The sequence below is a fragment of the Myripristis murdjan genome, chromosome 7, assembly GCF_902150065.1.
Source record: "Myripristis murdjan chromosome 7, fMyrMur1.1, whole genome shotgun sequence".
Lineage (NCBI taxonomy): Eukaryota > Metazoa > Chordata > Actinopteri > Holocentriformes > Holocentridae > Myripristis > Myripristis murdjan.
In genome coordinates this window covers 28,029,227-28,101,315 of record NC_043986.1, presented here as the reverse complement: position 1 = coordinate 28,101,315, position 72,089 = coordinate 28,029,227, and the positions used below count along the sequence as shown (strand labels likewise).

The following is a 72,089-nucleotide window of genomic DNA, read 5'->3' as shown; positions in this document are numbered from 1 at the left end:
GAAATGTGAAACAGTAAAGGTCATCTAAAAAGGCCGGATTGTTAAATTTCTTTGAGTTTCTTCTGACCAATATGTGTGAATTGGTTTTAGCACTCCTTTATCACACTATGTTGTTAATGGCCAAACTCAGAAAAAATCTTGAAATTTGCACCGCTTTTAACAATCATTTTGCCGCATCCTAGCAGTTAATTGACAGTTTTAGTGTTGGATTCAATGGTTATATCGAAGAATGTGTCCTTTCTTAATATTAACAATGAGGTAAACTACTCCTTTAGTTTATCTCCTGTCTCCAATGGCATGGTAGCTGACTCCTTATGACATTATTGATGCCTCAAAACCGATGGGTGATGACAAACTGGAACCATTTGCTTTGAAATATGCTCATTTCTAAACATATAACTCACATCTTCAGCCTTAGCATTATGTCTGGCATCTGTCCTACAGTTTGGAGGACTACCTATGTTCTTCCCCACGTTCAGTACAGGATGTTGGTTTCGGTACAGAGGTGTGCAGCACAGGTGAGTTACCACACGAGTATAATAGGTGGCGGAATATAAGTTTACTTTTAATTTATCCATATCCACCTGCAGCTACACGTGCGAAGCAGTCGAGGGCAGCACTATGCCGGGGAAGCGTCTAGTCTCTCGAAGAAGAAGCATAATAAGCTACACCTGCAGCCTGAGCACTGATGTCATGGCTACGGCTAATGCTACCGAAACCGGCACTAGCGAGAAACTAGAGCTTGAAGAGCGTCCCTTGTCGTTAAAATCTCCTGTTTGGGAACACTTTGGCTTCCTGGTCAAATATTGCAACGGACAAAGACAAGTGGATAAAACAAAGGCAGTGTGCCAACATTGCTCAGCTGAGATCGGGTACGTTCATGGCAACACAACAAACATGCTATTTCATTTGAAACGGCCTCATCCGAGTGCGAATACCTCTAGTACAGGACAAAAAAACATCCTAGTGCAAACGCAGCTGACTACGGCATTCAAGCAGCCTCTCCCTAGCAGTTCAGGTCGGGCCAAATCTATAACAACTGCCATCAGAGTTTTTATAAATATATATTTTATATATATTATGTTTATTTGCGAATATTTTATTTATTGGAAAACTTATTTTATATATATTTTTGTTTATTTGAGAAAATTTTACCTATCAGAAAACTTAAATATATTTTGTTTATAATGAGAATATTTATTGGAAAACGTATTACCAGCACTTGGTAGCAGTATTCTATTTTTTTCCCTTATATTTTGTATAATGCTACAATAAAGTTCCCAACAAACATAAAATTGCTTGTTTAAAGCAATTTTAGGTTTTGCATTTTATTCCGACTGTACTGAAAATGTACCGAATCAAGGCCTCAAAACCGAGGTACGTACCGAGTCATGATTTTTGTGTATTGTTACACCCCCCATTTCACCCTGGTTTTAGGCCTAAACATAGCACTATTTCTGCTGCTTCTTTAGTTATTAACAATATAGTCTCTGCTCTGGATAACAAAAAAAATAAAAATAAAAAAAAACCCTGTGCTGCTTTCGTTATTGATTTATCGAAGGCCTTTGACAAGTTTCACCACTCTCTGCTTTTACAAATGACATTCTTCTTTGGGTTTTAACAGTGGTAGCTGCCAGTGGTTTCAGATTTATCTGTCTGATAGGTCACGTTGCATGAAAATAGGTAATATTACGTTTTCTGTTGTCCCCATTACAAAGAGAGTTGCCCAAGGTTCTGTCTTTGGGCCGACCTTATTCATTATTAATAGGGATGGGATTTTACAAGATGTTAGTGATTCCGATTCCATGACCGAATCTGCCTATCAATTCGATTCTTTAATGATTCTTTTATCGAATCTCACTGGGCAAGGGGAAGAAAAAAAGTACAAATGGGTTTATTTGTATTAACTTTCTTTGATATCATTGTGTTGTTAAAATGCCACCACTCCTGTCCATCCAAATGACTTTTACACAACTACATTTGAGTGTTCAAATTATTAAAATATTTCTTAAATAACTGTACAAAATTGTACAAAGCAAAGTCATTTTTTCTCAGTCTGGACACAGAAGGATCAGATGCAAGTAGCATTTGACTGGAGAAGTTCTGATACTACCTGGTACTGGGTTGTTTTGCTCAATAGTTTAACGCTAGCTTTAGCTGCGCTAGTTTTGGCCGCGCTAGCTTTAGCCGCACTCCTGCTGCTGCTTGGTTGAGATTCATTAACGTTAGCGTCACAAAAACGTGACATTCCTGCAAAGTAACTGCCTGTTGTGTGGACAAATGTTTCTGCATACTGCTAGTACTTCCTCCCTTTATCGAAATAGAAGTTTTGCAAGCGTTGCAAGTGGCTCTGTTGTTGTCTTTCCGCGTGAAATATTGACCCTTTGCATGTGACGTCACGTTCCACTCACACGAAAGAACAGTGGACGTCAATTTAAGACACGGAGGCGCGTTACAGTTGGTGACATTCCGTGATTGTAGATAGTTTTTAATTTACTTTTATGGTGGTAAGATGGTGATTTCTTGCTGTGCCGTGCAGTGTGCCAACAGGCAAGGCTGTAAGCCTAATCTAGCCTTTTACAGGATACCTTTTGATGCGGACAGAAGACAGCGATGAGTAGCTGCTATCAATCGTAATCAATCAATCAATCGTAATGGGGAGAGCAGCTCCCCATTTCATTTTTTGGAGCTACATAAAGAAGTGCAATAGCAACCTCAGTTATGTGCTCAAGTATAGCCATCACTCCACCTCAGCGGCCAACCACCGCCACCAGCACCATCACCAGTGCTGTTGCCGTCACCGTCAACAGCACCACGCCGGCGGCTGCGGACAGCAGGCAGCAGACCTGGCTCTTGCCAGCGTCGGCGCTCAGAGCCGAGGTTCTGTGGTGTCTGAACACCGCAGTGAAGCATCAGTCATACTCTTCAAATGACAGCATTTGAAGAGTATTTGAACCCTAACCACAAAAAACACTTATACCTTTAAGTAAATTGGATAATGTATTGTCTTGGGTGAGGGAGTGAGCGAGGGGCCATCGTCATGTATGGGTGAGTGCTGCTCACGTGTGTTTTGGTATTTTTTATTTGAAACAATTGACTTTAGAAACAGGACAGTATTGTTTGCCAAAATAGGACACTCCACAGGGTAGAAATCTTAAGGCACAGCACTTAAAGAGACCAGGTTGAAGCTCAAGATGAGGGTGACGTCTTCACTGTCCTGGCAGGAATCTAAAGGGGTAAGGGGGAAAAAAGTGGCATATAACTGGCCTACTTGACCACCAAGGATTTTAAAATCCTTCAAGTCATCCCCTCCCACCTTAGGAGCTCTACTGCTGTGCTGGTGCAGCTGTGCTGCACATTAGTTAATCTCCAACAGCCACTGATCAAAGAAATAAGCACCACCCCTTCTGTCAACTAATTGGTGACATTCCTCTTCACTGTCCTGGAACCAGGAATAAATAATAAATGAAATAAATAAATGTATAAATGAATTGACAACACCTTGGTACCTTTGTGTTGCTTTTAGTTGGTCTAACATAATGTCTAATGTCTAACAAAATGTAAATTGCAACACATTTAGTTTGTATCTGGATCATTGGCTTCCCTGCTGCTACAGGTAGTGACAGGAGACGCGATGGGAACGCTGATCCATTGTCTCCCAAAAAATTGGAACACGAACAAAAGAACTATTTACATACGATATACAGATTCAGTCCTCTCTACTGATCAACACTGGGAGGATGTGCTGTCGGTAGAAATCCTCAAGAACGAGGAGGTGTTGTCCCAACGCAGGGTCTTTGGGGATGGGGAGGCCAGCTGCCTCCTTGGTGGTCCAAAATAGCACAGGTCCCGATCAGTTAGGTGGAGCTGACCTTGGACCTGGTGCTAGTACTCATGGGTTTTCTTGATTGAAAAACCCTGCCCCTCGACACACAAACTAGAAGATGGTGACTTGACAGCCTCAGCGATGGTGTTGTTTCGCTGGCTGTACGGGAACTTCACCTCGGGCAGGGCAGATGAACCAATAAAGCGTCAGGTGACGCTCCCAGGAAGCCTGATTTGCGCACAGAGAGTCCACAATCAAGCACCTCCACCTGACAAGCCTGTTGGAAGGCTTTCACCCCCTCTTGCTCATTCAACCCCCAGTTCACAGCAAGCACTCCATCCAAATTCTGTCCTCCTCTTCATAAGAGATGGACAGGGAGAAGCAGACCGCCGTGAAAGAACAGCTCCAAAATTCCTTGCTGTCAGTCTTCCCTGTCTGTGTTGCTGCCATTGAGGATTTTTCCTCTGCCCCACAGTGGTTGTCTGGATGGCCAGACGTTGCTCCTCTGTGAGCTCCAATGCAGCCAGGACTCTCTCTAGCCCCTGACCTTTGAATTCCCTCACCAGCTCAGGCACAGTGAGAAGACCCTGATGCTGGAGCTCTGGCTCTGGTGAGAACCAGGCCACATCCTCCATGCTGATCTCTCTGGCTTGAGGGTTGTAGGTCTCCTCCACCTGGGGATACAGCTCTGACACCGGCAGTATCACTTTCGAAATGGAAGGTTTTTTCCAACGGCACTCCACATCCGTCACGCTGAGCTCCTGCATTGCAAAAATTGCAATGGCTGCTGCATGGCTGCATTTGAAATCCCCCACTGGGAACTCACAGGAAGTCCTCAAAATGCTGCCATTGTCAGTATAAAAGCAACTCAGCTTTAAGTGTCGGGAGTCACTGTTTGGACGTAACTAATTTCGTCACTCTGCACAATGAGGAAAAACGTGTTGCGGGTTGCCTATACAGTAGCTAGCTAGTTAGCTAGTGGAGTCATAATACTCACTGATGCCTTGTAATGCCGCTCCCTGCGACTTGCGTGAACAAGGCCAACCATCTCCCCATCGGCATAATGGATACTCTCCACATGCCCCGACTTGTAATGATTCTCCCCCCTTTCAATGCTTTTATCCTGCCCTTGGAAAAAGGCGGTGAAGTGGAGCAGAGAAATCGCCATGTCTGCTGCAGGCTTCCAGTGCAGGTTGTGACGTATATCATTCGCACTGAGAGCAGTGAAGAGTTGTAGTTCACAAAGCAGGCTCACACAAAACCTAACATTATGAAAAATTCTTCGTTCTAAATTGAAGTCTTCTTTGTGTGAAAAATTATCTTTAAATATCACAAACAACATACACCACTCACAAAAAGTTAGGGATATTTGGGTTTCGGGTGAGATTTACGGAAAATGTAAAAAGTTCACGCTACAGTGATATTATATCATGAAAGTAGGGCATTTAAGTAGAAGCATACACTGGTGATTTCCTCATCTCAAACAATTTCTTGAAACAAAAGCCAACAACAGTGGTGGGTATACCACAACAAAAAATGTCAATGTCTCAATAACTTGTCATGTGCCCTTGAGCATCAATTACAGCTTGACAACGACGTCTCATGCTGTTCACAAGTCGACTTATTGTCTGCTGAGGCATGGCATCCCACTCTTCTTGAAGGGCGGCCCTCTGGACATTGAGGTTCCGGGGTACAGAGTTACGAGCCTCTACACAGCGACTCAGCTGATCCCATAGGTTTTCTATGGGATTCAGGTCTGAGAAAGTGCAGGCCACTCCATCTGAGGTACCCCAGTCTCCAGCAGCCGTTCCCTAATGATGCAACCTCAATGAGCTGGAGCATTGTCGTCCATGAAGATGAAATTAGGCCTGTGTTGTTCATGCAGGGGCACAATGACTGGATTAATGATGTTATTCAGGTAGTTTGGGATTGTCACTGTACCATTCACAAAGTGTAGGGCAGTTCTGTACTGACTCGACACACCTGTCCACACTGTAACACCACCACCAAAGGCTCGTCTGGTGACAACAGTGGCTCAGGGCTCTCCTTGATGGCTCAGGGCTCAGGGCTCTCCTTGATGTCTCCAACATCGTTGGCGGCCATCATTTCTGCTCAACATGAATCGGCTTTCATCAGAGAACAGCACTGAGGCCCACTGGTCCCTCGTCCAGCGTAAATGCTCCCTGGCCCATGCAAGACGATGACACCTGTGCCTGGTGGTGTGGTCAGGTACCCTTGCAGGTCGTCTAGCACGCAGACCATGCTGATGTAAACGGTTTCGAATGGTCTGACGTGACACTTGGGTGCCTCTCACCTCCCTTAAACGTGCCTGGAGTTGAGTGGCATTCATCATCCGGTTCCGCAGGGCACTGTTCACAATGAAGCGGTCATCAGTGTGGGATGTGGCCAAAGGACGTCCACTTCTATGCCTTTCTGTGACTCTTCCAGTCTCTCTGTATCTCTGTTGCAACCTGCTGATGACACTCTGTGACACTCTAAGCTCAGTGGCCACTTCCGTCTGAGAACATCCTGTTTGAAGCCTCGCAATGGCGAGGTGCTGCTGATCAATTGTTAGGTGTCGTCTTGGTCTCATGATGTCAAAATGTGAACAGCATGATGAGGAGGACTGTTTAAATACCAATTCTAATTGAATCAGGAAATGTATTGGTTGATTCATGGATCAAACACCTGTTGTGAATTTTGCCATTAAGCTCCTTGTTAGAGAACAGCAACTTGTGCAAAAAGTGCTGAAACACTAAACAGTTGGACATGTGCATTCAAAAGTTAACAGAAGGTCACATTAAGTTCACCTGTAAAGGTTATAATGCATTATAGGTTCATGCGTGCTTCAGCACGATATGGAGCAACTGGCCCTAATGTGAGTAGGCCCGAAGTAGCAAGTGTTAGATTACGGGGATGTTTGTATGGACGGGCGGCCAGTTCCACTCTCAAAGCCTTAGATGCAGCACAGGACTCAGCATTAAGATTTATCACTGGAGATAGTCATGGGACACACCATTATCTTCTATGTATAATAATAATAATAATAATAACACTGCAAAAATGCAAAATCTTACCAAGATTATTTGTCTTATTTCAAGTCAAAAATGTCTTATTTCTAGTCAAAATATCTCATTACACTTAAAATAAGACATGATCACCTCAGAAGAAACTTGTTTTTAGACAATTTTCACTTGTTTCAAGTGAAATTTCACTTGAAACAAGTGAAAATTTGCTTGTTTCATTGGCAAAATTTGCCAGTGGAAAAAGTGAAAATTCACTTGAAACAAGTGAAAATTAGCTAGAAACAAGAAACAAATTTTGCCAATGAAACAAGCAAATTTTCACTTGTTTCAAGCAATTTTTCACTTGAAACAAGAGACAGTTGTCTAAAAACAAGTTACTTCTGAGGTGATCATGTCTTATTTTAAGTGTAATGAGATATTTTGACTAGGAATAAGACATTTTTGACTTGAAATAAGACAAATAATCTTGGTAAGATTTTGAGTTTTTGCAGTGAATAATAAAAAAAAAACTGGCTTGCCTGCTATGTCAGTAAGGATGGATCAGCCTCCGTTCTTATTTATCTATAAAGCTATTTCACAAAAGCTGCCCCCTGCATCTTAGCCCTGCTTCATTGCACTGCTGGTAGCCATCGTACCCGCTCACCATCTTGGCTCATCCTGCAGGTCCCGAAAATTTGCACAAAGCTAGGAAATTCGGAGGGTTCTCCCTCAATGTGTTTTCCGAGGTTTGAAATGAATAAGACGATGATGATGATGTTGATGATAAACTTAATTATAAACAAAGAGATGCTTTTTAATAACTGATACATGAATGCATTTTTGTCTCATCAAAAAAATCCTATGCACAGAACATCAAACTCATTTTCATGACTTGTATTGGCCATGTAGCCAACACCAGATCTGGGTGATATCATCACACTATCTGCTTATCAGAGAGCAAAGCCAACTGCTGCCAGCACACAAAACTGCATTTGGAAAAGCTATACTGGCCAGGTTCTTAATCTTGAGGAAATGTGCTGCAGAAATGAACAGTATGGCTCTCTATGACTTGCTTTGAACAGATAACAATGAAGTGACTGAGGTAAAATCTTTGATGCTTTGTTTTTTTTTTTCACTGGACAACGAGCAAAATGTACATAAAAAAGTGACGTTATATCTTAGTGTGTGCATTTGTATTGCATAGTATGCAGCCTCGTGCTCATAAATGGGAGGCACAGTTACAGTGAATGTGATTAACAGGAGCCAGGGCCGACCCAAGTTTGAGACGCAGTCCTGATGTCCACTATCATAAACATTTCATGAACTTGCTCCTCTCATGTCGTGCTCAGGGAGGAAGCTCAAATGCTGCAATCAAAAGCATAATGTTGTACTGCTGTGTTCAAGGTTTCATCATGTAAACATAGGGAGTCTGACAAAACCTTTACCATTTCACCACTTCCCAACTGATCAGCAACTGACAAAAACAATTTAGAGTGAAAGTCTGGGGTTACATTGGGCCATATTTCAAGGTAAAGCAACAGATTTCATCACCCATTAGACAACAACTAACGTTAGCATTCAACCACCTCCTAGCTAACGTGACTGTTGGATAGCTTTACATGATATGATAGGAAAGGCCTAAATTAATTATGAAGCATCAGCCAACATCTTGGACACGGCTCTTTTCAGTCCACTCACTAAAGCCTGGAGGTAAAACTCAGTGGATGCAAATAAAATAAGCAACAATCTGGAAATAAAAACTATAAAAGGCATGTTGATTTATATGAGGCTAGATGACAAATTCTGCAGACAACTTCATTGTGGATGAGAGCAGAGCAGAAAAATATTAGATAACGCCAGAATGTGTTGGGAAGAAAAATAAAATGATAACTTTTCGCTGTCATCCACAAGGGAATTTATGACCAGCAATTATGTCATGAATCACAAAACAAACAAAAAACACAGTGGTATTAGATCAATTATATGATCTGAATATGAGTCTGAAGTCTTTTCCAGACATAAACACATCCTTTATACACTCTCTCTCTATGTGTGTGTGTATACACACACACACACACACTCATCTATATAGATCTATATATATGTATATATAGATATAGATATATAGATCTATAGAGTGTGTGTGTGTGTGCATATATATACTCATCTCTCTCTCTCTCTCTCTCTCTCTCTCTCTCTCTCTCTCTATATATATATATATATATATATGTGTGAGATCTTTATCTTAATGGGACCTTCCTGGCTAAATAAAAAAATAAATCAATTAAATAACAATAAAAAAAATAATAATAAATGAGGCCCCAGATGTCTTGTCTGTGTGGTGTTTGTTTTGTGTGTGTGTGTGTGTGTGTGTGTGTGTGTGTGTGTGTGTGTGTGTGTGTGTGTGTGTGTGTGTGTGTGTGTGTGAGAGAGAGAGAGAGAGAGAGAGAGAGAGAGTGAGAGTGAGTGAGTGAGTGAGTGAGTGAGTGAGTGAGTGTGTGTGTGTGTGTGTGTGTATGTATGTGTGTGAGGAAAAAATCAGTGTGCCAGGAAAAAAATCACTCTGCCAGTTTGGCAGCAGTACCAATCAAAGTCATTTCAGAGTGTCACACTGTTCTCTGCTGTTTGGAGAAACATCTGGGCTGAGTTGCGGGGCTTGTTGACATCCTGACGCCTGTCCTTGAGCTGCAGAGCATGCTGGGAGTTCCTGTGCTGGTGCTGTCCAGTGTCTACATGGTGTCATTCACCGATGCTGGGCTCTGACATGCTCCTTCAGCTCAGTCACCTCCTCCTATAGAGCGGAGACGCAGCATCAGTCACGAGTTACATCAGTTGCTCCCAACCCTACTCAACAGAAAGCCAAGACTTGGGTTCAAAAGAAAAGGAATTGCACTCCATAAAAGCTTTAGCTCAATTGATGGGGCTTTGAAGAAGTGGTGCCTTAGCCGTAGCACAGTATGACCGAAACTGATGGAGGGAAGCTCCATGTTCAAAACCATCCAGACATGAATTACAATTTCCTTTAATTTTCTTACAGTGAACAGCGTTTTGGATTTTTTTTTTCACCCGCCATTCCATTTTCATGACAACCAGGTAAGCTGTGTTCAGAGGCGGTTTGTTGTAAATGACATATCAAAACAATTGAAACTAATGTGGTTCTGAATAACACTCCATTGTGAAGCATTTAAGGTGCCATAAAGCTAATGATTTTGATAGCTCTACTAATAACATGTTTAGGACTACGCATCTGGGCAAATGAAAGTGCAGGTTACATGGTGACAGTGACCACAGAGGGAGGAGGGTGATGTTAAACTAATGGTGCTGATGGGAAACCCTGAATGGCTTTAATTATGCTTGAGTGACTGTTAATATACCTGGGCGCTGTGGAAGAACTGATTCCTTGTTAGAGGCTGACACTGCTCTGTGTGTTGTTGTGGTGAGATATTATGATGCTACATTGATGATATCATGATATGACAATTTTTTTAAATGCAAATTTATACTGGTATTATCGTGATATAGCACAGCGACATGTTTGAGGCTACTAAGACTAGTTCATTCTGACTCATCATTTTTATTTGATGAGTTTCTTAACTTCCATGAGGAAGTTAAGAAACTCACTCTGTACGACAACTTTGGTGTCAACACTCACAAAAATAACAGTTTTTAGTCGAGGCCGGCTAAAGCCAGGAGCAGTCCAACCTTGACATGTGCTTTCCACCATCTTGGAAATGTATATGCAGATATGCAGTGCAAAGTGAATGTGAACTTGGCTGTATCTTGATGTAAGCAGTTGAGCTCCCTGCTGACTGTTTCTTCTGATCTTCTTTAATGTGCTGGGGGGCTCTGACTTCTCCAGGTCCAGGGGGTGGGGAGGCACGTTTTCTTTATCCCTCAGCAGCTGATGCTCATATACACTCAGTGGCCTCTTTATTAGGTCCACCTGCACAATCTAATCCAATCCAATCCAACTGTTGTGCCATTAAGTTGACTTTTCTGATGCCTGTAATGCTCAGGTTTTCTTTTTGCCACAGTAACAGAGGTGGTCATTCACTTCAATGTTTGGCATTGAGCTCATAGTTTGTGCTGCTGTTGTACTGGACTGCATTTTACTGAGGGGTGTTTCCACTATTCTGTCCCCCTTGTGAATACAGATAGGGAGGACAAAAAATTAGAAACACTTCCTAATGTAATGTAGTCCAGTACAAGACCTCTGAAAAACACAACCTCAATATTAAACATAGAATTAAATACACATTCTCCACAGTGTCAACAAAAAGTGAACATTATAAACTTTGTTAAAAGGTAGAATTAATGGCAGAGCTGTTGCACTGAACCGCATTAGACTGGACAGGTGGAGCTGATAACGAGGACACTGAGTGTGATTTGCAAAACTGCAGCTCCTTTCTTCCTTCCTTTTTTTTTTTTTTTTTTTTTTTTTTTTTTAAACATTATTGTTATCTTACTTTTTTAAAGAAAGCGACCGCAGCCAGTTCCCCCAGCAACATCCGTCTCTCGCGTCTCTCACGTCTCTGTAGCCTCACCCCCCCCTCCCCTCCCCTCTCCCCATACCAGAAGCGTTTACCGGTTCCAATCTTTGGCGGTCCCGTCAGACGGACGGAGAAACGGCGGCATCGGCTTATTTGTTTGTGGTCGATTATGCAACCTTTGGCTGGAGATGCTACATGGGCGACAGAGCGGCGTGGTAGACGGACATAACGGGACGTATCAGCGTGTATCGCAAGGTAAGCCTGTTTCTCTGTCACATTTGGCGGTGATGTTGGAGCATACACTCCTCGCTGCGGCTGCTGCCCAGCATATGGACAGCTCATCCGTGCGTCCACATGTGAAGACCAGAATACCTGAACAGAACCCGCTTCTTCTGTGATCCCCACCGCCTCTACCGCTCGGTAATGCCGGTGCGAGCACGGAGACCGTGGCTGCTGTGTTCATCATTACCAGCTCGATCGGAGCTGATGACTGAACAAAAGGCTTGTTTGTCCAGCATCAGCATCTGGCTGGATTAATCCCTCTCATGTACAGACGTGGAGGCACGGCAACGCTTTTTCTGCAACGTGTAGAAAGGCGTTTTGTCATTCCAGCGCTATTTCAAAGCCTGATTTTTTTTTAGGCTAGGCACCAGCACCCATGCTGTCAGCAGTGTCTAAATAGCATAACGTTACTTGTGACAATATTTCGATTTCACCGTTGTTTCCTCTGTTTATAGCCATGGATTTCACTGCCCTTCTATTGTTGTGTTATTAGTACTTCTTTGCCTAAGAGGGGGTATTTGCCCATACAAAGACCAGGATTTACCCATCATTAGGGTGTGCCACTGCCAAGGAGGTGCATCATTCCCAAAGATACAGCGCCCCTGCCACGCTGTGAGCGCTGGAGACGTGTCTGCCTGGGATTCAGAGTTTCAGTGCATGATCATGTACAGCAGGCCTGCTATGGCATCTCTGCTTTAACCCCACTGGGAGCCCTTAGGGTGTTGTAGGGGATGCCATGGGTCTGGGGAAGAGACCCCACCCCCCCCTCCTCTCCATATTCCTCAGACCATCAGATTCACAGTATGGTCACCTTGCATGCAGCTTCCCATTGCAGCCTTTGTTTCCCCATGTAATGTGACAAAGGCATGCTTAACATGCTGCTGTGTATGGGTAACACACTCAGGCACCCACACCTGCAGAGAGCAGCCAGATGCATCAGTTTTCTGTGGTTCAACAGTGTCACTACACCAGTTGGGGGGGTTTCCCATAATGTTAACAGTTGAAAATCATGCCGCCTTTAGAAGTGTCTTGTTTTGCATAAGTGGAGGAACTGAATTGAATTGAAAGTAAAACATTGAGGTCATAGGGACTTGCAATGTGCTAGTGGTAGTCAGTCATGCACTTAAAGTGATTATATGGTAGGCTGTGCTTTTCCCAATAATATATCTGTAGGATGTATTTCAAGCCTATAATTTTGACCTGTAGCTGTAATGACATTTACCTGACGTGTAAAACATGAGCATCACCTTAACTGGATTTTAACAGTTCATAACCAAACTCATCCTCTTAGCCATAAGGGAAATAGGCAGCTGTTTTAATCATGTAAGAAAGTCAAAAAATAATGAGTAAGATCTAGATATGATGTTTGTAAATTAGGAGTGATTGTGTCCATTATATTTCATTGTAATACAGCAGTGTGTGTGGCCAGTGTAGATGGTAGAGGTCACAGTGCCATTTGGTCTGTTCTGGCAACCCAGGACTTGTGTGATTCCCGCTGAATGTTGATCTCTTGTCCCTTTTGCATAATTTATAAGAGTTTACCATGAAGTGAAGGGTGATCCTGGCATTGCCATATGCACACACAGACACAGACATGTGTGCCATTGAAAGCAAGCGTGTGTGGTGTTGGTGTTCATTGTTCATCCACACAGGATGAAGTACAAAACTTAACATATCTTCACAAGTTGGTTTTATACCACATAAGCCAGTGAGCATCCAGCACACCCCAGCAAATGACACTTCATCACACTTTCAGTTTGTCCCCTCATTAACCGCGGGGGTAGGTGTTTGCAGAGCACATGCAAATACACAGTAAGTGTCAGGAGTGGAGCTGATGCAAACCTCCCCTTACGAATTTGGAAATAACTAATTTGAGCTCTAACCAAGTTTCACACATCTTGTTTAACTGTAAAGGTTTAAATTTTCTGCATGATGTGGAATACAGTGAATAAAATAGAATAACTTGATTTTCAATAACTTGTAAATCAGTTAACTTGATAGAGGCCTTGTAGTTATTTTTTAGCAGAATATACAATGTCTAGGCCCAATAAATGATACATACATATTACAAACATTTTATTTTTCCTATACATTATAAGGCAGTGTCTCACAGGCTGTATTGGGCCTTTCTGGTCAAACGTTGAGGGATGATTTTTTTTTTTTTTTTTTGTCTATCTGTAAATGAATGTTGTGTGGACATTTTTGTTAGTGCAGTAATCTAGGCAGTAAGTATTAGAGCCTAGCTACGCCTCCGTGGTTTATGCTGGGTCACATCTTCCATTCAAATGGGGGACACAGGAAAAAAAAAAGAAAAAAGTAGATGCTTTGACCTCCACAGTGGCTGCCGTCACATGCGTTTTGAGAAAAACATCTATTGAAAGCCATTTTTGTATTTGTGATTACAAAGATTCCCAAGGTCAAACATGTTTTTTTTTTTTTTGTTGTTGTTTATTTTGGCTGTTATATTTTTGCTTCAGGGTAAATCCATAAGAAGATCATTATTTCAAGTTCAAATTTGTCCCCTACACAAGTCAATTGGGAGGGACTGTCTATTAAATGTCATTTCTCAGGCAACAGGGGTGTAATTTTAGCAAAATAAGCCCCCTTGAGAAATTATATTATTGGCCTAATGAGTGCACTGTAAATAAAAGCATTTAAAAAAAAAAAAAAAACCTCAAATGTCATATCTCAGACAACACTGAGCTGATTTTGACAGAATTTGCAGCGATGATGCATTTTGACACTGTATATGCATTATGCCGAATGGCCTGATGAAAATGCCATAGCAAAAGATCAAATGGACAAACTTTGCAGGGTCATAACTTCTACACCACCACCGGCCTGACACTGATCAAACTGTGAGGGCTCATAAATGATTTGTGGGGGATGCCAAGCTTGTTTTAATAACCCGCTCTGTCTCATTTTGTTTTTTTGAAGTGGCATTACACAGCAAAGCTCTAACAGTACAGTTTTCGGGGTATCGCTAACCCAGTTTGTTGGCTTTCTCCTCCACAAAGAGTGGAAAACCAGGAGGAAGGTGGCCAGCTGTTGTAGCAAAAGGGAAGACGCAAATAAGACCCACCTATCATTTTCCCATTGCTCTCTCAAGTTGTCCATCTGAAACTGAGCAGGAAAGCACAACTTGTCAATTGTAACAGTGACTTGTACAAGCGTCTTGATTAGCTTGACTGAATGTTTCCTAGAAGAGCTCCATATTTCGCCACCTGCTCGCTTTTCACCTTCACTCCGTGTTTCCCTGTGGAAACGTTCTGCAGTGCAGGCGTCCAAGGGATTAGGGGAACTAGCTATGGCTGCCTTCCACCGGTTTGTTGTGATTGTTGATCATAGTGGCAGGGGCTCCAACGAAAGACGGTCTAAACGATCTTGGCATGGAAATGCTGTCGGAAAAGCCAGCTCGGAGGAGTACAGGATGTGTCACACTGGCAGCCTGCTTTTTATTAGAGGACAGGGGCGCGGTCCCAGTCCCTCCACCTGTTCCTCATTTTTGGACTGGTAGACGGATATTACCTGGGTGAGATCCAGTTGGCACACAGCAGCGGTGATAAAGGCTGCCACGCTGCACCGTGCTAATGACTGCTCACGGTCTGGCTGCTGTTTATAGGTGTGAGTGTGTGGAAAGCGGCTCCTAAGATTGTGTGAAGGCATGAAAGAGAGTGAACATGCGTGGCGACGTGTAACCCGTAGATAACTGAAGGCATGACTGATGGACCACAAACCGAGCGCATCTAGTCAGGTTGAAATAGAAACTTTCAGTCTGGATGGAGGCTGCTCTACATTTTGCGCCTCCTAACCAGCAGCTGCAGACAGACCACTGATAAGAACTCGATGGCAGACTGAAACAGTATCATTCATCTTCAGCTTCACACTCGGCTTTCATTTGAGTTCATAGTGCTCTTGCATGCGGTCATGCAGACTCCTATCAGAAATGGCTTTGTCTCCCTTTGCACTGCTGTTTGCTCAAGTGCATTCACTACATTTTAGCCCAGCTTGCATCAAAGTGTGTTTTCATGCGTAAAGCCAGAATGCATCGCTGTGTGTGGGTAGTCAGAGCCGTGACTCAGCATTTCCTCTGTCAAAGAGTGAGAGACCAAGTCTGTCTATCACTTTTCACTCATCCATGCTTGAACATCCTCTTCATTGCTCTAAATTTTACACCTTACATCCAGGTGCTCCAAACTGTCCCCTGATGTTGTCATTAGGCCTGTCACGATATGCGATAAGTCGGTTAATTGCACGGTAAATTTAAATTGTCACTGTCGTGCGTCGTCTGTCAGCAAAGTGAGTTCGTTCATTTGCGTAATGAACAGAGGGAACGCGCTTGTCATCGAGTGTCTTTGTCTCTTTGGGGGGGCGGGGCCATGGGCCACACACACACACAGTGTGATCCTTGTGCGGTAGAGACGAGGCGGAGAAAAGAGCGAACGAGAACGACATGGAACTTCTTCTCAAAACAAACGCAGCAGCCCCCGTGTGGGAATGTTTTGGATTCAAAGCAAATGACAGAGGGGAGCCCAGTAAAGGCCGGAATAAAGTTGCTGCTGACAACACGGTGTGTACGCGTTGTGGCTGCCATGCGTATTTTGCGGTCGTTTGATGCGTAGGCCGCTCACTTTGACGTGAGGTAACGTGACGCGTGCGCGAGATGCAGTATGGACATAACCACTGGAGGCGCTCGTGCAAACGTGGAAACGGAGGGTGACAGCAAACCTCTCTGCTGATGTTATTGGCTTGGTGTGTGTGTTGGAGTGCTGAATGTACGGAGCGATTGCACTGGCCGACATATGGAAATATGCTTTTTCGTGATTTCCAGGTCCGATTGCTGGTGTCTGCCCCTAGTGGAGACTTCCAGTATCATGCATTTTGGACACGTTGTGCTGCAGCAAGTGTGTGCACTCATGAAGCACACTGTGTACGCGTGCGTTTGATCATGCAGCAAGTATATTCCGTCTATTTTTTATATTGTTTTTGGTTTTTATTCAAGTGCAATTTTTGATAAGAGACTGAGAGTCCATTTCATCGTTTTTGGTTGTGTTTTTTTTTTTTTTTTTTTTTTAATTACAGTGTACTTTTTGTAATCAGAGACTGTTGGTCAATTTTTTTGTATTCATAAGTATTCTTTATTTGTATTCTTTATTTATTTATTTTGGTATTTTTTGCATGTTATTTATTTTGGATATTTAAATTTTCTTGATTACTTTTTTAAATATTCTTGTTGAAATGTTCTCTTTAAAAGGGTGTACTTGCATCATTATGCCTTTATTATCATAAAATAAGTTTAAAGAATGGTCTGAAAATGTCAAAATTACAACAATAATAAAAATGGTCTTAAAAGCACAATATTATCGCTTATCGCAATAATTTCTGACGCAATTAATCGCACAGCAAAATTTGTTATCGCGATAGGCTTAGTTGTCATCAATGATTTTGATTACAGTACCTGTGAACAAATGTGTGGGCTAATTTATTATATTATATTAAATGATATCAAATCAAATCTCCTGTGTAATAGAAAACACTTTGTGGGCTTATTATCAAAACACTCTCTGCATCAGATTTTTTTACTGACAGGAATAGTGGTTTGAGATAGGCTTCTTTTACCATTATCACAGTTGTGATTGTGTCTCTGATGAAAAGCATATTGCAGAACTAATGCAGTTTAATGCGAAGAGATGATCTGACCCACTTCACGCAAACAGATGGGGCCATATCAGGCCAGATTAAGAGGCGTACTCAACAGTGGTGCTCACAAAGTGTTATTCAGTCCCAAGTGTTAACTGACTTGTACAGCTCTTAAACCCCGAGGTGTCTGTTATGAGTTTCCATGACATACTAGGCTCCCCCAAAAATATTAATAGCAGTTGTTTTCATTTTATGTAGGCCCATTGTTCTGTGTTTGAGTAGTATATTTATCAAGTTGATTATCACCGCCTACCGCAGCAGAGCCAGTGGTGTTCTAAACCATTTAACCATCCTCATTATGTGATTCCAAAATGATTTGACAAGCCTGTCATCACAGTCTGCTTGAGAATGTTTCCACAAATGGTGCATGACAGAATAGTCAGCTCTGAACATTGGCTGAAATGATTAGTTTAGCATGAAATGTCTTGTTTCAGATTTGTTTTGCCTGTAATCACAGACGATAGAGTATAGTGAATCCTCTCATATGTTACCTGTGACTGAACACAGATGAATATTACGTGACTTGTTTATGTGACAGATATTAGAGGAACATTTGTCTCAGTTTGTCTGAAACAGACAGCCGTCTGTCACCTTCCTGTAAAATGATTGCATTCAGTCGCAAAGCAGATCTGGTTCCTGGAAACTTAGGACACAGTGATCATCTCCTCTGCACATCCTCCCTTTGAGTTGCAGCCGTCGCTTAACTACGGAAACCATGCTGTTATGAGGTCAAGGTTTCCACTGCTGCATTTACAGGTCATACTGATTTATCTTTAGCCTCTTTGGGTTTTTAGTGGTTTTTATGTTCCTCCCACATGCTTTAGCGATCCACGTTCTAGCATTCATCATTCATATGAGGCGTCTTTCGATTTACATTTTTTTTCACCTGCACCCTTCTCTCCACCTCTCCTTGAAAATCAAAGGGTCATTGAAGCAAAGTTCAACCTCAAGCAAAGCCTTCCTGCTTTGTGTTAACTTTGTTGCCGACTGTCCATTTCTCGTCTTTCAATGATGCCGCCTCTCGAACGCCTCACTCACAGACGCCTCTACGTCCTCGGTTGGCCTGCTCCTCTAGATCGTTTCTTCCAGTTGGTTTCCCCTGCAAACCAACAGGAGGCAGCGAGTGACGGTATGTCTGCAAGATGTAGGGCAGGGGGCTGATGCAAGTAACCGTGCCTGTCATTGGAGGGGAAGTTAGATGTATACAAAATGATGCTTTGAGCAGTTGCTGTCTGTGTGTGTATTGTCTTTGTGCAACCATGTGATGCACATTATGTGACAGTATTCGAGGGTAGTTAGCCGTTAGAAGACCATGCCAGAGATTCTGCATGTGCATAATGTCTACAGAATGTACATACCTCATCTGCTAATCTTTTCCCAAAGCGAGCAGTTGTATTTTAGGACTAAAATATAGTTTTCCTACCTTTTATCTTGCCAACTACTTTTTGATATTAAGATTGGTTGCTTCCATGCCTCAATCTCCATCATCCTGGCACAATCTGGATGTGGTTGTAGTTATGGCTCTTTGAAAAATCTCATACTGGATCATGTTGCAAAACTTAATGCAGTTCTCCTTGTCGTTATATTGTGTATTATGTAATAAGTATTGCTGTCCAACTGCAAGAGTTTATGTATGTGTTTATGCATTAGGTGGCATTGTCCTCATGAATATTTGCTTAGATACACTTAATTTGCAAAACCAACAACCATTATAAAAAAAGATTAATTATATAAACCTGTGTGAGTGTGTGAAGGAGACAAGAGGAAGAAGGAAGAGATGGGGTGCCGTATACATGACGGGTAAATGAGCAGTCCTGTCTGTTACCCATGGGGCTATTTAATGTTTGCTCACTGAGCTTAAGCCAAGCAGAAAACCATTATTGGGTCAGTGGCTGCTTTGTCCCAGCTCATAAATTCCCTGCATGGCGGTGGGGCCATGGAGGGTCAGAGCACCCTGCCCACTGGATGGGCTACTACTGTAGTGGGAGGCGAGACTGGAGCTGGCCTGTTATTGGCAGAGTACATTAGGCGTAGGCTGCCCTGATAGGAGCTCGCCAGTCTGTCAGCAGCGTGTTGCTGCAGTTCCCACGTGTATTGATGTATTGGAAAACCTTGCGGGCGTCCCTGGGGTTTAACAGCAGTATTTAATGTCAACCTATTTCAGTTGGCACAGAATGCAGCGTGAGATGGGCTGGAGGAGGGACGACTCTCTGGTGTTGAACCATTTCCTCGAGGAACTTCAGGTCAAGAGCACACTGTATGGTATTGATGGCATTGTTTTCATAGAACTGGAATATGCTAATTTTCACCAACTTATAGTGAAGTTGTTGAAGGTGAAGTTTTGATATGGCTGACTAACAAAAATATGTGTGTTCGACTTACAGAAGTGTGTTATAGGAATTAATAAATATAGATCAGTGAATTAAATAGGAGGTAATTACAGGCAGATAATTTAAGGCAGTGGTTTTCAGAGTTGAGAGTGGTGACTCTGGGGATCCTTGAGCAACTGTTTAAGTATGATATCTAAATTGATCTGTGACTGAATGTAATATCTAAACAATTAAATACTGAAGAGAAAAAAAAGCAAATATTAAGAAGGTATCTTTTAATATCAATGTCCCAAGGGCAGAAGTGCTTTCGTTTTGGGTCTGCAGTTAAATGGAGCACGAAAAGGTTCAACAAACCCTGCTTTAAGGCTTTACTTGCAGCATTAGTGCCATAGCAGTGGCTTGCCTTAACTCAAATTAAATCTCAAAATGAGAGTTTAACTTGGAAGTGGAATGCTCAAAGCAACTTAATTCAAAAGGTCTTTGAGAGGTGCTTTTATAGCACAAAGGCCTCCTACTAGCACCTGTTGAGCAGTAAACATGGGGCAGAATGTACTGTTTTATTAATTTATTTTATTAAAAAAATTTATTAAAAAAAAAAAAAAAATCTAGGTATTTTCTGAGCAGAGATCTTAGAGGCACAACTAATATACTGCATATGACATAAGCTGATCTGATAGAGATGGACCTCTATTGTATGCTGTACAAGAGGAGAAAAACTGAATCCAATATATTAAGAAAGGAAATCACTTTTTTTCAAGTAACATGAGTTGTATGGCCTGTAATGTAAGACTTTTACTTCATGTTATTGTGTACCTTAAGATAATGTGTATGAAAATGATTTTTTTTTTTTTTTTTTTTTTGCAGTATAGATTACATTTGCTATAGGTTCAATTGCACTCTATCGTGTAAATAGATAACTGGTTGAATGGTTTTAGGTTTGTCTGACAAGCTGTGTGTATATTAACTTCGAAGTCTTAAGTCATCTCTGCCCTGTCATGTCCTGTCAGAAGGCCTGTCATTACAAATGCATGTAGCGTGGCTGAGCTTTGTTCAGTCTCACAGAATTTTATTTGAAATTGTAGTGGAGATCCCAAAGTTTCCAAAGATACCAAACATGTCCTGCTGAATTACTGAGCAGCATGTAGACGGTGATGCAGAAGACATGTAGGTGTTTTTCTATTTGATGTATTTTTCTATTTGATGTAATGCTGCAGACATAAAAACAATGGCATTTTGAGTTTGAATGTTTTCACCCTGTATAAGTGTGATGTAACTTCAATGAAGCAACCAGCAGACAGAATATGTAAGTGACATTGTCACGTGATATGGAAAAATGTTATTTCTAGATTTGAAGCTACTTAAGGGGAAATTTAAGGCAAAATCAGACCTCAAGGGGTCAGTCAGCAATTAAATGACACTGTGTCATATCCAAAGTGTATATAATGATGCTATGATGCTAAGAGTTGTACTGCGCTGCAGCATAAAACAAAAATATTGTGTGACCTGATCAAGACATTTTCTGTGTTTTATGGATGCGTTTGGTCAGCCCGGAGGCATCAATCTCAGAAACACAAGTCACAATCCACTCTCCGCTTTGTCCCTACAGGCATCAGTCAAGAGAAAATGTTGCACCAGGAAGCAAAGCCCTAAAACAGATGAGCGAGCTCATGAGCAGCATCGTAAGTATGGCCTGTATCAAGCCTGGGGACAGCCGGGGGGGAGACAGAGAAAGTACTAGAGCAACTGAAAAGAGCAGATGTGCAGTGGAGTATGTGAGAGATTTGGGAGTGAAGTGCAGGGAGACGGAGGAAATGCGGTGGAGATGCTGCATGCTTGACAGCACTGTGAGCTAAAGCAGACACGCTCTGCAGCCACAGAGAGAGAAGCACTGCTGTGTATTACAGCACACACTGCAGATAGACTTAATGTGGAGCTGTGGAGTCCATCGTCTCCATCGCTCCCTTTGTTAAATGTGAACCAATTAACATCTGCCAATACTGTGCAGTTTTCAGTAGAGAATACCACACTAGTAATGTAGCCTTGAAGCAGTCAGAGCAGGATTGGTGCACAAACAGCAGTGCGTAAAGAGGCAGCCTGAGTTCATTGTTGTCAGCCATCTCTCTCATTTGAGGTCAAACGCTTGGCTGAGTGAGAGAAGCAGCATCCAGTAGCAGTCTGACGCCCACCCAGCCAGGGCCAGTCTGTCCGGCTGGATGACTGCTTTTCCTTCTGTCATTGTTTTTTCTCTTGCTTCATCGGAGTTTTGAACATTTCTTGTCAGTTTTGTGTGCATCATGCTCTACTATGGAAGATACAGACCTACACTATATTACCAAAAGTATTCGCTCACCCATTCAAATGATCAGAATCAGGTGTCCTAATCACTTGGCCTGGCCACAGGTGTATAAAATCAAGCACTCAGGCATGCAGACTGTGAAACAAGACATTTGTGAAAGAATGGGCCGCTCTCAGGAGCTCAGTGAATTCCAGCGTGGAACTGTCATAGGATGCCACCTGTGCAACAAATCCAGTCGTGAAATTTCCTCGCTCCTAAATATTCCACAGTCAACTGTCAGCTCTATTATAACAAAATGGAAGCGTTTGGAACAACAGCAACTCAGCCACGAAGTGGTAGGCCACGTAAAGTGACGGAGAGGGGTCAGCGGATGCTGAAGCGCATAGTGCAAAGAGGTCGCCGACTTTCTGCACAGTCAATTGCTACAGAGCTACAAACTTCATGTGACCTTCAGATTAGCCCAAGTACAGTACACAGAGAGCTTCATGGAATGGGTTTCCATGGCCGAGCAGCTGCAGCCAAGCCACACATCACCAAGTGCAATGCAAAGCGTCGGATGCAATGGTGTAAAGCACGCCGCCACTGGCCTCTAGAGCAGTGGAGACGCGTTCTCTGGAGTGATGAATCACGCTTTTCCATCTGGCAATCTGATGGACGAGTCTGGGTTTGGAGGTTGCCAGGAGAACGGTACATTTCCGACTGCATTGTGCCGACTGTGAAATTTGGTGGAGGAGGAATTATGGTGTGGGGTTGTTTTTCAGGAGCTGGGCTTGGCCCCTTAGTTCCAGTGAAAGGAACTTTGAATGCTTCAGGATACCAAAACATTTTGGACAATTCCATGCTCCCAACCTTGTGGGAACAGTTTGGAGCGGGCCCCTTCCTCTTCCAACATGACTGTGCACCAGTGCACAAAGCAAGGTCCATAAAGACATGGATGACAGAGTCTGGTGTCTATGAACTTGACTGGCCTGCACAGAGTCCTGACCTGAACCCGATAGAACACCTTTGGGATGAATTAGAGCGGAGACTGAGAGCCAGGCCTTCTCGACCAACATCAGTGTGTGACCTCACCAATGTGCTTTTGGAAGAATGGTCAAAAATTCCTATAAACACTCTCCTCAACCTTGTGGACAGTCTTCCCAGAAGAGTTGAAGCTGTAATAGCTGCAAAAGGTGGACCAACATCATATTGAACTCTATGGGTTAGGAATGGGATGGCACTTCAGTTCATAGTATGAGTAAAGGCAGGTGAGCGAATACTTTTGGTAATATAGTGTATATCTGATTTCATAGACAAACTGTATTTGAATATATGATGTGTAGCCTATTTAAAAGCCCTGCTCAATTAAACCTACGGTAAGTAATCACTTTAACTAGATTATGAGTCAACTAAGAGTGTTCTCGACATTTTCATATACACCCATTCACTGTCTCTCCATTGCACGACAGCTTTTTGGCTTCTGCCAGCTCTGGTGCTGCTTGGTAGGATGCAAAAAGAGAACATTTTTTTGGAATCATGCAGAATCTTTTGATTGAGTTTGTGTCCACAGTCAGCACTAGTATAGCTGAGGTTGTGCTTGACGGTGTGCTATACCTTTAGAGATGGGCACAAATACATCAAGAAGTGTCCTGTTTCACATTGTGAATACTTCCTCATCAAACTATTGAAATAAAATACAAGAAACTGGAATGAGAGAATGCATTCCATTAAAATACCAGTAATTTGTGTTTTGGGTGCCCTATCCTTCTGTACGGGGACAGGACAGGGAGGGAGAGTTTAAAATCACACTTGTTGTTGCTCTCGATACCATCTGGTGGTTAAATAGAATTGCAGTGCCCCTGTTAAACTTTGATGGAATGAAATGCCTTCCTTTAATCTAGTCTTTGATTATGTCACGTGACCATTTTCCTATTGGACAGATCCTGGGTGGCCCCACACTTTTTAAAGTGTCATAAGATCTGTCGGCTCCTAAGTCTTGATTTAGAGACAGATAAACAAAGAAAATGGGACATCTCAAGATAGACAAGGATGAGTCACCAAGTTGCTTTTATGAGCTCAGATAGAATAAAACTCTTGTCCCCGATGTGTACAGAATGAGACTAAAAGCTCTCAGGCTGCCATCAGGGCTACGGTTATTTCCTGCCCTGTAAATATCCTTCAGATGCCTGTTACCTCAGTCTCACCGCATGCATGGGGTCAACAAGGCTAAACAGACAATTGAATTTAGGTGAGTGCGCTTTGGTTATGTGAGGTTCAAATAACAGGCTCCAGGAATTACAACACATCAGTGTTCAAACAAGAGTTGCTTGTTCTCACAGTAAGCCCGTTGCATCACCGTTCCACTTTGGGTCCCAGCGTTTGTCTTGTACCATCACTTTACAACAGAAAAACATTGCTAAACGTGGCCTCAGGGTTGCTGTGCTTCCTTTCCAGTAAAGCCAGAGATTGCGCTTCGGTGTGGTGACATGCGTGTTGACACCGTGAACACATTAGACACCTGTATGTCTCCGAGCAAGGTTCACATTTTGAGACTTCATTTGAGTTTCTTAGATGTGCAACAGCCACGTGAGAGCTTCTCTCTTGATACTTCAAAAGCCTTTGTTTACCAAAGAAGAGGAAAGGCTCCCTGGTCCAAAGCAAATAGGCTTCTGCTGTGAAGAATAAGGAACCGGTAGGTAGGGGCAGAACCCATTTGCTTATTAATATCACAATATAATAATATCCTTGCTCTGATCTCGCTGTGAAAACAGAAATGAAAAGGCGCGGTGGAGAATTTAATAGGGAAAAAACACTCCGGTGAGAACTTTGGCCAGCTCTGCCTTCTTTTGAGTCATAAACAGCCGGGGACAGAAAAACAAACAGTAGGCCGGGACATTATCACCCCACTATGGCGTATTGTTAACAGGGTGCCCTGGTTCAACCCTCAGCACTCTCCCACCATGATAACACTGTCTCTCTCTCTCTCTCTCTCTCTCTCTGACCCTCACCTCTCATATCCTGCAAGCTTAAACTCTCATCCCCTCACCTCACATATTCCTCTAACTTTCCATTCTAAAAATCCCATCTCCACCCAGCCCACCCTGCAGTGCCTCACACCGGCGAGGACAGACTGAGGGGAACGGGGTCCAGCTTCACTTGGACATCCGTCAACCTGTCAATTCAGTTTAATTAGGTTTTAATTGGATTTGCTCTGGCTTCCCGCCCAAACCTTATTATCCCCACTTATCATGAATGATAAGCTGAACGGGCAGCAGCAGGCAACATTGTGGATGAGTGGATCACGATTCATTGTGTGTTGGCCAGCAAAGCCCTGCTCGGGACGGCTTTGCCCCACCAGGCCTTCTTAGTATTCCGGACTCAGCACAGTGATGTTCATGCAGTGTAATGAGTGGGTGGAGCTTACCCACGACCAGCTCTATAAGCTACTTTTTAGTTTTGGTGCTGCTCATTGCGATAATTGGTCGAATGAAAAATGTATGCAGTGCTGTGATCTTGGTGCGATCTGGGATTTGCTGTGGTGCATGCTTGAGTTTGCTTTTTGCTTTGATCACCTGTATGTATGGGATTTTAGGCAGAATGCATTTTAATGTGTTTATGTGCAGACCCTTGAAGGCACAACTCACCGCAAAAATGCAAAAAAAAAAAAAAGACACCCTCCTTTACTCCATCCTCCATCCTCCTCCTCATTTACTCCTCATCCTCATCTACTTATCATGCAGTTGATCCATTGATATAGTTTGTTTGATTTGGTGAGGTTTCCAGTCTGCCACTATGTCCCCTGTCTCTTTGTACCCCTACCTAAAGCATACACTGTATCTTTCCACCCCCTGCGAGCATTAATTAGAGGCAGAGAACTCTTCTGCGGGAAATAGTTCACAACAAAGATCTTTGTCCCTGAGGGTTGTGGATCTTGCTCTGTGTGTCATTGTTTTTGGACAGAGATGTTGCTGTTGAATGTGTACACGTGTACATTTTGACGGTTTGAGCTCCACAATTGAATACCCATGCAGCCCTGTTTTATTGGAAAGTTGACAGCAGACTGCTAAGAGCTGTCAGAAACTCTCTGAATGGATAGACTGCACTGTGGCATGTGGGAAAAAAAAAATCTCTTTGTATTTTGGGTGAACTGCTCCTTTAATGATCATTTCACTGCGTGTTGTATGTGAGTTTGTGTTGTATTCGTGATCGGTGGGGTTATTGATAATGGTGAAGTGTAGTCTGTTTCCCACACTACACTGAGGAACCACTGCACCTTTTCTAAGGTTACAGGTTTGGACTGACAGCTCAGGCCCTCAGTGGACGGCTTTTAAGACCACATTGTATGATGCAGCATTCAAAGAGGCTCTAAGAGCTCGGAGACTGTCACGAACACCTGAGACTCACTTTGGGATTAACATGGTGATCACGAGATAGAGAGCAGGCAGAGAAAAGCCCTGGAACAGTGTGGGTTTCTCTTGTTTTCCATCTGCAACGATCAAAGGCCGTGAACTCAGGCTTGTTTCAACCTGCTGGAGGAGACCCGCTTCTGAAAAACATCACATCTTGTACACATGTGGGCCGTCCCTTCCCCTTCGGGCTGCCTGCAGGACCCCGGTGACGGGGCGTGTGAATGTGCCGATGTGCTGCCTCAGCAGGAGACTATAAGAAGCTTTGAGAGATGGGCTTAGGGCCTGGCATGGATACCTCACTCTGCCTGCCGGTCTTTATCTCAGCCTCTCTCTCTCTCTCTCTCACTTCCTCTATCGCCGCGTTCTCTCTTAGCTTATCTCCCGTCTCTAACCCTGGACGGTTTCTGTAGCATGTCAGACAACGTGTTGACCGTGAGGGAGCATGGAGGTAGGACACAAATGCACTCTTGATTTAAAATTTGAAACGTCTTCATTATAATCTAAAAAGATTAACACCTGCACTCCCTTTTACTGCCACAGTCTTCATGCTATTGTTCATTTATTTACTTGTCATTTAAACTTTTGTCTCCTCCACTGTGCTGCAGTAGAGGACAGAAAAGTGACATTTGTACTTTACAGAGAAATGTCTAGCACAGCGGGCTGCGGCTCATCTGTTTTGTAAAGTGTGTGAAAGTGGGGCTCTGTCTAATTCTTGTCTCCTTCATGACTTTGGCAGTGGTGGTTTTTACATATTGTCTCCACAAACAGTGAGAAGGGCTTGGATGTAGGCTGTGACTGCAAATATGTGCAAGTGTAAAAAAAAAAAAAAAAAAAATTGCAAAGCCATCATAGAGTTCAACAGTGAAATTCTGCTACAGCAGGCAGAAAACCAGCTCCACTGCAACATGCTAAGCCTCACGTCGCCTCAGCCTGGGCTGTTTTTTATCAGCTAGGTGATATGAGAGAGGTGAAGTTATACTTTTTATGAGGAAAGTGGGCCAAGGAAGGCTTTCTTTGAACCATTGTCAACTACTAATTAGGTCATGTCTGTCTAACATTATTTGCTGAGTGTTAATAACTTACTAGTACTAGGTCAGTAATTATGTGAGTAGCTGTTCATTTTGCTCTTGCCCAACTTTAAGAGAGTTCACACTGTGCACGTGCACGTGAGGACAGTGAGGCACACCTTTACACTTTAAATCAGCACTCCACAGGTTATATACATCATCCCAAAACAATCTCTCTCTCTCTGTCTCTCTCTCTCTCACACACTCACACACATATTGACACACATCATATCATCAGCAACTTAGCAGACATGTCTCCTAGAGAGGATGTCTTGTTTATCTGATAATAAAAGGCAAATCACGCGGCTTGTACAGTTTGTCTGTGTGTGGGCAGATGGTGGTAACATACTGCACCATTGTTTTAAGGGATGTCATGTCCAAACTTCTCAGCTGTCACCGAAACACAATATGCCTGGTCATCACAGTGCAAAATCAGTCTAGTTTTATATCAGTACACATCTTCTGTATCTGTATCAAATGACAAATGGAAGATATTTAGCTGCATCATTTAGAATTATGGGCACCACTGAGGTTGTAAACACTATAAAACGATTATAAAAGTTATAACACAGTTGTCATATATTGATGCATTATAAAGTGTTAATTATTAACTAATCATAAACCATTCATAAACCCTTTGTAAGGGCAGTCTTATTGTAAAGTGGTACCAAATTATGAGCATTAGATCACACTAGTAGTGATCAAGCTGCACTCATGAGTCAAACTACGAAACATATGCAAGATAGGCATTCGTGGAAGTGCTGTTGTGCATCATTGCATTGAAGAAGTACCTCCTCTGGAGCGGGTATGTTCTCACATTTTAAAGTGCTGTAATTAATCAAATGAAAAATCTGTTGTACAGTGGCCGAATCTACACTGTTTTTGTGGTGGTGTTAATGAAAGCCATGATTTGTTTCAGTGCTTGTTGGAGCAGAGAGTGCATTTTATGGTTTATTATCAGTGTGTGTGATATGAGGTAGGTAGACGTTTGTGCGTGGGTGTTTGGACTCCTGAGGATTGTTTCCCTTTAAAATGTGTTGGCAATTAGAGCAGCATGATGCTATCATGAGAATAACCGCAGCATGCAGTGAGAAGCTTGTAAAAAACGTGTTTACATCTTCTATCTCTCGCTATAGATTTGTGAAGGGCACATGTTTAATACCCCTAACCGTGTGTGTTTGTCTGAAGGTAAATGGCAGCATACCAGGTTCTGTGTGGCACTATGACACTCTGACTCTTGGCAAGGAAGAATCAGGGGCTACAATGTTGGGATGTGGTGACAGAAATCACACTGTTGGTTTTGTAGACAACAAGATAGAGAAAATCTTTTCTTTGAGTGTTCAGCTCTTTTCCCCATTATGCGGCATTGACAACAGTTTTCCTGTTACATGTTCCTGATTCATTGAACTATAGAAGGTATTGATGCATTTCCCATTTTTTCATGAAAAAACTGACCATTGTCTCATTCCTTTGCCATTTTCTTGTTTTGAAGTTATTTGTTGACTTTCTATTCATGTCTTCTGTCTTTCTTCTCTCCATAGGATGCTGTTACTCAGCAGCAACATGAGTTCGAAGCGGTCATTCCAACCTGAAGAGCCTTAGCAGACATCATTCAGCACTGTGTACACATGGAGTGAACAGGACAGTCAGTCAGGGTGGGAGACCAGGACAAAGTAACAACATCCCTATCCAGGCCAAAATTCAATTGAACGTCAACCTCATTTGGCCTTGTTTGATTCCTTCCCTCTTCATACTTTTTGACTCTAAAATATCACTTCTTCATTTGATATAATTTAATATAAATTCCTCAGTCCAAACTCCTCCCATCTTGTGCCACAAGACCCTCCTTTCCCTTTCACAGCGCCCCTCAGAGGGGCGATGCCAGTCTTGCTTAATGCCGACGCCTCCTTCAGCTCCAAGCAGGAGCTCCTGGACCTCCAGGACTGTCCTCCCAGCCAGGGTCCCTCTCTGGACACGCCTAGCCCTGTGGACTCTCAGCCAAGCAGTCCTGTAGGCTCAGGCCCCAGGAGCCCTGGCAATCCAAGGGGTGATGGCCCCATTGGGCCCCGCATTTTTACCACGGCCTCCTCACTGTATGGGGTGCACAAGTCCCCCCATGGAGAGCCTCCCTTGGGGTTATCGTTGATAACCTCAGACTCCGATCAGCTATGTGGCTGGGGGGCTCTGACACCCAAAGCCATCCAGGCTTTCAACACCCCTCGCTGGGTGCTGTTCTTCCTCTGCGTGGCCTCTTTTCTTCAGGGCATGATCATCAACGGCTTCATAAACACGGTGGTCACCTCCATCGAGAGGCGCTTCGACCTGCGCAGCTACCAGGCCGGCCTCATTGCCAGCTCCTACGACATCGCAGCCTGCGTGTGCCTGGCCTTCGTCAGCTACTTCGGCGGGACGGGGCACAAGCCTCGCTGGCTGGGCTGGGGGGTGCTGATCATGGCGTTGGGATCTCTGGTGTTTGCCTTGCCTCACTTCACTACACCCCCCTATCAGGTCAGTCTGCCTGAGCACACAGGAATGTGCTCTGCCAACCGTACCAGCCCGTGCCATAACAAGGAGGGCGGAGGACTGTCCAGCTATCGGTTTGTGTTCATGCTGGGTCAGTTTCTACATGGTGTGGGTGCTACGCCTCTCTACACACTCGGGGTCACATACCTGGATGAAAACGTCAAGTCCAATTATGCGCCTGTTTATATAGGTGAGTCACACATGAAACATCTCAGTGCAGTACACGATGCAGAAAGCAGTTTTCCTTCAAACAGAATAGGGCAGGAGGATATGGACAAAATCAAATGTCATAACATATTATCATGTATCATATTATAACACTATTGTAGGAATGTCACGTGGTGCTTTCATAACATATTTACACACAAGATTTTGAACAATCATAAATAATGTAGATAAGCAATATATGAAGTTAGTCTAATGAGTTGCTTCCCTTTACTCTAATGCAGGCCTTTAAACCAGGAAAAGACAATACAAAATCTATTTGATATCTAGTCTCACATCATAATATCAATATAATACTGATATATTATCAAACCCTAAGACAGAATCCGTATTACTTCATTTCCTACCTTCTTCCCTTTAGCATTGATGCACCAACAAGAGCTTTAGGTCCCAGTAAGGCTGCTGGGCAGTGTGGAGTACAGTGGCCACTGCCTTATTTTTAGTTATTTATTATTTTGTTAACCCTTCAAAACTAATGGTTTTATATGTGCTGGAGGTGACTACAAAAGTTATGAGAATATTCATGCAAATTGCTTGATGCAAATTCATGCAAATTCCCAGCTGCACCTTTATAATTACTGCCTTTGCATGTCTTTGTAAACGCTCCAAATTGTTGTGCTGTGTGTGGATGTAATCACTCCTGTGGTTGCGAAAATGTTTGTGTAAATTTCTTCATGACAAGTTGAATGTCAAAATGTCTGTCCCAGTCTGAACAAGTGGGTGGAAACATCGACCACAGACTGGCATTGTCACGATAACGTTGTTTTTTTTTTTTTTTTTTTGTCTCACTAGTTTTACTCTGTGAGATGGCCACATTGTGAATACACCTCTACAATTGACAAAGGGCCATCTCAGAGTCTCAGAGACAAAACGCTTTTTGTGTGAAGTTGTCTCTGATAGGTTGAGTGATTATACAGTGGCCGACTCTAGTGATTTAAAATAATCTCAGCTTAATTATAGTGTTCTGTTATGCAGTGTATTGGTTACGGTTAGCTCAAGAGTGTGATGCTGCTGTGCCTATTGATTTTCCCTCCAAGATCAAATAAAGGACCTGCAATTCTAGTTAATGATGCAAATGGCTCTAAATTACAGGAACTACCCAAAAGACAATCACAGCACTGTTGCAAAGAGGGTCAACATGAATGAGAGGCGATGTCCTCAGTAAGTCGTAGTCATCCTAATATTAGCTATGTATAAATCCAGTAAAGCATACATATTGTGCTTTGTTATTATGACAAGCAGATGTGTTCCTTTCATAACTCAGGCATTCAAACACCACCGACCTTCACCGCCAGATTGCACCGACGAGATGTTAGAAATTGTTTTTTGAAAAGATGTACAGAATGATACATAGCAGCATTAAATTAGGGCCCGACCAATATGGATTTTTTGGGGCCGATTCCGATATCAGGGAATAAAAAAAATCCGATAAACGTTATATCGGCCGATTAAATTTTTACATTTTTCAATTAAAAAAAAAAAAAAAGACAAAATACCTGCTTTGGATGGCTTAAATATAGTTCCAAACACTTGTTACAAAGATATTAATTGAAGGGAGAACATTTTACTGTTTTCAAATACTTTTATTATGAGAGATTGTGTGGAACAAGCGGCATATGAACAATTTGAACATAAAACAAATCAAAAATATGATGTGCAAAAAGGCAGTATCATCATGTCATCATGTTTAGCTTAAAGGTGCTGCCATAGGTTGGTCAAAATACTCTGAACACCTCAATATACTGCTCTGCACACCAACAGCAATACCCACTATCATCTCAGTAAACATAAAGAAATCTCTCTGACAGTGTCAACATTTACAAAGTAATACATTTATTAAAGTAGAATTCATAGTAGGGCTATTATTGGTGTGCATCACATTGCACAGTGTCTACTGAAGTGGTCAGTGAGTGTATTTAATGAATTATTATCTGTAGGTAATAGGTAGGTGGATAAACAGCGTCATAAAAGTCTCTGGTAAAACATGATTTGAAATGCGCCTCTCTGATGTTCTCTAAACGTGCGTTCACATTTTCTTTCCTCCATGAAGTTATAACTTCATCCAGAAACGCTTTTTCCTCCTCAACGCCATAAGTTAAAAAACACAGTTGGTGCGCTGCTGTAAATGAATGCAGCCCATAATGGTTTTTGCACGGCGACAACGCCTTATCCTAATTTGCTCCGGTCTTATCTAGTCTGCTAGCATGCAAAGTGCTTAGCAAGGTAATATTTAAGCTAGGTCATCCTAACTTTAGCTTGCTAACATTGAAGCTAGGTCATCCTAACTTTAGCTTGCTAACATATCAGTCAAGTGTGACAACCACAACGAGGCACGCCATGGGGAATTGGAAACTTACTGAGTTATTGTTTAATTCACAAACTAGTTATAAACTTACCATTTTGGCAAACCGCTCGGCTCAGTAAACGCGCTGTCGGCTCTTCAGGCTTCTCACGACTTCTCTCTGCTGTGAGGTGACTGTGGAGCAGGACGTGAAAGGAGTTGGAGCGCCCTCTACTGGATATGTAACGCAAGGACATTACTTCTAAGAAAACACCGTATTCCCTGCATTTTTACTAGTGGAAAAATAAGTGTTAACATCGGCGTCAATCGGCAACTATTGGCCGATTACCGATTATTTCCTAATGGCTGTAATCGGCCGATTAAATAGGCCACTATTTTGCTTAAATCAGACATATTTAAGATTTTATGCTCTAACAAATTGTGCTTTTAGTGGTAAAGGAAATAATAATTCAAGCCATCGAAGTTTCGGGTTGTGCATACATAGATTTATAGGCCTACAAGCTATGCCATCTCTACTACTGCCATCTGTGTGACTCCTAAGTTTGACCCTTCCAGGCTCCCTTTCAGAATCAGATTCAGAATATATATGTTCCTGGATCCCCGAGGGGAAATTGGGTCAGTTGCAGCTGCTCATAGAAGAATTAAATTTTAAGAAATAGAAAGAAATACAACATGTGAAGTCTGTGCGTCATGTGCATGAAGTCTCAATATGCCACGCCCATCTGCTCCATTCAGCACCTCTGAACACTCGCAGCACAACATGTCCTGAACCGATATCCCTCATTCACCTCACAGTGCAACCCAATGAACGTATTCAACCCCAAGCCCGTTCGGTCCTTTTTTCTCACTGAAACATTGACTTTGTGGAAGCGGGGTCCCGTGAAGAACAATGGAAGCCTTTTAACCCTCAGGACAGGAAGAAGTGAGTCGGAAACAGGAAGTAGACGGTGACTGTACTGACACACCCACGGTGTCTTTGCTCTCTCTCTCCCCAGGGATCTTCTACACGGCAGCCATTGTGGGTCCAGCGGCAGGCTACCTGCTGGGGGGACACTTCCTCAATATTTACACTGAGATCCACCTCACGTGAGTCTTCTCTGGATGGCGTAATAGAGTAGAATACAATACAATACAAGTCAATACAATATAACAGTAAAATAAAAGAATTAAAATGGAGTTAATCACACCAATATCCAGAGATGCTGCATGCTAGAATTTATGGGCCAATATCTATTCATGTGCAGCATCTCATACCTTGTGTGTGTGTGTGTGTGTGTGTGTGTGTGTGTGTGTGTGTGTGTGTGTGTGTGTGTGTGTGTGTTCACAGGACAGAGCTCACTCCAGAGAACCCGCTGTGGGTCGGGGCGTGGTGGATCGGCTTCCTAGCAGGCGGGGCAGCAGCTCTGCTCATCGCTCTCCCCATCCTCGGCTACCCACGACAACTACCAGGTACGGCTGTGTTAAAGTTAAAGGTGCACTGCAAAATTTACGGGGTTGATTCAGGTAAACACCGTTGAGACTCAGCTGGCAAAAAAATGTGCGATAAGCATGTTATTTATCTCTGAGTCAGGCTGACGATGGGAATGATGAAGACTTGACCTTCAAAATTTTGTGCTTCTGTCAAGTTTTTTTCAGCTGAGTCTAAATTGTACTCACTGCAATGCAATGTTACACAGTGCACCTTCGAACAAAACTCACCCGTCATAGAAGCAGATGTACGTGTTGCTGCTCTCTGTCAGCGATTGGTTGATCACAGCAATCTCCTACCTCTTATCTACACGTGCCACTGAAATCAGTAAATCGACACAAGGAGAAGGACATGATCGTGTAACACACATCATTTCCCTAACACACCAGTGAATGAGCACCAAACTATATGCACCACTACTTTTCCCTTTTTAACCCTTTGGTGCATAGCGGTCACTACAGTGGACAGCTGTTTAAAAGCCATTTTCTCCTAAATACAATGGTTTCTATGGTGGAATTGCATATCAGCTGTTAGAATGCTCTGCTGCTCCTCCCCATTGAGGTTTATGCAGAGACTGTCAATTCTTGTTGCTGAAAACATATTAATACTAGTATCATAACATGGTAATACCAGTCCTGCATCCTTAAAGAAGTATGGAGACTCACAAAAGTGTTCATGCCCTAAGAAGAGTAAAAACACATAAGAAAAAAATCTTGACTCAGGCTTTCATGATTCATGCATCAAAGGGTTAAATAACTGAGATTCACCTCTGTTCAGTGTCCAACTCCAACTTCAAGGTTGCCTCTGACGGGCTGAGCACCAACTCCATTCTCAAGCTTGCTGGGTGTGCGGATATGAACAATATCAGTCCTGCTGTTCAGTGTTTTAATATGCACAGAACATGACGGAACAGCTACAGTTAAAACACCTAAAGGAAGGGAACAATTAGGCCTCATAGCCACTTAAATATACTCTCTGGGCAGATTAAGTTGATCGATCCTTGGCAAGTGTATCAATAAAAGAGGAATTGTGTCTCACAAGAGGAAATATTGCGATAGCCTGCATTATTGTTCCACCCCTAGTAATGAGTGCTTACAACCAGTGCTGTTATTAAGTTTTAAAATCCAGCAATTCACTTTATGTCTGCAGGCTCTCAGAAGTACGTGTCCATGCGTGTGTCGGAGGCCCACCAGCTCAAAGATGGCAGCCACACCACAGCCTCGGACCCCCAGTTTGGCAAATCGGTCAAGGACATGCCCAGGTACGAAATCACTCAAATTCACACTCATATAAAAAGACGGAGATATAGCCAGTGGCATAGGGGTATGTGCAGCAGGTAGATAAACACACACACACACACACACACACACGTATTTGTTGTGATGCCTTGATGCCTACCATCATCCATTTCACAGCTGAGCGACGGGCTTGTCTCACAGCAACATCGCTGTGTTTACCACTGTGTGTTTGCTGTGAGCCCAGTAAACACAACTGGGAGTTATCTCCATGGCAGTGGGGGATTACAGAGAGGCAGTAATCACACCACATTATGTAACATGACTGTGTGACTGTGGATCTACTCCGGTGGTGATCTGCGCTGAATTAGGAACATCTCTCAGGGGTTGAGATTAGGCTGACCTGGTTCAATTAAAAAGGAAGCTAAAGATTTTAAATGAAGAGTGCACACACTCTCCTCCCATCCCTGGGCTTTTATTTCCTGTGTCAGCTTGCTCCTTTCCCTCTTCCTTGCTCACATTTAAATTCAATTCCATTCAGTTTTATTGGTATAAAATACAAGGAAATAAAAAGGTTCTAATAAGTGACTAAAGAAGTGGACAAATGACCTGAAGGGTATAGAATATGCTTCTTTTTTATTGAATTTACCCATTATTGATTAAATACATATTCAATACTGCACATAGTTTTTCACTTTTCATTCAGCGGAAAGGTTTTCAACATTGCTGCACAATATTTTTAAAATTTTTAGGAGGATAGGCTTCTCTTATTTCTTCATAGTTAAAACATAAAAGGAACTGCTTCTCTGTCTCTACTTCCCTTTGTGTGCAGAACAATATCAAAAACACCATCTCCCTCTCTCTGCCCCCACCCCCCCACCCCAGGTCTGTGCTGCTCCTCTTAAAGAACCCCACCTTCCTGTTTCTCTGCCTGGCCGGGGCCACAGAGGCCACCCTCATCGCCGGCATGTCCACTTTCGGCCCCAAGTTCTTGGAGTCACAGTTCAGCCTCAGCGCCTCAGAGGCTGCCACGTGGTTCGGTGAGTCATCAGGGAAAATGTCAAAATCGCACAGAGCCTGGTGCAAGTCCAGTTTGTTGGAAGCTCTTTTGGTGGCAGCTGATACCACAGAGTACAACAGGTGGGGACATCACCTGCCACCAAAGACCAGGCAGCTTACTTTCCACCACTAGAGGTCAGGCTTGACTACCTTTGATTCATGGAACCTGTAGTACTGAGGGATCGAAGCAGTTTCACTGTCAAAACCAAATTTCTGATGCAGTCTGTATTATTATTCACCCTAAAAATCAGATGAGGCCATATATTGAATATTGTTATACCTTAAAATGTACTTGACTGTCACTGAAATGAAAGCTTTTCACAGGAACACTGCCCCATCAGTAAAACTACAGGTCTCATACATTTGTATCATTTTTTTTTTAGCTTTACTAGTGTCGAGTCCAGCCTGGAATTGGGGTTTGGTTGGTATGGATACCGCCTCTCTGATATTAATAGAATGGACAGCATCATTGTTCAAAAACACACGTCACTAGTTTCATATTATGCTGGCATTTCCCCATTTGAAGATAATCACACCTGGGTATTACTAATATTTTTTGCCACTTCCCTCACGACCGTGTCAACTTCCTCTGCTACTTGAAACATAACACGACAACAGAGGTCAGCTCTCTAGAATATTACTCAGTAAAGTCAACTATATTTGGTGTGGATGAATCATTGACTTTGATTGGCTGGAGCAGTGTTGATTCATTTCCATGTGACTGACATTGTTGTTCATTGTCTTGAATCATTGGACCATGTCGACACGTTCTCAGTAATTGATTGACATTATTTTGTGAGCAGTGAAGAGATGGGGCTTATTTTTATTTATTACATAGTTATGTTGAAGACTTGATTGTGAATGGGCAATTAAAGCATTCTTTGGTCTGTTTTTCCTGCACAACAAAACGTTGTCAAGGCTGTTTGTTGTGTATTATGCCTTACATAATACAAGCATAACTTTCTACCTGTGTGATGCTGCTACCTCCGTTTGGCTCCGTAAGAACAGAGAAGTCATGCATTTAGACGTTTAGAGGAAGATACTTCTCATTTATTCATTCATTCATTCAGAAATTATCTTAAGCCTCGGGGTGTCTTTGGACTATGCAGAGCCCTCATGCTGTGTTTGCTGCTCACTCAGGGTACATGGTGGTGCCGGCAGGCGGCGGCGGCACCTTCCTGGGCGGCTACATCGTGAAGCGGCTGAACCTGCGCTGTCGCGGCATCATCCGCTTCTGCATGCTGTGTGCCGTGGTCAGCCTGCTCGCCATCTTCATCTTCCTCATCCACTGCCCCAACGTGCCCATGGCGGGGGTCACGGCGCCATACCTGGCCAGTCTCATGCAGGACCAGCAGGTGGACCAGTACGCCAGCCACAGAGACCAGTACCAGCCTCGCAGCCTCAGGAACAGGAACAGGTGTGGCTCCTGAGTCTTGGACAGTGTATTTTCTTTCAACACTATAACTGCTGTTCTGTATCCTGTTGTATATGATGCTAAATGCTGTTTGTTCCTTCACAATCAAGAGATATGTTTTGTGTTCATTAGGATAGAAATTCTGTACTTTTAAAGGGATAGTTCATCAATTATCCAGGGGGGAAGTTCACCTCAATGGCATTTGGAGCATCCAGCCAGTATCCAGTAACAATGAGAGGAAGATAGCACCACTACTGTCCTACAGAGCAGCTAGGAGGGAAGGGAAATAATATCACATTTTGCAAAATGCGTGAACTATCCCTTTAATTCAGCTATAGGTGGGGAGAAACAAGCACTCATTATCGGTGTATATATGTAACCAATTAGTTGAGCACATGTGGATGTGTGCGAGCACATCCATCATCACACATTCCTGTTTATTCCCTGTAATATTTCCCAGATTGTGATTATTGCAGCACATAGTTTAACATCATATAATATTCATACGAAGCAGCCGTCAGAGATCACCCAGCTCAGTGTATAGAGGGAACTATAATGAGACCGCTCCTTCTTAAAACACCTTCAAACCCAACTCCACTCAGCAGTGTCCTTAGGAGATATTATTTCACACACGAAGCTGCTCACCAAGGAGGAAAATGAATAAAATCATCAGCCCAGTTTCTTAGCATCCTGGAAGATTACCCACATCATGACCTGGATAATGATAACGCATGAGCATTATGAAAGATGAGTGTGACAGAAATAATGAGCACGCGTTTCATGGTGAAAAATAACCTTTCTAGCTCTTTAATTGCGGATTCATCCTCTTCAAAACTGTCTCTCTCTCTTTTCTCACACATGCCCCCACCGCCTCCACTGATACTTTTTTTTTTTTTTACATCTGTGTGACTTTCTGTCTCTTGTTTTGTTTCTCCCTCCCTCCTTCCTCCTCTCCTTCATACTCCCTTTCCTCTCTCCCTCCTTCCCACTCCTCTGCGTCTCCTCCCGCCCCTCGCAGTTCGCTGGACGAGGACCTGACCGTGGGCTGTAACGCGGCCTGCAGCTGTGTGAGGGAGCTGTACAACCCGGTGTGCGGGGCCGACGGGGTGATGTACTACTCTCCCTGCCACGCCGGCTGCAGCTCCATCAACCACACCGAGCGCTCCACAGGCAGACAGGTACCGCCGCTCTCCCTGCCTGAGACCGGACTCGGAGCGGCAAAACAAGTCGCCGAGCGCAAACCTCGAGAGTCTCTGCAAACCAAAATCCACCTGTGCAACAAATGGCACCCACTTTTAGAAAATAACAAATAGCACAAAAATGAAACATATGACTCTGCTTTGAAAAACACAGTCTTTGGTTGACCAATTGATGACACTTTATGAACTTTGTAGCTCTGTAGTTTCGAGATATTGAATGATGAATTCCAGTTTTTTTTGGGTATAATTTTATGATGAACACAGATCATCATTTGCACGTGTCCATCAAATAAATGTGCAGTCTTGTCTGTTTGGTCTATATACTGGAATGCACAGTCTATTGATTTCTAGTTGTATTCAGTGTGTTTGTGATTAGCTGTCCATGTGCACAGGCCTCACATGCTCACTTCTCTCTCTCTCTGTGTGTGTGTGTGTGTTTTTGTTTTTTTTTCCAGGTGTACTCTGGATGCAGCTGCGTGGTGGGAAATGTGTCCTGGGGTGAGGAAGGCTTGGCGCTGGCAGGGAAGTGTGGCAGCTCCTGCCACCACATGCCAGCCTTCCTCTCCTTCCTCTTCATCATCATCTCGTTCACCTTCCTCTGTAGCATCCCAGCGCTCACTGCCACGCTCAGGTGGGTGGCCGCTGTAAAAACTGTAAAAATATCCACGAGCCAGTAGCTGGTAGATTCTGGTCATAGTCGGTACTTTGGCGAATGTTCCTCAAAAAAGGTGCATTATTCACCACTTGTTATGCATTTCATGAGTTGCAGTGCCTTGGGCAGTAATTCGTTATATCGTTGTGTTTGCATTACACTCAAAGATTGCAATTACACCCTTTCCAACTCCTTGCCTGTGAATGATCAAATAAATACATGAAAGGCTTCTGCTTTTGTTCAATAAAATTTAAAGGAATAAAGGGAATATTTTAAAGGGAATTTAAACTCCCATTCAGAGAAAATAAAATTTTTAGACAGTGTATTGTTATTATAACTAGGTGAGTTGCTTTGATCAGTAACTGCAATATTTTTACATGACTTGAAATCATAATCCCGCTGCTAATTACTGAGAGAATTTCACACTACTGAGTAACGTGCTCTCATCATCTGGGTATTTTTTTTTCCCATTATATCCATTCCCTACACACAGTGGCAAAGTGATGACAGTGAGAAGTCAACATCAGGATCCTTGTGCTGTGGCTGGTGAATGACAGTTTAAACGTCTTGCTCTAAAAAGCGGTGGCACGTTATTTCCCAGAATTAAAATCATCATCAGTGTATTTGCAGTGTACAGGCTTGTGTGTCAGAAGGCTGTCCTGTGGGACTGTTGCCACTCTCCCTGACGCTGATCTCCTGTGACAGCAGCTCAATCATGATCATAAGAAATAGCAGGGTGGCTGTGACAGCGGGAAACACTTTGATGCTGAGTAATAGATGTAAAAATGAAGTTGCTGGAGCTGACAGAAAATTCTGTTAGACTGTCCAGGTACTGTTGTGGTGAGGTTTGGGACCCAGCATGTGTGTGAGTGTGTGTCTGAACTGTGTCACTGCTGCCCTCTGCAGGTGCGTCCCAGACAGCCAGAGATCATTTGGACTTGGCATCCAGTGGATTGTGGTGCGAACGCTTGGTACGGCCAATATATTTTTTCTCTAAGTTTACTTTTTCAATTTGAAGCTTGTAAACCTGTTTTGCAAATACGATATTTTTCACATAATTGACTCTCGATCCTCTCCGATCCGTGTTGATGTTCCTCTACAGGTGGTATCCCGGGGCCCATAGCGTTCGGCTCGGTGATTGACATCTCCTGCTTGCTGTGGCAGGATCAGTGCGGTGAGCAGGGCTCCTGCTACCTCTACCAGAACTCAGCCATGAGCCAGTACACACTAATCGCTGGCATCATATACAAGGTAACTCAAACACACACTGACACCACAGGCAACAACTGCAAACAACCAATCAGTATCACATGCAGTGCTCAAAACTCTATTTACTTAAAACTAGTGGAGTGAAATAAATCCCACAGTTGTTTGAAATAAAGCAGGGTATATAAATAAATGAATAGATAATGCAGGCCACTCGACTCATGCAATTAAAATGAAATCTAGTGATATCTATCTCTACATTCAGCAATATTAAATGCAGTTGTTGCAGTAAAATGTCTGTTTGCAGTGTGAGAGTCATCCACCGTACACTGTGCAGCCAGCCTGGTGTTATCTCCTGGATTTCATAATTTCTGTAGTAGCATGAGCTCCTCACCACTTTCAGCTCTTTCAGTGCATCTCTGTCAGCACACATCCTGCAGATAAGCATATCCACATTTCAGATCACTTGCGCAAGTGCCTCTGTCGCTGCAGTCAGCACTGCAACAACAGGAAAAACACAGTCGAAGCATTTGTTTTAAGTTGAAGCTGAAAGTCTGCAGCTTCACTACATTCTCAAATTGGACGTCAGAGACAAAAATAATCCAAGAAATCCGACAGGAGCCTTGTGAGAGTGAAATGCATCCCTCATTTCCAATCCCTGAAAATGCATTTTTTTCACATTTTAACTAAAACTATGACTATTTTTTTTTTACTAAAACTTTACCTATCCATGTAATTTTATGGTACTTTCACATATAATTTAGCAGTTTATCTAATATTAATATCATCTTTACCTGGTCTTTTTCAATTTGGTAATTTGGATTGTTTTTTTTTTTTTTTTTTATAATATTCTGGTAATTTGGAAGTAAGATTCCTGTATATTTAATTTTTCATCATTTTCTTATTTGTTTATTTGTTTATTTCAAAGGATCCCCATTAGCTGACGCCAAACCGACAGCTAGTCTTCCTGGGGTCCAGACAATAAAATACAAAGTCAAACATTAGAATATCAGTTCACAAAATACATCTTTTTAAATAAAAAATGCAAATAAAGAATAAAAAAAACACTTCTTATGACTTCTGGTTATGTCTTGCTTTTTTTTTTTTTTTGGTAATTTTGTGGCCTTTGTATGATGTTTTCTTTTTTCTTTTTCATTTATTACTATTGTTACTGTTTGTAGTATTAGTATTTATTTATTTATTTATGGTGTAATTTTGTGCTAATTTGTATTGGTGATTCTCCAAAGGGTTAAAGCACCTCCACCTCAAATGATGGACATGCATAATTTAACGCTGTGGACTCGCCACAAAAGCAGGACCAGTTGGTTATGATAGATGTTTTTTTTTTTCTACAAATGGGTTTTCCTTCATATCTGCTGGACTGACCATCACAGGAATGAAAAATAAATCTGTTTACGCCGGTGTTTTGGTGGGCAGAGAATACATTTTCCCATGATTGTCACGTGTATGGGGAAATGACAGCGTTCTCAGTTCTCTTAAAATTGCCATGCCATAGAGCTTTTTTTTTTTTCACCACGGCTGTTTTGACATGCAATCACAGGTAAACACAGGTGTTGCTAATGACATTAATAAAGGCTCTGTTCCATCCAAAATGAGTCAGAGAGCGTTTCCAGAGAGCCAGCTGGATCAGCAGCAGCACCCTGCCTCTGCTCGACCTGAATGGAACAGAAGCATAATTAATTAAAATCATTAGTAACACCGGGGTTTACCTGCTGTTCATGTCAAAATAGCTGCTGTGAAAAAGGTAGAAAAAGCTAATGCATTTCTTTGTACAATACCAGTAAATTACATGATAGCCTGAGCATTTTACTCTGGAGGTATTGTGTTCTTTGTCATGGCATGTTTTTTTGCAATGCTGTAATTGGCATTTCAGCATGTACATTATGAAGGAAAACCCATTTGCTGGCATTGGCGGAATAAATAATGTCTGCTCCCTCCATTTGGTTCCATTTTTCCAGTGGCTCTGATTTGGAAGAGGTTCAGCGCTGGTGCTTTTACACAAATTTAACCACTTTGGCCTGTTTCTGCCCTGTTGCATTTGGACCGTCGAGTTTGCTCCAGCTCCTCTCTCTCTCTCTTGCCCTGTGTTAGGTTTTGGGGACAGTCTTCTTCATGTTAGCCAGCATCATGTACCAGCCCCCCCCGGAGTCGCCCCAGAGCAGCTGCGAGAGCACCGACCACGGGGCAGCAGACCTGGGCGACCTGCCCGTCAAAGACCTGCCTCAGGACGGCGTCATTGTCAACCCGCACGCCAGGTTATGACCTCAGAGACTGACCGCTGACTGTGTGTGTGTGTGTGTGTGTGTGTGTGTGTGTGTGTGGAGGCGTGCCTCCCCTTTGACACGGTGTGAATATGACTTTGTGAGTGTGGAGGTCGGGACGGCGGTGGTGGGAATACACGTACACACAAGCATTGCAGCCATACAGACATACACATGCAGTTGCACATGTGGCCAAATGAAACACAGGCACGCAATGGACCAATCCTAAGTCCCGCCCCCTCAAATGCAAACCAGCCAATCATAGCTTAGTAAATGTTTCCCTCAGACATACATCTGTCTCCATAGATGTGAATGAAGTTTCGCCAGATGTTGAGGTGTTTTCAGACATTCATGCTTTGCTTTTCGAAGGTCGTCATGTAAAAAGTAGAAGTCAACTATGTACATCCACGACTGGCATGGTGAGATTCAGCAGAAGATACTGAGAATATACATACATGTATAACAACACGTGTCTGTTTGTTTAGTAATCTGTCACTCAATTTCTCATCGTCCGACCTATCAGCACTAACTACGGGAGGCAGGACTTAGGATTGGTCAACTGAGCAGCCAATAAACACACACCTCTGTATACCACATGACGACGTCTTCTTCCACACTGCCCTCCTGGAGAAAACCCCTGCCGAGTGCGTGTGTCGTGCGTGCATGAGTGCGCGTTTTGTGATCGTCAGGGCGGCACGGCGCAAATTTCTATGTAGCTTGTAGGCGTTTCTACGAACATCCGGGAAGCACTCGAAAAACAAATCAGCTCTCAAAAAGACTTTTTGGAATGTAAGTTTGAGACGGAACGAGAAGAGTCTGATTGTAACCTGGTGTCATGCCCTCTCACCGCCAGGAGCCGAGGCGCCAGAGGGCTGTGTGTTGTACATTATATGCCACATGTATGAAGCATTTCTGATGTGGAAGAAAAGGCATTGACGCTCCTTCTGTTCTCTCCCTATCACTGGTCGACGATTGCACTCGTATTATTTTTCTCTCCACTGGGGACGCCAGGTTCTCATATACAATGAAACCAGATCATTTTCATAGCATATGTCATATTTTAAGCATAAGCCAAGAGTATGTAAAGGCACTTATATGAGTATAATGTGAAGTTAAGCTAATGACGACAGTACAGCAGCACAAATATATTTTAACAAAGGAAGAGCACATGTGTATTTTTTGATCAGCCACTTGGACAGCAGATTAATGACCAAGCCTTGGCCCGTATTTGATAAAAGGGAAACAATATGAGTCTCATTGCATTCTACATGAAATAGATCAGTACATAGATTATAGTAAGAGCTTTGTCACATCGCTGCACTTTAAACGCCATAGCACTGAAGAGCCCAATTATAAAAAAAAGAAATAAAAATAAAAGAAATATCACGCCTAGAGGGATATTCTGGGAGGCAGCACGTAAGTCGGACCTGCCAAGGATGACGCACAATTGGCATGACATGCAGTAGAGGTGAGCAGCACTGTTATTTGGACCTAAAAAAAAGTACAGTACTGTAAGTCGATGAGTGCCAAAGCAGCTTTTCCCGGCAACTCTTGTATTTTTATTTTTTTCTCGTTGACCTTATTTATACGAATAATTTATTTATAACCAGATTAACAGCACTCGTATGTGATTTTCTACATTCACTCCATATGTTTTGAAGTACTTTGTGAGGACGGAGGAGGATTCAGTGGATACGCCTGAACGCCATAACATGCTGCCTGGACGCTCCCACTGTGGTCCTTGCTCCAAAATAGAATAAAATAAAATAAAATCTCCCCGGTGTCCTTATTGTTTATGTGATCGTGAAACGCCATTTGACAGCCCACTGTGTGTTACCCTGTGTTGGTGTCATGAGCTTCTGGTCCTCGAGGACTTCTCCCTTGTCTTTTGGCCTCAAATATTTGTTCATCAGTTTTCCTCTCGCTGGTCTTGGAGGGTTCGGGGGATTTGATCTCGATGCGAGGGTGTAAATGCAAAGCACCTCCTCATACTGTGAGATCAGTCCCCGAGCGATGGAAGACTACTCCTGCAAATTAATTTTTATTCGTTTTTTATTTTTTGTTACTTCTTTTTTTTTTTTAAAGAAGAGATGTGGACCTGAAATCAATGATTTTTATGAGACGTTTCTGCAAATGTAATGTGTTTTCTAAAAACAAAAGTTGAACAAATTGATTGGTGTCTCGAATCTTTTTTATAGTGTGTGTGTGTGTGTGTGTGTGTGTGTGTGTGTGTTAGGTTTTGACTGATGTGTTTTTTAAGACCAATAATGATTCCTGTTTTTTTTATGTAGCTACCAATAGGATATTCAACACAAAAAACAAAACTATTACTAGAGTAAATGTTTGTCATGAAGTGTTGACATAAAACAAACAGAGAATATTGCAAGTGCAAAATAAGAAAAGGTAAGAGAGACACTGTCAGATATTCAAATTTGTCACAACAAAACAGCAATTTGAGAGCCTCGCTCTTCATTTGATGTATTTCCTGTTGAAACAGGTTGCTGGGCTGTGGCTTTACATGCAGAGATGTTTTTCAAAAAGTGAAAACCAGGAGATCAGTCAGGTGGAGGGAAGTGTTTGTTACGGGATCGGCTTGATTGTACAAAAATGTGACTTTAATGATTTTATTGGTTGAAATTTTTGCTTCCACCTACCTGTTCCTTGTGACATCACTCTCAAAGATGTTTTCAAGGAAGAAGTAAAAATATGATTTTGGTATATAAATACAAAGAAATAAATACGTAAAAAAGTTTGTAAATTCTTGAATTTATTGTTAAATAGGAAAATATTCTGGCACGAAAACTCATTTCATTGAGACTTCAACAAGAGCAAGAGAAGAGTAACTTCTTTCACATCAGAAGACTCATCGATATCCAATTTTAAAAGAAGAAAAAGAAAAATAGCTGCTTGATATATTGGTCAAACCCCAGTGTGTGTGTAAGCGTGCCTACGTGTGCATGTTTGTGTGTTCCTGCTGACAGAAAGATATTAAAGCTAGGTGCAAAATCTATTGTTTTAATCATAAATTATAGCTTCAATCTTGTTGCGAGGAAAATTTGGAAAAGATTTCAAATCCTGGGTCTCACCTAGTTGCCAAACCACGGCGTCCAGAAGAATTCCTGTGTGCGTCGCCACCCCAGTGCACACACTGGAGAAACACATGCGTTTCCATGACGACTGTCAAGTCACGACTCACTATGCTCTTTTGTCTCTCTGCCAGCTGACATATTTTATGAATCCCACCAGCTGGATGCACACTCACACTCACAGACACACCACTGAGCATCAAAAAGCACACCCTCAAATTTGAAATACCCACATTAAACATCTGGTTTGCAACCCTCGCTGCACACTGATGACATTTTGTCCTGTAAAACAGAACAGCAACAACAAGGTGTACATGCCCGGTTGCAGTCCAGTGCTACAGGACGACATTACAACCTGGGATGAACAGCAGTGGAGTTTCAGCCTCAGAAACAAAGGAGGAGTGATTTTGTTTACTTGTTTGACCAAGGTCATGTAGCCACCATGAAATTGCTTCTCTCTCTCTCTCTCTCCCTTCACACTCTAGGTGGAGCCACAACACCACTGAATGTACTGACTGCTAAGAAAAGGGAAGTCAGGCTGCTGATAAGATAGCGTTTGAAAAGCTGTTTGTACATATTCATGTGAACACATGATGCACACTTGAAAGCTCCTCAGCTCTGTTGCTCCCATTGGTAGGTTTGTCACTGATGCGTTCATCAGTTTTGCTCAAACCCACAGAATTTCTACTGGACATCCCAAGGTTTGCAAAGATGCCAAACATGCCCTGCTGAATAACTTGGAAATGTGTATAAAATGATGCACAAGGCAGGAAGATATTTTCCATTTGATGTGATGCTGCAGCCATAAACCAGTGGCATCTTGGCTTTGAATATTTCACTCAGTGTAGGCATGATGTAGCATCAATGAGATGTTGCAACTAGCAGACACAGACCATATATTCTGTATATGACATTGTGATACAATATACTTAAGGGAGTTTAAGGAATTGGAAGCAGTGCACAATCACTTGCAAAATGAATGCACAAAAATAAATTCTTTATACAGAAGAAAAAATCAAAAAGCAAAAAGATGATCACATAAAAATTTACCAGCTATGTGGGTCTATATAGATAAATACTGTTATGGCCACAGCTCACTGCTCCAATACTTCCAGATCCAACTTGAAATACACCTGTCTAAGTAACCTAGCTCCACACTATCAAGAGTTACTCGATCTACAAACAGGAGTGCAGAATCCATTAACCAGCAAGCCAAATACTAACAGAGCAGTGTGTATAACTAACCATCAAAGAGCCAATTTAAACCAAACAAAGTCAACAAAAGGTCATCAGCCAATGAAGGTCATTTGAGTCCAAGGGGTCCTCAATTACAATTAGGTCCATAAGTATTTGATTTGACAAAGTATTTATAATTTTGCTCTTCACCACAGTGGATTTGAGATGGAGTAATCAAGATGTGATTGAAGTGCAGACTTTCAGCTTTAATTTCAGAGGTTGAACAATAAACTGGCATAACCTTTTAGTATTTACAGCCAGGCTCAAAAGTCATTGGACAAACTACACATGACATATATAACTATAATTATAAGGATTATATTCAATATTTGGAGAAAATCCTTTGCAGTCTATGACTTCCAGAAGTCAGGAACCCAGAAACAACATCAACAAATTCAGAGTTTCCTCGGTGAATAAAACTGGCTGTAGTTCCTCAACAGGTAATGCCATAGTTTCATTGCCCTTTGCTGACCACTAGGTGGTGGTATGTCCCAGTGTGAACGGGACACCTGTTGCTCTTTAATGGCTACTGTCAGTGTTGTGTGTTCACTGATTGGGCTTTACAAACTGTTTACCCCGACCCAAAAGAAAACTCCAATAAAAAAATTATTTCTCTTTATGTGACCCTTAACCAAAAATGGTTGATTTTGGTGTTATCACCAAATTAAATTACAAAGATGCAATGATTTAGACAAGATGTACAATGTCTTGTACAGCAGAGGAATGAAAAACACACACTGGAGTATTTCAGTAGCGGTCTGTGTGCAGCCTGCATAGTCTTGGTTTCCATGGTAATATTCCAAATATCCTTACAAGGTAAGATAACAAGATACTTACAAGGTCACTGAGCAGGACATAATGAAATGAAGACATTCATTAATACCTTGAATAAGACCTTGACTTAGCTGTGAGCCATTCTTTCAAATACTGAGTGTGTGACGACACACACTCTGTACAGTAAGTATTCTGTCGAGTGTCTTTTAGTACAAAGTACTGTAATGCCATGCAAATGAAGTTGAGACATTACAAGCCTCACATTACATTTTCCCCTTAAGTAGCTTCAAAGTTAGAATTTTATTTTATTGTCCTCTATATTGCATGACAATTTCACATACATAATCTGTATCTGCTGGTTTGCAGCGCTCCATTGAAGCTATATCACATTTACAGAGTGAAATATTCAACCCCAAGATGCTGTATTATATATATGCTGTAATTCAGTAGGACATCTCTGCTAGATTGACTGATAGATAGATAGATAGATAGATAGATAGATTAATTGATTGATTTTGAAGCAAGACAAATACATCACAAGTGATTTGATATAAAAAGATGTTACATGACATCACATGCGTTCATACAGTTCTACAGTGGGACACAAACATTGGGGCATACGTGTAAAGGATGAGTTGATACGGCAATTGATTGTGTAGGAGAGGAAGAAAAGAAAAACAACAAAAGACAGAAAAAAAACAGAGCCAGTTCCCCTTCTTGAAACCCCTTGAGAATAATAGAGAAGAGAAGAAGAAAAGGGAGACAAAAAAAAAGGGACTTTTTTTGTGGACTTTGTTTTGGTTCTGTCCCTGCTCTGTGTGTCCCTCATGTTGTTCACCTGTTGCTTTGCTCCCTCTCGTCAGTGTTTTCACCTGTGTCTTGTTACCCAGCTGGCCAGTCCCTCCTAACCAGTCAGCTCCTGTGTCTGTTCCCTCTGTCTGCCTTGTTGACCTATCCTCTGCCTTGTGTTCCAGGCCATTCCTCAGGTGTGTCTTGTTTCCTTGTTAGTTTCTAGTGTATTTAAGTCTTGTTTCCAGTTCTGGCTTTGTCCAGTTGTTGTTGCTGCCCCGTGCCCCTAGTGATCCTTACTTCCCTGAATTTGTCATTAAACAGTAGGGTTTTTTCCAATACAGCCTGCTCCACTACATGTGATGTCGGCTCCACAAACCACATACACTGTGGAGTGTTTTTTTTTTTTTTTTTTTTTTTTTTCCCCTCCCCTTCATTCCCCCATTCTCCTTCCCACTAGAATGGTTTGAGTGCAGCTCAGCCAGCCTACAATGACAAACTCATCCATGGGACCGGCAGAGCTGAAGAGTCAACATCCAACAAGCATTTGATAGAACGCTATCAATTCAAAAGAAAGAACAAAACTTTCACAATATGACGTTATGGCTTGGTAAAAGGGGAAAAAACACTTAGTATCTGTTTTGGAACTAATAACAGATATTTTGTTCCTAGTGTTACTGAACTACATCACCTCAGCTTCCATTTTTGGACATGGCTTTTCAACACCAGACCATCACATCACATCAGCATTTACACTGACTCATTCAGCCCTCAACCCTAACCCAGTCTGTGATACACAGAGTCTGAAACATGTTGAAACCCATTCAGCAGTGCCTCTAAATCTCTGCACACACTGAGTTGGAGGATGCTGCTGGAGCATATCAACCGAAAAAACCCACTGAGGCAGAAAGACTGTCAAACCTTGACTACGAGAAACCCACCACAATCTCAGTGTGAGTATAAATAACCCCCCTCACCCCGTCTCACTCATCATCCCTCTGACATATGGAGGGTTTGACCTTATGAGTCAGGCCACACACCTCGGATCCAAGTCAAACGTGTTTAGATTCTGGCCTGGTGGGTTAGGCTGGTGCCCAAACAGCTCCCACACCGACAGAATCACAACCACCGACTACAATATGCACACAATATTAATCCTTAACAATCTCTGATACTGTAATTAAGCTTTTCCTGTGTTATTCCAAAACAAATTTAGATGAGATCGACCGGGAGAGCAAATAGTTTATATCAGGGACTAATTGTTACCCAGATGCAATTAATTAAGGGCAGAAAATGGTTCCCTGTGTGTGTGTGTGTGTGTGTGTGTGTGTGTGTGTGTGTGTGTGTGTGTGTGTGTGTGTGTATGTGTTTTCTGTATCTCATGGTATAGAAAATGTTAATGAGCTATTTCTCCATCCATCTGGAAAGCCAATCTCATGGGTGACGAAAGAGGAGAGCGAGCGAGAGAGCGCGAGACAGAACAACATTAGGCGAAGCTGATTGACTTGTTTGTTCACTGGTCGCATTCCTTCACTTGCATGAAGAATAAGCTGTGAACAACAGGTTGTGAGGGGAAAAAAATATCAAAGTGTGAAAATGAAAGGGAGAAGTGTCAGGACTATTGCATGCAGAAAGCCTCTAGTTGGCTTGTTTTTCTGTTTTGTGACGTGGGCTTTTTTTTTTTTTGCCTTATCTACCCATTTCTGTTTCTCTCCTTAAGTTTTCTTCCACCTCTCTGAAGATGTCAATGAGCCTCTGTAATTGCCTCTCTCTATCTAGATAAAGCACTGGAATAATAGTGTGCGAAATTACTTTAAAACATTGAGAAGGTTCTGGCAAAAGCTAAGTTTATTTATTTTATTGTCTCATAAGTGGGAGTCAGTAAAATACACTTTTGCCTTGGAGTCAGTCAAAAACAGACTGTATATAAAGTTTACATCTGGGACTAACTGCATTTGCATGATGTTCATTTCACCACTCTGGGAAATTATACTTTTTAAATATTGTCAATCCAGAGGGATGACGCTGGATTTAAATTCCCCACCGATTTGGATTTCTTCATTGTGAATGATCTTCAGCCTGTTGACAAGACACAGAGCTTCTTTTTCTTGGAGTTGATTGAGGACTTCAAAGTACTTCCACTTAATCTTCCTTCCATCATCTGTCTCATATTCCAGTGAGGATGCTTTAGCATGTGGCACACATCCACGATCACATGTATTTTATGTGTGGGGTTCTCAGGATGTGAGAAGTAGGGCTTCGTGCTGTTATTTTGGTCATCGCCAAGTTCCCTTATGATGGCCAAGCTGCTTGTAGGTGCATCACACGTAAGTGGGACAACTATCTCACCAACCTCATCAATTCTCCCTTATGATGTTGCCCTCCCCTGATCCATTCATACCTGTGATGAGGAAAGTATGCCATGGGAATTTTCCATGACTCATTGACAGTCACAACCATGAGGCCGGGGTGGCGAGTGTGTTGTCAGGTTCACCAGTGCCTGTGTCCACACACCCATGGAACTTGTCTGCTGCAGATTCAGTCATGTTGTGAATGTAAATTTAATCCATCACTAGAGCCCAGACCGTTTCCCTTCCCTCTGTTTGCCTCTACTTGACTTTTTGGTGCTGTGACTGACTCGTACTATGTGGTGTAGGGGAGTAAAAGTGCAGTGTGGTGGCAAACTGCTTCAGAGTACTTAGCTTTCTTTTTCCGCTGCCTTATCTATGAGATGAGATGTGCTATGGCATTTCATCAAATGTCTCAAACAAAGAGAGACACTGACTTGACATCAACAGCTTCTTCTTCATTTCTTTGACGTCCTTTAAGGCGCAGACTTCTTTAAATCTCTGGACTTTTGGCATCGCTTGCTCAGTTTTTTCTTGTGCTTGTCCAAGATGTTCTCAGTGGCCTGATTTTTTTTTTTTTTTTTTTTCATTTTTTCAGTTCAGAGATGTTGGAGACTCCAGATTGTAGCAGTGATCCCCTTGAATGCTGCCAAGTTTTTCCCATGTAGCTGTTGATCCTCATTGATATCCACCGTTGAAGCAGTGTCAACCTGGCAGATGTCATTGCAAAATGGGACATTGCCATTGGCATTTTCAGTAAAAATGGCATTGCCGTAATTGGCAGCAGATGCAAGCTGAGGTGGCATTTGTCAACTGGTGACTCATCTTCATTGTCCTCTGACACATTGCAAGATAAAAGTGACCAACTTACCTCTGTGTCTTGATTTCACAAAATCTTCTGTCTTACCCCTGTCACCAGATGACCTGAAAATGAGAAAATGTCTGGGACTGCTGTTCTCGTCAGTATTTATTTGTTTGTTTGTTTGTTTGTTTTTTTACTTATTTAGCAGTGTCCTACTCTAGATAGTGTTAAAACCTGTTCTCAGTCCTATGTATATTAAGAAATGATATTTAGTGGATGTTTAGTGGAAAATTCCACTGTGCTGTCTTTACCATTGACTTAAAACCCTTATAACCTTATGAACTCATTGCTTCCTCGAGCAGAGACGCTATCTCAGTTTCAGTTCCTGTCTTGCTCTTGTATGTCTTCGCATCATGACCCTTGTTTGACCTGTTTTTCTATGAATGCGCTCAACACTTGGTGTTTGCTGTCAGTCAGCTAGTCAGACTGATCAGACACTGTACTGACCTCCTTTGCAAAGGTTTATAATAAAACTTGCAAAGGCAATCTCAGTCTTAAGAACTTTCCATTTTCAGATTTTCCACCACAGTATGTAACTTCTTTGATTTCTTTACTTATGTGGCATTGACAGCTAAGATGATGAAAAAAACTGTCCATCAATTTTTTTTTTATTTTTATTTTTTATCTTTGTCATGTCAGGTTAAAACTGGTATGATGTAAGCAACACAAGTACAACTAATAAAACTGATAATAGCTATGTTAGATTTACAGCTGGTGTGCGAATGATCAAACATTGAGAATAGAAAATAGTACTGGGGGCACCAAGGGGCCTCCAAATCAAATTCTGCTCAGGGCCCCATGAAGGCTTGGGCCGGCTCTGCATGACAGGGCAGGTTTCCAGTCCTTCCCTCATGTTCGCCACCCATTGGCTCAGTCTTGCTGCATCATGGTCACCTTAAGGAAGACTGTGCAAAAAAATATGCAGTAATTATCACCAGCATTTTGATCAGCTGCCTTAACAATGGACAATGCAATATTAATGTTTCACATTATTTTTCTCTCACAGGATGTAGCCTACGTGTAGTAAATGTAATATTGTGAACCATAATTCATTAATAATTCAGACTGCTTTGTAACATGGGGATTTAAAATAAAAACGCTCGGTCAATACCAAAGACGGCTAGAAGCTGAAATCCATGGTGTTGACCCATTGTGGTAATTAACACATGAATTTACAGTTTTAATTGATGCTAGATGTTAATCCATGAAGGCAGATTTAATTAATAGCAATTCCTATATGGCGCTGTTTGAGACTGTTTACTAATTGCCAATGCGGCAAACATGAATGCATGGCTTAGTTCTTCATAATCATTCATTAAATGATCTGTGCATGAGTTAAGCCCTAATGAGTGCATATTAGTACACCAGTGTTGTAAAGTGTTACCCTCTACATGCTCATATGGTTGAAGTCCAGGCACAGCACTTTAGATCAGCGCTCCACACAGGCGTTCTCTGGGTGAGAACCAAGAACTGACCATACAACGTCAGCATGGAGAACAAAAGAACAAAAACTCATGGTGACAAGTACAGAAATTAGGTCTTGAGTGAGGATTTTACTGGGATGGGGCTGCCCTCCCACTGGTGCAGAGTCCATAATGGACATAAGTTAAGACATCATTGCCGGTGCAGCTGATATTATGCAGAAGCAGGGCCATAAACAAGGACAGTGCATCCATGGTGTGAGGGAAGATGTCAGGAGTGGCTAAACAAATTAAGGATAAAAACCTCAGAGCCATTTTGATGCACTGTATCAACCACAGCCTCAACTTGATAATGCAAGAGGTTGCAACCAATTGTCCAGTGTTGAGGTGGGCCCTATCTGCAGTGCAAGACATCCATGACCAGATCTCCTCCTCACCAAAAAGGCTGGACATCTTTGAAAAAATGCATGTATCTCTCTCTGCCAATTTTGCAGGAGGCCACCTGAAACCCCTCTGCTGACTCACTGGACCTGCAGAACATCATCACTGAATTCCCTGATGAACAACTGAGGCTGTGTATCACACACTGGACGAAATAGTCAGTGTAGGAGGTAATACTGAGGCAGCCAGGAAATCCCCTGGGGTGAAGGCACTGATGATGCAGTTTGAAGTTCATCTGGGCTTGAAGATTCGTCTTCACCTGCTCTAGTGCTGCAGAACAAGTGGCACAAGTCCTTCAGACAGAACATACCCACAGAGACTGTCCAGTCCTTGAGCATGCTCAAGGACTCGCCAGAAGTGTCCACAGGATGTATGAAGAGGCACACAACAATGCAGTGATTCAAGCCGCTGTCATGCCTCCGGTGTGTCGACCACCGCATTGCCTAGATGATGATGTTGAGCAACATGAATGATGAACCCTAGAGGAACTGTACAGAAGCTTCAGTTCTTTGAGGTCAGGAAAACATACAAGGTCTTGATTTAATGTGGCTATTGTTTGAACAGGTGGGATGATGGTCTGATTGCAAATCCTGACGACACTGCCATCCAGTGGACAGGAGACGTGGACATGACAACGTCTCCTCACACAGTTGCAAATGGCCCCGAGCCTCTTGATGGCCCACAACTCGGCTCAACTCAGCACACATCGACACATCCAAAATCACCACCTTACTTTATGTTCTGGCAGCAGTGGGAGATGTTGCAGGATTTTTTAGTGAGTTGACAGGCTGCTGTGTCTCTACCTCACTGTGCTGAGTTTATCAAGTCTCCATTGTTTGAAGACCTGCATCCAATCTACAGTGACAGAGTGACTGACTGAAGACCTGGGTATGAACCAAGTATTAAATAGCTTTTGCTTGGGGAGTGATAGGCACACTCAGTACTTTTGAAAATAATCCTAGGCAACTGAACGTCATATGTTCTTCTTAGTGCAGTTCTCAGCAGGATGTGTGACAAGACGTGCAGCCAAGTATGGAATAATTATTAGATGTGCTCTTCTTGCAGAATACTTAAATATGAAGCTTGGTCGTGTTTCTTTATTATAAAATGTCATCTTTAATGTCAAATGTTACGACATTACGACATTAACTGTTCTAATTACCACCACTCAAAGCACACTTTAATATTTCTCTGAAAAGAAGAAAAAAAACTTGTCTCTTCAGGCTATACATTTACTTTTGAAGAGTTAATAAACACAATTTTCATGAATGATATATTATCAATTTGTGCTGAAGGGATTTACATACTGTCTCTTGTCTAGGAGACTAAACCTCACTCTGCTGCGGTGTTATTTGTATTTTAGTAGGCACACTGGATGTAAAGACACCGTTATAATAGCGCATGCATTTTGATTGTCTTCCAAGCCTTATTAAAAAAACAATGACTGGTTGGTTTATTGGTTTCAGTGTAACAATTTTCAGAATTAAAAATATAATTGTCTGTATCAACAGAAGCCAGGACGCCCCGGCACACCCACTGCATTAATAAAATTTAAAAAAAAAAAAAAAAAACTGCTACCATTTTGATCTGGAGGTGCCCTGTTGAGAAGAGGGAATGCATTTCTTACCATATTTTTAGATGTACAAAAACAGTATGCTAGTCTGATTACAACCAAACTGATCAGAAAATGAACACATGAACATACTCCAGCATGAGAACTACCTAACATGACATGATGTTAAAATAAGGTAAATACAGCAGCTAATATTTAAAAAGTCACACATCAACATACTGCATTTCTAAAAACATAAGTAACAGTTTTCATTACTATTCAAATTAAAACTGCCTATTAAATTGAACAGTCAAATCATCTGTCTTTAGCCCATACAGTGTATGCTTCAGCCAGGTCAGAGCATGCATGTGTGTGTTAATAACTGTAAGTTGGCAAAGCAACACACGTCTGCTTTTCTCATGTACGGTCATTACATTTGAATAGATAAATAGTCATTGAAACCCCTTCTCCCGTCACTGCCTTGGAGGACGAGCTGTGCCAGATGTCCTGAAGCTCGATGCTGAGATCAAGCAGGACTTGCTTGGTCCCACCGGCGAGGTCTGCCCACAACAAAAAGATGAACAAGGCCCAATGCTTTGGTGACAGTGTGATGGCTGCCTTTGTTTTGGCCACTAGAGGAAGCATTGTATATCATCTTTTGATAAAGTGCAGAGGTCTTGGCCATTTTCTGCATGCCAAAGTTCTTTTCACCCCTCCGGGAAATGATACATTTTTCAAAAAAAAAAGTCCTTTTATCTGAAAGACCAAATTCAGGAAGGTGATGTTGGATGTGTGGTTGCCACCAAAGTTTTGGCTGCAAAAAAAGAGAGCATGATTTTTACACTTTGGGGTGTTTGATGTGCACTCTCATTTTATTTATTTATTTATTTATTTTTTTTTTTTTACAGTCAAAGGTAGCTATCACACTTGTCAGTGGTGTCACAACTCTTCCCCTCCTTCTGCCCTCCTCTTCCATCTTTCCCAAACCCTTTGCTCTGCCCCAGCCTTCCCACATGATGGACTCATTTGTTTTCCCCCACAGTGTATGGAGCCGCGGGGTTGTTTTAGGGTCAGGCAAAAGTTAAAGCGTCTGCCTATTTTTGTGTAAATATTTTTTTCTATGCTGCCTCTGATTTACTGTAGCATTACACACTATTAGAACATTTACATATACAGTCTATGATCCAAGAACAACACACTTAATTTCACATAAATCTCAGCATATGAAAGTGCAATATACAATGTGTACATTTACTGCTTACACAACAGGGATGTTATTATTAAAAACAGCAGATGTCTTCAATGTCTGTTTCCAAGTGTTCAGCATGGTGGTGGATATATAATGGTATGGGCAGCCATCCACTGGGAGTCATACGGTCTGGTGATCATCTCTGCATGATCATATAATGAAGGTGCCAAAGAATACGAGGCCAATTTGCGGGCGCACCCTGGGGTGTAAATACTGTTTCCTCATGGTCTTGCCATATTGTAAGATAAAATTGCCCTCATACATCGAATTCAAGATGGTTTCCTGAACAGCAAGGTGAAGTAAAGTAGGTTCTGTCTTTGATTCTTTGTCTGGGACAGTGTACATTAATCAGCATTTGAAAGAAAAAAAATGTTATTGATATTACTACAGAATTCAAAGGAAAGCAGGAGAGTTGAGAGGATGCAATGGAAATCAAAAGGAGGATATTATATCAAGGATGAGGTTTGGTCATACAGGTTTGAACAGAACCTCTTCATTGCATGTAGAGCGTGTGTGTGTGTGTGTATGTGTGTGTGTGTGTGTGTGTGTGTGTGTGTGGTAAGTAGCTGCACCCCTGGACACTTGCCTCTAAGTTTACTTTTCCTTGGTGGCCTCAAGCACCATATTGTTTTTAATTAGTATTTGACAATTATACTTTTCTGACACTTGGAATAGTTAATTTAAAAGAACTGGATATTTGTAATAAAATATATATTCTAGACATACATCCAAACATACATAGTTTGCTTTATTTATTTATTTAGTTATTTATTTATTTATTTGATGTAACCTATTTATTTCCCCAGCGCCTCTCTGGCTCTTTCCATCAAGTTATCAATAAGAGTGGCACTTGAACTTGAAGTCACATCTCTGTCTTCTTTGTTGAATTATGCATATTTGAGTGTCCAGGGGCCAGATGTATAAAACTGTGTGTACGCACAAAGCCAGAAATATGCACACACATTCTTTCAATATATTTCCATATAAATACCTATTGCTACTCATTTATGTTTTTTTAAGATATGGCAACTAAAAGGACAAAACACAGTTGACAGGATGTGAAATTGAAATGCCGGTTGGAAAGGTTGAGAGGAGGAAAGATTTTGTTTGGCCGTCTCAACACCAGTACCACCAACAAAATGAAGTGTGTGGGGTGGCAGAAAGTCACTGAAGTACGCAGCTGAGTTCTGAGGTCCAGACCCTAAACTAAATTTAAAAAAAAAAAAGAAAAAAAAAAAGGTGTGACTTCAAGCATGAGTTGAAGAAGCGCATCAGTGCACACATCTCAAGTGTGTGTGTGTGTGTGTGTGTGTGTGTGTGTGTGTCTCTGTGTGTGTGTGTGTGTGTGAGCTACAGAGAGAAGAGGGGACCCCACCTCTCTCCACAATCGATGAGCAGATGGCCTCAGTTCTTGGCCAAAGGGCAACTTGGGGCATTGGGGGTGACCAGGAGGGAGAGACAGACACACACATGTAGTTTAAATTTTATTACACTTGTTTTTACTTTAATTAACTGAGAAGTTTGTGTTGTATGTGTGACGAATTTCTTCAGGTGACTCGGAGGAGCATGGTGCCACTTCTGGGACACAGGGGAGTCATGGCGGGTCAAGATCCTGCACACCTTCACTGGTCGGTGCAGCAGTCTCCGTCCCGTCACATCCTGGGACAGCCACCTTCCTTTAAGCAGCCAAATACAGCGCTCAACAGAGCGAGCGCAGCTGTGCAATGTGTTATATCTCATCTCCTGTGCGTTCTGGGGGTTCATAAAGGGGGTGAGGAGCCAAATTACTATCGGACTTGGTATCAAAGGCATAACAGCATGTGTTTACTTTAAAGTTCAGGTTTACAGGGACTCTCACCAAAAAGCCATCCGTCACACACGGCTCCAGCTTGAGGCCTCCTCCCCACTCTGCTGTGAGACGGTATGAATGAGTCATGGGTTGAGCCAGGCCATTTGGCAAGACATTGGTCAACGCCATTTGTGCATCACAGATTATCTGGCCACTGACAGAATGAAAATGTTTCCAATTAAACAAATTCATCCTCCCTTGGTGCCCTTATTGCAACATGTGTGCAGGCAGTTGCTCTGATTACATTTGGGAAACCAGACATCTCTGCAAATTGAATTTTGATGTTGGCGTGTTCACCCGCTGTGCAGGGGAACTTGACATATCTAGTGCTCAGATTTATAATGCCATCACACACTGTGGTGGACTGGGATATTCCAGACCTGTTATGTGGGCAAGCTCCTTCTCAGAGGTCCCTGTTGTGAGGAAACCCAGGGTTGTTAGGAGAGTGACAGGGATTGAGTTGTTTCTCTGCATCTGTCGTCCTAACAGCGGGCCCAGTTCAGCACGCAGCTCCAAGACGACAGCTCTTTGAAACCTGAAGCGGTGCATAAGCCACTCATCATCCTGGGCCAAGAAAATCAGCACGGTCTCTAAAAACCCATTCTCTTCTTATTCTTGCATCGACGGCAAAGCTTCCATTGTTGCATGTCATTACACACAGCCATTATGCCTGGCTCAGCCTATTTATAGCGCTCATCATAATGGCTATTAATTGATCACATGTGCGTCTATAGCAATCTTCCCATCAATCCATCTGTATTACGTGTGGCACGGTGCAGCAGACGTTCTCACTCATAAATATAACAATTAAAAAAGGGATAAACAGACTTGTACAAAATCATGCACACATATTTGAGAGGGGACAATGTATGTTATTCAACATTAAAATCATTGTTCAACTGAAACATACATGAGTTAGACAGAAGTCTTCATTTGAAAGTCCATTTGCCAGATGTTGTTAGGCATCCTAGAACAACAAATTATGCACTGTGTAATATTTTAAAAAGTACTAGATTGTGGTGAAAAGCATTTACAATGCAGCTAGACAGCAGGAGTGGACTAAATCCAGTAGAACAATGCGAGAGCAACAAAGTTATGGGTTAGTAAAATGATATCACAACACCCTCTAAAGTAGGGCAAAGAGTCCAGGTGTTGGTGCTGTAGCAATGCACTAAAGTTTAAAATGTATTGAAAAAATAAATAAATAAAAAATCAACCCGAGGGACTGAGACTGCCAGCAAATACAAGACAAAACTTTATTTTTAATTAAAAATAAATAAATTAATTAATTAACAGTTAAAATGAGTAATCTAATTGCACCATATACTTGGAAAATGACTACTGTACACCATTGTTTTTATATTATTATTTAATAAAAATAATAGTCTGCACTGCCATGTAAATGGACATTTACACTCTCTTTGTGTGAAAATAACACAAAAATCGTGCTGTCTTTGTAGATGTACATTGCAGATTTTTTTTTTTTTAATTCTGCCTAAAAAAATTATTTTTAAAAATGATTTGAATTCTGATTTTATGGAAAGCATTGCATTCATGGGAAATAGAGGACTTTTAAATGTCAGTTTTTAGCTTACGGAGCGTTCAATCTCTGTATTAAAGAATAAATAAATTAGACATATCTACTGTATGATGTCTCCACATGCACATTTCTCCAAACATTATCTCAGGTTGTTGCTTGTTTCTGTTATTTTGTCCACTCTCCACATCCGAGGAAAAATTTGCCGCAGAGCCAGAGCTTATCTTTCTTTGCCTCTGGTTCAACCCGCCTCCCCCTCCTCTTCATATTAGTCATTTTGACGTCATTTTAAATTTGCCTTCTCCTCATTGTTCAGATAGATAGTTAAATTAGTTTTTACTCTACTTTTTTTTTTTTTTTTTTTTTTTTTTTGCCTGGGCAGTGATTTACCGCTCTGAATTAGGGGAAATTACAGCACCTTCCCTCCATTTGTCCATCCATCCCTCCCACTCACCTTTTACTGATGTTACCCTGCCAGCAGCTCTGACTCAAGACCGAAACAAAAAAATGTCTTTGTTCCTCCCTATCACGCAGGAGCAGGGGGGAAAATACACCGGCTCTTCTCAGAGGAGAAGCAGACGTGGTGTACTAGCAGACAAGTGCTTCTGTTGTTCAGGCTTTCTTATCCCCCCCCTTTCTCATATTCATTTCTTTTATCACTCACTCGTGCAAAACCAATCATCCCTTCTAACTATTGTTCACAGAAAGGATATTCAAGCTGGAGTTAACTCCTGTTTCAATGCAGTTAGAGGGAGCCGCCTTCACTTTGTTCCTCCCGTTCCAACCTTAATTCCTCACTTTGGTCTTTCACTGTCCGACTTTTAAAAAAAATGGCTAATTTCTGCCTTTGGTCAAACATGTGAGTCACAGCTACCAGGTACAAACCCCCTAGCAGAGAGGATGGCATGTTAAAGCCACTCAAAGCCTCTCTCTCTCTCTCCTCCATGAAAACACCTACACGCTTAGTGTGTGAGAACACACACACACACACACACACACACACACCATTTACACATGCATGAGAGTTTGAGCTCAGTCAGGAGCCGATGCTTCATGGTGACTTGATCCTCCCTGAGAGCCTTTTCAAATAACATGCTTATCACCGCCCACGCACTCCATCAAGTCCCAGGGAACAGCCAGACTGAACTAGCCTTCCTGCGACGTACACATAACACATGCGTCAGTGGATCACCACTACACGTGTGTCTCGTGCACACACTCGACGCCCGGCAGCTAAAAAGTGTTTCTGTCTCAAGTACAAGACTCCATGAAGCTACATTTCTCTGTGAATTGCATTGGTATGCGTTGCCAGGATGGAGCTCACAGAGACAAATCATGAGGACAACTTCCCGGCTCCTCCATGCCAACAGTGTAGAGGACATTTAAATAATTGTTAAGGAAAAAAAAAAATCAACCCTAAACAGAACGCAGTGCTCCTTGTCTTTGGCCGTACATTTCATATGCATGAGTGCCTCCAATACAAATCAAGAGGATTTATTCTGAAGAAGGGCTGGGTGATATATCAGCATACTGATATTGTGATACAAGACAAGATATTGTCTGGGATTTTGGTGGTCATAATATTGTATTTTATTGTACATGTTCCCTTGTCCTGGTTTTAAAGGCCCCTCCCTGCATCGTCATCATATCTATAAAACTAGTGATTGTTCGCAAAAATGTGTAAATATCTCAAATCAGCACCAATAGCCATCCCTAAAATATTGTCACAGTGTTAATATCAAGGTATTTGGTCCAAGATATATTTGATTTTGTCCATACTGACCAATTCTGCTCTCCAGTTTAGCAACAACACTTCATAGCAACGCTAAGGGTTTTGAACATTATAATCAAGGCTTATTTCTTGAGTTACATTTACGAATTCACATTTCCACCTACTCTCGCAGCAGGTGATTATCAAATCCCACAATTACAGGTCGATGCTTGTGTTTTTGCTGAAGTTCTTCCTGCGAGTAAACCTCCGAGGTTAAGTGACAACAGAGGAATTACAGTTGGAGACGGGCTGTGTTCTTAATGCCACACCATAATTACAACAAACAGCTTTTCATTTTCCCATCTGTCTCCGCTGTGCACTAACGCTGTTTGGATTTGTCGAATCTTTTGGCTCCCCATTTGTCCTTATCAGCCAAGTCACCATCTGATGCATCTTTCATTGGCAGGTTAACTTCCATGCTGTCTTCACACTGACAAAGACTTCACATTTTCTAGATAGGCCTCGTCATTTACTGCCACCAGAGGCAACAGTTGTTTTGTTTTTCTGTCTGCTGATGCCACAGATGGAAGTACTGGCTTGGTTAATGCTCATAAATCTATCTGGAACTGTCAAGGGTAATGGAACAACATGTTAGCAGGGCTCTTGTCTTTTACAGCTGGTGCTTGTCACATTTAGAAAATGTCTCATGACACAGAGACCAAGCGAGATTATTAACAGCGCGCTGTAAAATGCCCACAGTGCTTGCCAACTTCTCCCTTGAATCCCAGTTAACCTTCCTGGAACTCCAGAGCAGGAAGGAGCGTACGTCATTGCTGGTTAGCAGCTTGGAAAGAATAGTCCAATGAGAAAGTATGCAGGGCTTCACACACAATTTCCCAGCAAACACACAGCGTCTCAGAGTTATACAGAGATATGAAGAGGGTATCACACTGGAATGTTGCATATAATAAAACTATTGAGCAGGTGAAGACGGTGTGCAGGTGACTCCGACCCCACAAAGTACGCATTTATGTTGAACGTCTTTTTTGGAGTGGGATCATGAACATCAACTCTTTCAATTACAACAACGCCGATTTTATTTTGCACATTATCTTACACATGTTGCACACATTCTATTAGTTTCACAGTTATTGTTTTTCGAGAGTACCTAACTTCTGTATGGTGATGTATTTCTGATAAAACAGGCCAGGTGGGACAAAACATTGGGAGGAACTTGATTTGATTTAGCTCTTTACTGTTAAAAGTACAGGATTGATTGACGGGTGGATGTGATGATATAATTGGTTGAAACTGATTGGTTCATGCTGACGTGCACTCATCATATTTTGTTTTGCAGGAAGAAAAAATGACTGTATTTTGATGTAAGGAACTGATTTTTGCTTTTTTCGGAGGGGGCATATGTCTTTAATTAGAATGAAAAAGTAGCAACAGGGACGGCAGTAGGGATTGCTGTTTTCTCATGTCCATAAATTCACTGAGCTGTAATTAACACGGCACAAGGATTCAGTGCCCTCGGCTGACATCATTGGACAACATATTCCAACTCATTAACTCTCAATAATTGTCCCGCTGTTTACATTTGTGTGGTTATGTGGTAAATAAATCATTGGATTTTCAGTGATGTGCCCCTATGATGCCCTCCAGGAAATACACGGCGGCATGGTTCGTCTGATACCGATTAATTTGTCTTAGCTGCACTTGAGTCGTCATCAAATCCACTGTTGAACTGTCCAGTTATGACAATGTGCATGAGTACGTACTCACATCACATCCAAGTGAAATCCAACCACAAACACACGACATAAACACAAACATGAGTCGTCTTGGGCAAATATAACGTCTTCCAAAAATAACCAGGAAATGCAAAATTGATGCAAAATAAAATCCTTAAACCTTTGAAAGCAAAGTACAAACTTCTGCTGCAATTTGTGTCTTCTTGCAGCAATTAAATGTGTCCCTGCCACTTGTAAATGCAAAACTAATCAATATTCATGAAAATAAATATGTAAATAATATATGTAAACAGATAATACCAACAATAACATAATTAATATTTATGGCAGTTAGTCCCTTTTTTAAAGTTCAACTGGTTACACTTTACAATAAGAGTACAACAATTAACGTTAGTTAATGCCGTAATAAACAATAAGTAACAGTTAACTAACCATTAACTAATGTGTCTAAGAATCATGTACTAATGCCGTAATGGTTGATTAACCATTATGGCATTAACTAACGTTAACTAATGTTAATTGTTGTACTCTTATTGTAAAGTGTTACCGTTCAACTCATAGGCCTAAGTACTATTAGTGGGGTTTGCAATTATGTCTACCTCTGTCTGTTTCAACAGTTCCAACCTCTGAACCCTAATTTAAAGAAATTTCTACATTTAAATATGTAATTATTTCATTAAGACGTATCGCCCAGCTCTATGTTAAAAATTCCTTCAAAAAAGTCCTTAACTCGGAGTTAAATTTTTGCCATGCCAAACCGTGATGGTGTGTGTTTGTACTAAATTCATGTTCTTTTTCTTTGCTTGCTGGTCCGGGTTTTTCAGTACACTTCATGAAATATATTTATAGTGGGATATAGTGGGTGCATACATAAATCCAGATGTTACGGTTTGGTTCTTGTTTGGATCCAAAACCAGGACACTGAGCCCAGGTGGCTGGGTTAAAGTTGAGGATTTGTTGCAGAGGGTTGGTGTGTGTGTTTGGTTATGGAATGAAGTCCTGAAGGCCGAGCGGACAGACTGAGGCTCCAGACGCTGAGCAGCAGATTGTGTGTAGTTACCCCGGACACCTTACCAGGTTTGGATCTGACATTCAAAGCAACTAAACTGTGATGTTTTTTGCCCCTCTGAGATCTTTTCCTATCATCCTCATGGAGGATATCGCTAAGGGTTACCGTGGTAACAAGGCAAGTTAACAAAACCCGTCAGCTATGCTTGCAGAGTTAAGGTGTGGGTGTGTGGAACGCCAAGGGTTGTGTCGTCTTTTGATAAAAATGTTAGATAAAAAATGACCACTTGAGACAGATCAAAAAAATATTTATTCAAAGACTTAATCGTGACAGTGTATAATCCATGAGCCAATATAGCAAAACACAAAGATCTACAGACTTTTTAAAAGTGAGTTTCAAAACAGTGGAAGCAGTGTGATGTTCCCATTTCCCACTGTGTTGGGGGACTGTGAAGTGCAAAAGCATATCAGAATTCAGTTTGTTTCCTTTGAGCCATCTTCCAGAGTGGCCAAGCAAGGCACCATTGAATCAATACATGAAACTGAATTACAAATGACTGATTACCATTTGCTGATTTGATGCAAAAACCAAATGTGAGGCACAGACATAGAGAAGTTCCCAGAATACACGCACAGGTAAACAAACATCGAAATGTTGCCAGGCATAAAAGCTCCCTTTCTCTCTCTCTCTCTCTCTTTCTGTCTCTCTCTCTCACACACACACACACACAGACACACACAAATCCCTTTTCAATTAAGCAACTCCCTGCATGATGTGCCCTCTCCATGTTCCCTCCTGCTGATTAATATGGTTGTAATTAGGAAAGAGTAATACTGTGTCGCCCTGCCGTCCTGCACATGCACTACATATATGACCCCATGATGTAAAGGAGGAAAACAGACGGGGGGGGGAGTAGGAGGGCAGCTGGAGGTGGACAGAGAGAGATGGGAAGATGATGAAGGTGAGGGCAAGAGGATACCGGAGGAAGAGAGGGAGGCAGAAGGAGCAAAATGCAACATGGGTGGTGGAGGAGACATGGGGCGGAGGAGCTGCAGGAGAGGGACAGTGTGTGACAAACACAGTGCACTTTACCCCGCACTGCCCTCAATTCTTTTTTCAGTATCCCTCACTCTCGGCGATGACTGTTATTACTTATTTTATTTTCACCGACGTCAACTGAAATGGCTTAGAGTGGCACAGGAGCAGCCTTTTCCTTTCAAACACTGCAGGAAATATGAGGAGTGAAAGCCTCGCATGGCAGGTTAAAGGGCACCGTTCACACCTGAGCGCAGAGATGAACTGCAGTATAATTGTGCCTCTGCTGCTCAGAGAGTTCAAAAGAACAAAATATTGTACTTCCTCTCAATTAAGGGCATTTAAAAGGCACATAGTGAGAGTGAAAGTCATTGTTACTACTCTAAATTCAGCCAAGCTTCAGTGAGGCACACAGTAAACCAGGCAGGTAGCTGCCTGAGGCTGATAAGACATCATTTGCAGAATTATGTATGCTCCCAAAACACACTAGTTTGATCTTACCCCTCCTCCTCTTAGTCTAGCACTTTAAAACTTTTAGATCCAAGTTGGAAATTCAAATTACGACCCGTGTATTAGAGTGCCTTGACACAACATGAACAGCTCTGAAGAAGTGGACATGCTGCTGTACCAAACTTCATAAAGCTAATGAGCAAAGCAAGAACACTTTAAGTTAATGAAACAGAAAGCAAAAATAATCATCTTGTGTTGGTGTTTCTTTCCAAAATGTACCGTTTTCACTTCAGCTATAATAATAACCACAAGCACTATGTTCTGTGGCTGGTGGAATATTTTTCTCTTCTTATCCTGTTACCGCGGTTGCCCCACCAGAGCCTGACAACAACTATTTTTCACAATAAGGCATCATCAAAACCATATTTATTTTAATCCAGAAAATGTGTCAAGAGGGACCTTGAATAAGTTCAACATGTGAAAATGAACACACAGGATGTGTCCTGTGTATTGGAAGAGTATTGAACATTGATGTTAACTTTTTCCTTCTGCTCTTGACAAAAAACTTTCCTGGCCTGATGATGGCTGTGAATTTCACTGGCCATCATGCTCAAGAAGTCCCATGTTAAACAACATGAAGAGCATAAGGCATGTCACATATATAGCTTACAGTGGTGGAAAAAAGTTTTCGGACACCCCATGCATTTGTGAAATATTGCATTAACAAATCACTCTTAGGTCTTCAAGTGCAATTTCTTTTAGTACAGTCACAGCCAAAATACTAAACAAATCCTTAAAAAGCCATTAAAAACTTAAAATTGATTGGTTCCATAAAAATACATTTTTAGTATTGGGTCATTTTGGTACCAGTGATGAAGGTCGTTCTTTTTATTGAAAGACACAATTTTTGTTGCCAAGCTTCGTGTCTATATAAAGCCAGCACATTTGAAAGTTCTTCAGACACAAAAATGGCTAAAACAAGGAACCTAACGGAGGAAACACGCCTGAAGATAAAGATTAAACTGTCAAGAATTTAGTTTTGTTAGTTTTTCTTGTAAACAATAAACAAAAAAATATATAATTTGTATTTGTTTGTATCTGTAATGCAGCCACACCTTTTGAAACACAAAAAAGATTTTTCCACAAATATTTCATGATAATATTTGAGATTGTGAGATTGTGTAAAATTTTAAGGGTGTCCAAAAACGTTTTTCCACCACTGTATATTTGCCGGTGTCGTTCGTGAGTGACACCCCTTTGTCACAGACAGACGACTTCCCTGTGCCTGATCTTGCAGTATTTCATTCTGGTGAACATACATCAGTGAAATCGCAAGTAGACATTATTCAGCCTCAACAATTGAAGATGTGGACTGGCTCCAACTAGGCTCTCCTAGCGTTTACTATAGGGACGGAGGCTTCTGTCTACTGGGTGTTCATTTTATCTCTCTTTGTTCATGTTTTCAGAAAGCAGTGACGGCTGTGATTCACCCTAAGGTAATCACGGCCACACTGATATTCAGTGTAATAGCATGACCTTGGGTGTGATATCACCTTTATACAACAGTTTTACAAATGATGCCATGTATCAGGTAACTGTGACAAGAAAAAACAGAACCCTCACCTTACCCACCGCCACAGCCTGGGAGGCAGCGCTGCCCTCCAGTCAGCAGGGATGTTGTTTTCAGACATGTGTCCATCTTCATGTTGCCGTGGTGCCAAATTTGTTACAGTATCAGCAGTCAGTACTTTTGATATTTATGACAGAACTCTTAAAAACATCACTCGGTTGTACATTATGGATTTATCTATAATTTATAATAAACATAGTGACATTTCTGAAGAGAGGACTGCCTACTTTTCTCTTAATGCGTCAGAGTTAAAACAAGAGAATCAAACATTAAGAATGTTTCACATGTTTTTAGGGTCTGAAGTTATTGCAAGGCTCCTGTTTTTTTTTTTTTTTTTTTTTTTTTTTTATCACAAAGATGTTTACTTTTGGGAATTGCACCCGGCAGGTGAGCACTCAGCTCTAAATGCTCACTAGCTGTTTTGTTAAGTAGCAATTAGCAAATGTATTGGGGGGAAAAAATGAGATTCAAAATGTCAAGGTATCATGGAAACTGCAGATTGTGTCTAAAAATGTTACAAACTTGGCACTGTGGTTTTTATTTCCCACCTGTTGGTTTTATTGTGAGAAACTTCCTCAGCCTCATGGTGTTTTATCAGTTCAGTTCCTCTGACTCAGCTGTCACCTACATCCAAAGAGCACGCTCCTTTCAAAGCAGTGCTGCTTCCCTTGTGCTTTTGTCTGTGGAAAAAAAAAAAAAAAACTCTTTCCTGCACTGTTCTTGTTTCCTCACAGCCGTAACAACACTGTAAGGAGAGTAATTTAATAAATCTGAAGAAAAGCAATAAAACATGGGCGCCTCCGGGGAGGTTGATGTGCGCAGCCATCTGCAAAATAGTTGTAACTGTTCTCGCCCTGGTTTCCTGAGAGCAACTTAACAGAGCAATCCTGTTGGTCCATTAGGGTTTTGATTGAAGGAAGGTGACTTTATAGCCACAATATGCTGGTGACATCTTGTGGCAATGCAGACTGGCAATATTGCTTTCCACATTAATGTGTATTGCAAACTGACCCTAAATAAATGACTTGAGGAAAAAAATATTTGTCAAACGGCTTATCTCCATTTGCCGAGCCATAGCTGTGAAGTGTGTACAGTACAGTGTTACATTGTCTAGGTAAAACGCATAGGGAGTAACGCAGAGGGAGTAACAACATCTATTTAAGATTACGCTTCATTATCATTTAAAAACAGCCCCATGTTTGCTGGAAGTCCTTTAATCTTGCACCCAGTGTGATGTTAAAATGTGCAGGATGGGCACCCACGAGGAGGACAGCTGCTGTGTTGGTTTTCAGTGGGTAACAACATGACAGTGTGTGAGTGTGTGTGTGTGTGTGTGTGTGTGTGTGTGTGTGCGTGTGGAGCTGCCCATGCAGCCACTACTACAGGCAAGACTGCAGCAGCACAGATAAGTGTAACAATCCTGGCCCCCGCCACACACTCTGTCATCTCTTCTGCCAGAGCACAGATTCATGAAACTGGAAGAGTAAATATTTTTCGCTTGCTTCACTTGTAAGATTCATGAATTGTATATTCTCCAAAAGCTTTGGGGGATTTTACAACCCTAGTGTCTTCTGGTTGGCTATAAATGATGAAAAAGAAGCAGCGGTTAGTAGACGTCATCATGTTACACTGGACTGCAGCACTGTCTTTTGTCCATATGTCAACATGTAATTTACAGTCTATATATTTATCTGGTCAATATGCAACACACAGTGCAATGGTTTTTCTTTTTTTTTTTTTTTTTTTTAAATTAAGTTTAATAGCTTGATACATTTTTGATACATTTTTATATTTTAGGATTTTTATTATAGCGAATGCTGATTCTGATTCTGCACAGGCCGGCCAAGCACTGGTGGTACAGTATATGTGGAACATAATGTAATGAGTGATATGTTGACCAGCAATATGATTTGACTGATCAATCTGCCAAACAATCCAACAAGAATTATATCTTCCAAAGCTGGAGCAGGTATCCCACACAACAACTCTGCATGCTGTTTTTTTTTTTTTTTTTTTTTTGGCAGAAATCACTAATAAGAGATTATATCAAGTTATTAATAAAAGACCATACTCTAATGCAACTGTTAAGCAAGAACATTTCTGCCAAATATGCCGTGTGGCACCATCAGCTTCAACAAGTGTAAATCAATTTCTCTTTATCGACTAAAGATCCATCAGGGTGAATCACTTTACAGTCAATCACATTCATATTTCAAATATACATATAATCAAATGAGAAAATTAATATATACAAGAAGTATCAGTGTTAGGTAGTCACATATGCACTGACCATCTGAGGGTACATTTTTCATCACTTTATCTGCTAATAACTAACTGTATTCAAAGTAACAATCTGCAGCACTTTCTCATTAAAAATGTCTGTAGTCTTGATCACCGACTGATTCACACAAATGATTCAACCTAAAGCCAGCTGATGAAAGGCTGAACTTGTGCTGTTCCAAACCCCCTGCTAGTTCATATTCATCATACAGTCTTTGTGTCTGCAGCTACCCAACAAAAAGGAATGCATCACTTAGGCAAGGGAGTGTGTGTGTGTGTGTGTGTGTGTGTGTGTGTGTGTGTGTGTGTGTGAAACTGCAGTGTGAGAAAACAGGAGGCAGTTCTCACAACTGTTTCTGTCCATTCATCTTCATTTAAGTCAAAGGGTTACTTCTGCACCACAAGCAGCTTTAATAACTTTCGCTCATCCATCCATATTTCACTCCCGTTCTTGTGATCTAACCCTTTTTTTCTGCCTTTAGGGTTATCAGAGTCTTTACCACTTCTTTGACACGCGTCACCATAATCTATATTATGAAAGCTGATACCCCAAATAAATATAAAAATGTTGAACAGTGAAATTGAATGATGAAGGACAGGCTATGTCCCTGGCTTGCGCATCATTGTCAGTCCGCCTGCCGCCTCAGTTGTTCTGTATTCCAGCCTTTCATAGGAACATCAGAGATGCTCTTTGGGCTTACCAGCTGAATGTCACCTTTATCCAATAAAAGGGGATATAGGCATCAACAGCAATATATGTCTGAGTGGGTGAGCAGGAGACAAAGACAGAAAAACGATGGGGAAAGACAGACCAAGGGTAAAAAGCAGTGTTTGAGAGAAAAACACGTCAGTCTGTCTGCTCATTAAATGGCTAAGCAGTGTTGACAGGCTGATGGTAGCATGGCGAGGTGGCACACGCCCTAATGTTGTCAGATGCTAGCTATTCAAAAATGGTCATTATCCTCTCTGGAACATTAATACAACCAGGGCCAGAAACAGACAACAGACAACCAAGATGATAAAAGACAGCAGCTCAAACACAGCAATGCATTGACCAAGAGGAGGAGATGCATAGAAATAGCAAATTATATTTATTCTTTCTATTGTGGCTGTGCTGTTTTTTGTACATTTGATTTATTTCAAGTTAGTAATTCTGCTTTTATCTAGGTATGCAATGTATTTCATAACATATTTGTTGTCTGTCCAATTTGCATTGCATCTGCGGCTGGTGGGTGCTAAACTACACCTGCATCGAATGTTTGCAAGAGTGTGCGCAGGTTACGATAGCTAATATTTAATATTCTAAAAGATGCTTGACTGTATCTTGTTTAATAGTATAAAAAAATCCCATCCATCCATTGATTTTGCCAGTTATTCCTCTAGCTTTTGCCGAATAGTTTGATAACTGATGCCAAAACAGACACCAATGAGGTAAATGTTATTTATGGGAATTTTGAAGCTTAGAATGTCAAAAAGGTTCCTGTGTTGTCAGTTTACAATGGGAAATTCTGCATCTTTATCATCATCTTCATTTTCCACTGCATATCAGGGACCAGGTGGCAGCAAGCTGAGACGGTTCTTTCCAGGTCCACATCCACCAGCTACTCCTGGGGGAGCCAAGGTGCTCCCAGGGCAGCAGGGACACATACCACCAGCTCTTCTGAGCTCCTTGCGGATGTCTGAGCTCCTCACCTTATCCCTAAGGGTGTGTCCTGCCAGTGTCCTGCCTGTGAAGGAAACTGATTTCCAGAGCTTGTACCTGCAATGTCATTCTTTCAGTCACTTCAAAGATTGATTGGTAAATCGAGAGCTTTGCCTTCTGGCTTCACATAACTGCTGTCGCTGATCCCATCCGCCTGTCAATCTCCTATTCCATTTTCCCCTCACTTGTGAACAAGACCGCGAGATACTTGAAGCCATCCACTTGAGGCAGTAGCTCACTACCAACTCAAAGAGGCAAGCCACCTTTTTCTAGCAGAGAACCATACCTTAGAGGTGCTGATCCTCATCCAGACCGTTTCACACTCGACTGCACCCCCCCACTGCACACTGAAACTCACACCCTGATGAGGCCGGCAGAACCACACCATTTACAAAGAGCAGGGACGCAATCCTGTGGTCACCAAG

At 41.9% G+C, this 72,089-nt stretch overlaps 1 protein-coding gene across 3 annotated transcripts; it reads left to right on the top strand.

The window, feature by feature from the left end:
* Positions 1 to 11,456: 11,456 nt before the first annotated feature.
* slco4a1 (solute carrier organic anion transporter family, member 4A1) lies at positions 11,457 to 45,117 on the top strand. 3 transcript variants are annotated; one of them, XM_030055730.1, is made up of 13 exons: positions 11,457 to 11,576; positions 21,240 to 21,312; positions 28,926 to 30,097; positions 33,430 to 33,520; positions 33,762 to 33,883; positions 35,052 to 35,163; positions 36,023 to 36,177; positions 37,337 to 37,613; positions 38,629 to 38,788; positions 39,265 to 39,440; positions 40,368 to 40,432; positions 40,564 to 40,712; positions 42,780 to 45,117. In XM_030055730.1, exons 3-13 carry the CDS (start codon positions 29,263 to 29,265, stop codon positions 42,948 to 42,950), a joined length of 2,313 nt encoding a protein of 770 aa, XP_029911590.1. In that variant the 5' UTR covers positions 11,457 to 11,576; positions 21,240 to 21,312; positions 28,926 to 29,262; the 3' UTR covers positions 42,951 to 45,117. The 3 variants fall into 3 exon arrangements, with proteins under 3 accessions (XP_029911590.1, XP_029911591.1, XP_029911589.1); XM_030055731.1 differs by lacking the exon at positions 21,240 to 21,312; XM_030055729.1 differs by lacking the exons at positions 11,457 to 11,576; positions 21,240 to 21,312 and adding an exon at positions 26,618 to 26,765.
* The last annotated feature ends 26,972 nt before the right edge of the window (positions 45,118 to 72,089 follow it).

What these genes read in the sequence shown, in the direction of transcription:
- slco4a1 (XM_030055731.1), top strand. Translation starts at nt 29,263, where the DNA reads ATGCCAGTCTTGCTTAATGCCGACGCCTCCTTCAGCTCCAAGCAGGAG. An exon ending in TACACTGAGATCCACCTCAC is followed by an intron (nt 33,521 to 33,761) that starts GTGAGTCTTCTC and finishes GTGTGTTCACAG; the next exon opens with GACAGAGCTCACTCCAGAGA. An exon ending in TCGGTCAAGGACATGCCCAG is followed by an intron (nt 35,164 to 36,022) that starts GTACGAAATCAC and finishes CCCCCACCCCAG; the next exon opens with GTCTGTGCTGCTCCTCTTAA.